The sequence below is a fragment of the Aethalodelphis obliquidens genome, unplaced genomic scaffold (genome assembly GCF_003676395.1).
Source record: "Aethalodelphis obliquidens isolate GAN/ISIS:26980383/991018 unplaced genomic scaffold, ASM367639v1 scaffold30, whole genome shotgun sequence".
Taxonomy (NCBI): Eukaryota; Metazoa; Chordata; class Mammalia; order Artiodactyla; family Delphinidae; genus Aethalodelphis; species Aethalodelphis obliquidens.
The window spans coordinates 9,543,120-9,604,067 of record NW_020837974.1 but is presented as its reverse complement, the minus strand read 5'-3'; the positions used below and the strand labels follow the sequence as shown (position 1 = coordinate 9,604,067).

General features: G+C 50.0%; 3 protein-coding genes across 9 annotated transcripts in view; 1 reads left to right on the top strand and 2 right to left on the bottom strand.

Moving 5' to 3' along the window:
- The first annotated feature begins 7,098 nt into the window (after positions 1–7,098).
- Positions 7,099–29,343, top strand: RFC2 (replication factor C subunit 2). The gene is made up of 11 exons (XM_027126165.1): positions 7,099–7,229; positions 9,878–9,947; positions 12,126–12,167; positions 12,467–12,573; positions 16,106–16,207; positions 17,501–17,601; positions 24,778–24,935; positions 25,184–25,249; positions 25,974–26,054; positions 27,245–27,358; positions 28,920–29,343. Exons 1-11 carry the CDS (start codon positions 7,123–7,125, stop codon positions 29,028–29,030), a joined length of 1,059 nt encoding a protein of 352 aa, XP_026981966.1. The 5' UTR covers positions 7,099–7,122; the 3' UTR covers positions 29,031–29,343.
- Positions 29,344–30,637: 1,294 nt separating this feature from the next.
- Positions 30,638–46,918, bottom strand: LAT2 (linker for activation of T cells family member 2). 6 transcript variants are annotated; one of them, XM_027126170.1, is made up of 14 exons: positions 45,858–46,918; positions 44,783–44,974; positions 41,357–41,485; positions 40,856–40,895; positions 37,257–37,300; positions 37,013–37,073; positions 36,748–36,785; positions 36,422–36,457; positions 36,311–36,341; positions 35,694–35,749; positions 34,556–34,618; positions 34,200–34,271; positions 33,623–33,743; positions 30,638–31,428 (listed from the first exon to the last, which is right to left on the bottom strand). In XM_027126170.1, the coding sequence occupies exons 3-13, from the start codon at positions 41,454–41,456 to the stop codon at positions 33,640–33,642; spliced, it is 645 nt and encodes a 214-aa protein (XP_026981971.1). In that variant the 5' UTR covers positions 41,457–41,485; positions 44,783–44,974; positions 45,858–46,918; the 3' UTR covers positions 30,638–31,428; positions 33,623–33,639. The 6 variants fall into 6 exon arrangements, with proteins under 6 accessions (XP_026981971.1, XP_026981970.1, XP_026981972.1 ...); XM_027126169.1 differs by lacking the exon at positions 44,783–44,974 and having other exon boundaries at positions 45,858–46,915; XM_027126171.1 differs by lacking the exons at positions 44,783–44,974; positions 45,858–46,918 and adding an exon at positions 43,048–43,148.
- Positions 46,919–52,495: 5,577 nt separating this feature from the next.
- EIF4H (eukaryotic translation initiation factor 4H) overlaps positions 52,496–60,948 on the bottom strand; it is a 24,486-nt gene continuing 16,033 nt past the window's right edge. The window contains exons 3-7 of one of the 2 annotated variants that reach the window (XM_027126163.1): positions 59,516–59,580; positions 59,336–59,432; positions 58,960–59,019; positions 54,519–54,656; positions 52,496–54,428 (exon numbers count right to left, since the gene is read on the bottom strand). In XM_027126163.1, the coding sequence (XP_026981964.1) occupies positions 54,289–54,428; positions 54,519–54,656; positions 58,960–59,019; positions 59,336–59,432; positions 59,516–59,580 (500 nt within the window). In that variant the 3' untranslated portion in view covers positions 52,496–54,288. The remainder of the gene's footprint in view (positions 54,429–54,518; positions 54,657–58,959; positions 59,020–59,335; positions 59,433–59,515; positions 59,581–60,948) is intronic. The other variant, XM_027126164.1, reaches the window with a different exon arrangement.

Sequence of the window (60,948 nt, the reverse complement as noted above, 5' to 3'; positions counted from 1 at the left end):
CTTAGTTGCTCTGTGGCATGTGGGACCTTCCCGGACCAGGGCTCGAACCTGTGTCCCCTGCAATGGCAGGCCGATTCTTAACCTCTGCACTACCAGGGAAATCCCCCTTAAGATTTTCCTGACTTGTGAAAATTACGCATTTGAAAAACCTTGTCCTTCCTTAAGTTTTCAAGTTCACTTTACAAATCTTATTTTTCTTTTTATCACTCTAGCTAATTTTTTGGGGTTTTTTGGCCTCACCGTGTGGCTTGCAGGATCTTAGTTTCTTGACGTGGGATCAAACCTGGGCCCCTGGCAGTGGAAATGCAGAGTTCTAACCACTGGACCGCCAGGGAATTCCCTATTCTAGCTCTTATTTATTTATTTATGGCTGCATTGGGTCTTTGTTTCTGTGCACGGGCTTTCTCTGGTTGTGGCGAGCGGGGGCTACTCTTCGTTGTGGTGCGCGGGCTTCTAATTGCGGTGGCTTCTCTTGTGGTGGAGCATAGGCTCTAGGCACACGGGCTTCAGTAGTTGCAGCACGCAGGCTCAGCAGTTGTGGCTCACAGGCTTAGTTGCTTCGTGGCATGTGGGATCTTCCCGGACCGGGGCACGAACCCGTGTCCCCTGCATCGGCAGGCGGACTCTCAACCACTGTGCCACCAGGGAAGCCCTCCCTCTAGCTCTTTTTGACAGTGACTTTTAAAGGTCTTTATAGATACAATACATTTTATCTGTCAAACATTTGGAACTACATTTATAAATTCAACATATTTGATTCCCTTCTTAAGTATCTCAGTTATCTGACAAACCTTCCAAGTATTTAAATATATCTCATAAATCTAACAATTTAAACGTCTGTACTTCCGAAACTCCCTGGGATTATTCATTCATTGGAAACAAAGTGCCAACATCTGCCAAGCACCACTGGAGGCACTGGCAACAGCAGTGACTGAGATGAAGAGAAATCCTTGCCATCATTAAACATTCTAATGGGGGGAGGGGGGTTGCACACACAATACATACATAATACCTATTTATCAGCTAGAGTTAGGTTATAGAGAAAAAAGAAAAGCAGGGTAGGGAGGAAAGGAATTGGTGGGAGGAGGGGAGCAGGGAAGCCTTGGTGAGTAGATGACACAGAGCAGAGATCAGAAGGAACCAAGGAAGCAAGTGGACATTGGAGGCAACAGCAAGTGCAAAGGTCCTGAGGTGGATGTGCTTGGCCCTTTTCATCAAGAACTAGGAGGCCCATGTGTCTGGAATCGAGTGTATGAGGGAAGAGTGGTAGAAAGGGAAGTCAGAGAAATGGCTGCATGGAGGTAAGACATATGGGGCCCTACGGGGCTTGGGTTTTTACTCTAAATATGCTGTGAGGTTTTATTTGGAGACCTTCTCCAGAAAGTCATTCTAATGACTCTTGTTAAATTAAAGATGCCCTTACCCGGGGCACAGTAGTTCCATTTCTAGGTATCCACCCTAGAGAAACTGTCTCAGAATGGAATACTCTGTGGCAGAAAACAAATTAATTCATTCAGCAAGTTTTCCTGAGCACCTACTTTGTTCCAGGCAATGAAAGAAAAGAGACAACAATTCCACTCTCGGGGAGTTTACATCCTAGAAAAGGAAACAGACCTATCTAGATAAAGCTCAGAAACATAACGCTACGTGAGAAAAACAAGTTGCAAAGTTATACACAGCATGACTCGATTTATGGAAAATTTTAAACCCCCCCAAACAATAGTACATCATGTTAACAGAGAATCTATGCCTTAACCAAGTTCAAAAGCATATAAACATCCAGGCCCTGGGCTCAGACCACCTAGTCTATAGTCTAGATCCAGACTCTACCCCTTCCTCATGGAGAGACCTTGGGAACCACAGCTTGACCTCTCCGTGCCTCAGTTTCCTCTTCTGTAAAGTGAAGGTGGAAAAGGGAAGAGGAGAGAACAGGATGGAGTGCTTTGGCTGCATCCATAAAATTTTCTTTCTTTCTTTTTTTATTTATTTTTGGCTGTGTTGGATCTTCGTTTCTGTGTGAGGGCTTTCTCTAGTTGTGGCAAGCGGGGGCTAGTCTTCATCGCAGTGCGTGGGCCTCTCACTATCGCGGCCTCTCTTGTTGTGGAGCACAGGCCCCAGAGGCGCAGGCTCAGTAGTTGTGGCTCACGGGCCTAGGTGCTCTGTGGCATGTGGGATCTTCCCAGACCAGGGCTCGAACCCGTGTCCCCTGCATTAGCAGGCAGATTCTCAACCACTGAGCCACCAGGGAAGCTCTCTTTCTTTTTTTTTAAAAGAAGGCAAAAAAAAATTTTTTTATACAAGGTCATTTTATTTTATTTTATTTATTTATTTTTAATAAATTTATTTGTTTGTTTTTATTTGGGGTGGTGTTGGGTCTTCGTTGCTGTGTGTGGCTTTCTGTAGTTGCAGCGAGCAGGGGCTGCTCTTCATTGCGGTGCGCCGGCTTCTCATTGCAGTGGCTTCTCTTGTTGCGGAGCATGGGCTCTAGGCTTGCAGGCTTCAGTAGTTGTGGCACACGGCTCAGTAGTTGTGGCACACGGGCTTAGTAGCTCCGCAGCATGTGGGATCTTCCCGGACCAGGGATCGAACCCGTGTCCCCTGCATTGGCAGGCAGATTCTTAACCACTGTGCCACCAGGGAAGCCCAAGGCAAAATATTAACATCTGTCTTGGTGGCGAGTACCTGAATGTGGATATTATTTTCAGTCTATTTGAAATGTTTTACAGTTTAAAATTTAGAAATTGGGACTTCCCTGGCGGCCCAGTGGCTAAGACTCCACGCTTCCACTGCAGGGGGTGCGGGTTCGATCCCTGGTCAGGGAACTAAGATCCTGCAAGCCGCTCAGTGCGGCCAAAAATAAAAAAGTATCATCATTAGAAATTAAAAGATCACAAACAATTCTGCACGCATTTCCTCCACATGCACGCTTGCCTCCCTCCAGACCACCTGAGGCACAGTAACCAGAGTGATCGAAACATAAACTGGGTCGTGTGGCTTTTACCCAGCCTCCTCCAGGGGCTCCCTACTCTTGCCCTGCATGCTCTGGTCCCTGTAGGCCTCAACTCTCTCCAACCCCAACACCCGCTCATCCCAGATCCATCTGTCCGTCACTCATCCCTTCAGGACAAATGGAGCACTTACGTTGGGCTAGCACTACAGGCAACGGGGAGAAATGATGACCAGGACAGACAGAGTTCCTGTTCTTAACAAGCTGTCATTCTAGGAGGGGAAACAAACAATAAACAAGGCAATAAACCCAGATAATCATGGGTAAGTACAATAAAGAAATAAACAGAGTGAGAGGGAAGACAGTCATGGGAGAGAAGGAGGGGGTTAGGAGGTGCTTGCCAGGCAAAGCCAACAGAGATTCAGGATTCAGATCTCAGGTTAAATGCCTCCTCCCCAGCAAAGCCCTTCCCGACCTCCCAGGTGAGGTGGTACCCTAGGGCTGATATCCTAACAACCAGTCAGTGCTTTTTCTAACACATCATAATCACAGCTAAGTAAACGTATGATTGGCTGCCTGGTGTCCCTTTCTCTCCCTACAAGCTCCTTAGGGACTGAAGCTTGCCCTGTTCATACATCCAGTGCCCATAACAGCGGCTGTAGGCTCTCAATCAATATTGTTAGACAGAAACCAAGAGTCAGGCTAAATGGTTTCCAGCTTCCAAATCCCGCAAACCTAATCAGAGCAATTCCCGAGAACAAATCCTTATACTGTAGATATGTTTAGGATGTATGCTTTTTCACTACAAAATGAGCGTTAGTTTTAATATTGAAAATGCTAATGAGAATGTTAGAAAAACTCTACCGGTGATGGAAGACTGCGGTGTCTGAGGGCAAACAATTATTTCAGTGATAGTATCACTATTAGCTAAAATTCATAAGGAAATCCACTAGAAAACAACAAATGAATTTTTAAAACTTCAGTGTAAACAGAGCAAACAGCATCAGGTAGGTTCAACATTCTGGGCCAATGGAGGCTACAAGTGGGTGGAAAGCTGGAATATCTGGCAGTCCTGGTCCTGAGATGCCACCAGATTTCCAAACCCACATCCTGCAACGTCACATGAGAAGTGAGCTGTACTTTAATGGTCAAAGTCAAGGTGTCATCTTGACCAAGACTTGTTGCCTGTCCCATTTGATAAATTTGATTGAAAGCTTCTGGCTTTAGGTAAACGATTTTGTTTTCAATTTGATTACCTTTTGACATCTTTCCTCTTTTCTCTAATTGCCCTCTTGTGATAAGAGTCTGGGAGCTTAGCCTATATGTGAATTCAATTTCCTGGCATTTCACAGATTTGTCAGGAGAGAAGTGGAAGATTTGCTTGGACTCCTCCTGCCCTTTTACAAGAGCCTGTGGTTTCCCCAACACTCCTTGGTCCCCCCATGTGGCTGCTGTGTGGCCCTAGGGGAGTGGCTGGAGCTTTTAAGATCTAAGCTCTGGGGCTTCCCGGGTGGCGCAGTGGTTGGAAGTCCGCCTGCTGGTGCAGGGGACGCGGGTTCGTGCCCCGGTCTGGGAGGATCTTGCATGCCGCGGAGCGGCTGGGCCCGTGAGCCATGGCCACTGAGGCTGCGCGTCCGGAGCCTGTGCTCCGCAACGGGAGAGGCCACAGCAATGAGGGGCCCGTGTGCCGCAAAAAAAAAAAAAAAAAAAAGATTTAAGCTCTGTCTGGGCCCAAGTCCAACAAATCACAGAAGGCTCAGACTAGAAAAAAGAAAAAAATGTCCTGATGGTGCAGTTCTGCCTCAAAGGTCATCTCCTTCTGATTCTCCTGGTATTCCAATCACATCAATGAACGCGGGGTCCTGGGAGCACCAACTAAGCCCCTCTAGAGTGGGGTTTTTGGAGAACCAAGAAAGAGGAAAGAATTATACACCACTTTCTGCATTTACTGAAAATGTTTAGTTTCTAAACTGTGTATGTGGTGGGACATGTGTGTGTGAGTGACAGCTGACTCTCAGGAAAATATGAATATTACCACATGGGAACAATCCCAAGGGAAAACCACAAAGAGACATTTCAAAAAACGTTTATATTTCAAGAAAACTTGTATTTTCTCCTCCAGAGAAATAAAGGACCTGTGAATAGTGACTCTAAAAATACACAGGATGGCTCTGTTAGTTTAAAGGGGAACGGATGAGATATAGCCAACTTCAAGTATTTTTTTCCCAAATCATATAAAAGGGGAGAAGAAAAACACTGAGTTAGTTTTGAACCTGGAGACTTAAATAATTACCATCATTAAAACAAACTGCTTCAGAATCTGAGTCATTTGAGGTTCCTGCCCAACTGGCAATAGCTTGAAAAGAATGCGGAAGCACATGTTTTCTTCCCAGCTCATAGAACACAATTGTAAATTGTGCCCACTGTCTTGAGCTTGCTAGCCTGGCTGCATAACTGGAAGAAGCAACTGGCAGACATCAATTCCATGCCGCTTATATACAAGGGAAGAAAATAGGAATCGAGGGGCAGGTCCCATGTCCTCAAGGAGCTAAATAAACACTCAGGTTGGAAAGATGAAGCACAGAGTTTACGCATGAAAAATGAATAGAACAGCAATACTGTCTTCCCCAATAAATTTCCATAGTGGGCTGGGTTTCTTGAGGGAAAGAAAATTGAAAAATAAGGATAAAAAGAGAAAACAAACAATTACTTGCAGTATATATTCTGGAGCACATATTTATTTGAAAGACCAATCAACTGCCTAGAAGAGAAGTCTTCTCCCTGTAATATATACATATTTTAACTGATGATGAAAGGAAAACATTCATGGGGCTTTCGTCAGTTCTCCGATGAAGGCAACCCAGTGCCTCACAGCTGACCCAAGCTGGTCTGGAAACATGGATCCCTACTGTTCATTAAAGATACTCATATTGAACACTTACAGAGCACCAGGCCTTGTGCTAAGCAACAGGGTAGAGATGAAGAGGTCCCAATCCTTGCCTTCAATTCAGACTTTTTTTTTTTTGGCAGCTTGCAAGATCTTAGTTCCCTGACCAGGGATTGAACCTGGGTCCTCGGCAGTGAAATCACAGAATCCTAACCATTAAAGTCAGATTTCTTCCCGAAATTATGATGCAATACGGTATGTGCAATAAAACAGAATTTTATATGAACTGTTTTGGCAACATGGTGGGTTGGCTCCACCACTTACAACCCAAATGACACTGGACAAATTAGTCATTCTCAAGCCTTCAAGCCTTCATCTGTAAAACGAGGGTAATGTGAGTATCCACCTCGGGTCTAGTGCATAGTAGAGGATAGTAAATATAGTCACCATTCGTTATTTTTATTAGTTGTTATTATTATGTTAGCTAGGCAATGGGAGGAAAGATTAGTTCAACAGGTAGATAACCAGCCCAAAAGAATACTCAAAGCACTTGTGAATATGCAGTATCTATTTTTCTGGAATGAAACTGATTCATATTTTACAGAGGGGCAGTTCCTCCTCTGCAAAATGAGAGTAATTCCCATTTTGTAGCATTATGAGAATTTCCTGATAATAAACATCAAATTCCAGGGTGCAGGAGCCCACCCAATGGGAGCTAGTGTTCCGCATGGGGACATTCTGAGCAATCAAGAAAAGTGGGCAAGGGCAGGTCCCAGACGTCGGCTCCGGCCTTCCGCCGTCCAGGACCGCTGGACATCAGTCCCTGTCTGTGTCCGCCGTCAGGTCCTGCGTTTGGGCGGAATGTCCACAGGCTCCGGCTTCTCCCTGCACCGGGCAGGATGCTCCTACCCTGCCAGGCCTGTCTGGCGTGCGGCCCCACCTCCGTGCATCGGTTCCCCACGGGCCGCACAGAGAGGGCCTCCCCGACAAATCTCACAAAGACGAAAACCAACGAACGTCCCTTATTGGAGCGACCAGCCTTCTCGGAAGGCGATGCGGTCCGGTCTCGCCTTCCACTCACTACCCAGACCGTACACCAGGTCTCCCATAGCAACTGCCGTCAATAGCAACTAGCTCCCCCGCCAGGCCAGTGCCCTCTGCGCAGGCGCAGAAAGGGGCGGGCAGAAGGCTTCCGCTCGCGCCCAGAGTCCCTCGCAAGCAAGGGGCGGTGCCTGCGTGATGGCGTCATGGGGTGAGGTCTCTGGAGGCGGGAAGAGGCGGCGGGAGAATGGAGGCGCTGGAGAGTGGCGGTGGCAGTGGCGAGTGCGGGGCCCAGGACCCTGACCCGGCCCCCAGCAAGGCCCCCGGCAGTGCCGGCCAGTACGAGCTGCCGTGGTGAGGATACAGGCCATCAACGATGGGTTCTCTGGACATGTGGGTGGGCGAGTGGCGGGCCGTGTGTCCCGGGGTAACCAGGGGCGGGAGCTCATTTGGGGGTCACCTGAGCGGAGCAGGAGGCCCCGGGGTGGTGTCCAGTAGATTATTATTTGAAGAAGGCAAGGGATGTGGGTCGCTAATCCACCTGGGGTGGAGAGTGACCAGTCTGAACTCTGGAAGCGGGGTCTTGGTCAGAACAATGCTAGTTGTGATAATAGCCGCCCGCTGCGACCACGCACTGTGCACCAGGCGCTGTGCCAGCCGCGACTCTGATGGTCGCTCGGCGGGAAGTGTCGGACGCAGATCCGGAATCGGGATGGTGTGAAGGCCCCCGCCTGTTTTCCGTGGCTTGCTCACTTTAAATAGCAACATCCTGGGCAGCTGGGAGGAAAGGTGACTTGGGAAGTCACCTGCCAACAGGCGCAGGTGTAGGGCAGGCTCTCCACTCGGTTTCCACTCCCTGTGCGCACCTCTCGGAACTCTCCACTGGGCGTGGGAATGGTTTCCTCCCTGTCCGCTGCGTATTCCCATCCCTCCAGCCCACCCCTCTTCTTGGCGAGACCAGATACCTAAATGATGGGCAGTATAGCTTACTGGAATATCTACGCTGCGCTATCCAGTCCCCCCCCCCCCACTAGCCACATGAGTCTGATGCTAGTCCGAATTGAGATGGGCTTGTAAGTGTACAATACACGCCGTGTTTCAAGGACTTAGTTTTAAAAAAACTCAGTAATTTTTATATTGATTACATGTTGAAAATGATAATATTTTGAATATATTAGGTTCTCTAAATCATATTAGTAAAATAACTTCACCCATTTTCTTTTTACCTTTTTAAATGTGACTATGAGAAAGCTTAAGATTACATATGTGGTTTGCATTATAATTTTCACACACGACCCTATTTTAGATGCTTAAGATACTTCAGTGTGCAAAACAAATGCTGTTGTCACAGAGCTTACATTTGATAGAGACAAAGTAAAAAATGAACAAGTAGACATATAATATATTTGATGGTGACAGCTTCTGTGGAGTAAATCGCTGTGGTGGTCAGGGAAGGCCTCTGATGAGATGATATTTGAGTAAAGACCTGAATTCAGGGAAGAAGCCATGTGGCCATGGAGGCAGAGAGAGCTTTCAGTCAGGGAGCAGCTATGAAGGTCCTGAAGGAGGAGTATGTTTGCCTTGTTCAAAGTCTAGCTGAGAGGGACTTCCCTGGTGGCTCAGTGGTTAAGAACCTGCCTGCCAATACGGGGGACACGGGTTCGAGCCGTGGTCCAGGAAGAACCCACATGCCGCGGAGCAACTAATCCCGTGCGCCACAACTACTGAGCCTGCGCTCTAGGGCTTGCGAGCCACAACTACTGAGGCCGTGTGCCACAACTACTGAAGTCTTGGCGCCTAGAGCCCGTGCTCTGCAACAAGAGAAGCCACCGCAAATGAGAAGCTCATGGACCACAACGAAGAGTAGCCCCCGCTCACCGCGACTAGAGAAAGCCCGTGCAACGAAGACCCAATGCAGCCAAAAATAAATAAATAAAATAAATTTATTAAAACAGAACAAAATCTAGCTGAGATTTCAGCTCCAAACATTCCCAGGTGGTGATTCCTCCCTCCTCTGGGCTTCCACAGCCCGTGGTTTTCATAAGCAGTTTAGCATTGTAGTGGGATTTGCCAAGCTGTATCTCCCCTCTAGTGGGAAAGCCCTTGAGAGCAAGAACTATGTTTTGCTCGTGTCTGCACCTTCTACCTTCTTCCTGTTGAGTGTGCTAACTCCTTACACACCGCTTGGCACCTGGAGGGGGCTGAGCATGAAGAATAAATGAGGAGGAACAAGCATGCTCCATCTGCGGACCTTGGAAGAGAGCTGTCTCTGTTTTCTGCAGTATGTGGCAAAAAAGCTTTGCATGCAGCTCCTTCTGGTGCAAAACCAGTACCTGGAGGGAATACAAGCCAAGAGTAAATCAGGGACTATAATAAAGGCAGAGGAAGTCCTGATGGTTAAATCATTGCAAATCTACTTCCACTTCTATTCTCAGAGCCAGAGAAAGTCACTTTCTCTCATAGCATAGTTTGCTTAGTAGAAGAAGTATTGGTCTGAAAAGGCCACTAGGCTGTCCAGTCCACACAGCCTAGTAGGATCACAGGATAGGCCTGCGGTTTCTGTCTAGTCAGCCGTGCTGGGCACCTGGCACAAGTCTGCAGACACTGGCAGTTAAAGGATGAGAAGGGGCCCAGTTGCATCCATGTCTGTCAGAGCAAATGGTGTCAGTGCTGCGTGCGCTGGACCTCTGTTGTGATGGGCAGACTGTGTGGCCACACAGTGTCACATTTCTCCAGATGGCCTGCTCTGGCCCTTCTCCAGCACCAGCAGGTGTTTCTCTGCTGTGGCGGGTTTGAAGTCTTTGGTGCACAATTCTCATGCACTTGACTTTTCAAATGGCACTCGGGCATCTCTTTAAATTTAAAACCTGCAACCATTTGATGTATTTTTATTGAATGTATATCATCTTCTGACAAAGCTCCCAGAATTGCCCTTTAGTGCTTTCTTTTGGGTAGCGTGAAAATAGCCGTGTCAACATCTTTATGCATTTTCTTAAAAACAGGGTTGAAAAATATAGACCAGTAAAGCTGAATGAAATTGTCGGGAATGAAGACACAGTGAGCAGGCTGGAGGTGAGTTTTTAAAAGAGGATCTTACATCTCATTATTGTGACTTTGATAAGCTCAAGGCATTTGGAGGAAGACAGCCAAGGTAGCGAGCTGGGGGCTGGCCACAAATCCAGAAGAATTAAGGGAATGGGAGACATTCAGTTTGGAGAGGAATCTAGAAGACAGGGTGGGTAACTTCAGATGTTTGAAGGACTGGCTCATTGGAGAGGGCTTATCAGACTTGTTTTGTATTCTTCAAGAGCAGAGGTGGCAAACTTTGTCTGCAAAAGTCGATGAATAGATATTTTAGGCTTTGCAAACCATATAAAGTCTTTGTCACATATTCTCTGTATTTTTTTTTGGCCGTGCCGCGTGTGCAGCTCATGGGATCTTAGTTCCCCGACCAGGGATTGAACCCGCGCCCCCTGAACCCGCGCCCCCTGCAGTGGAAGCGCAGTCTTAACCACTGGACCCCCAGGGGAAGTCCCTTTGTTTATTTTTTAAACAACCCTTTAAAAATGTGAAAACCATTCTTAGCTAGGGAGCTTATAAAAACGGGTCTCAGGGTGGACTACCCTCACTCCCCCCACCTTCCTCTCCATCATAATTGCTAAGCCCTGCCTAAAGCAACTAAGTGACAAGGCAACCGACTTCAGGATGACACAAACCAGGAGCAAGCAGAAACAGTCAGCAGTAGAGGAAGCTTTGAATTCCCAGCCCTAGAGGTCTTTAGGCAGAATCTAGAAGCCCAGCTATCTGAGACATGACAGAGGTGGTCTCTGTAGTGACTGGGGCTTAGACTTCAGTAGCTACCAGGGTATTTATTTATTTTACAGACTTATTCATGTGGCAAATATTTGAATATCTTCTCTGGGCTAGTTATGGTGTGGTTTTAGGAACTGTTGATATAATGGTGAACAGACTAGACCTGAGCCCAGCTCTGCGTGGGATTTACAGTCGAACTGGGGCAGCATTAAAGTCATCAGGCCATGTGATAAGCACTCTGCCAGGGGACGTACAGGGGCTGTGGGGGCATGTGGGTTAGTTCAGGGAAGAGTTAACCTGTTTACAGAGTCCTAATTCCCAAATGGAAGAAGTGACACCAAAGCTAAGTGAGTGGGAGTCAGCCAGACTTGGGGGGTCGGGGGTGGAGGGAGGGGAGGCAGCAGGAACAGCATGTGCAAAGGCCCGGAGGTGAGAGAGAGCATGGTTTATTCTATGGCGGGGGTGGGGGGTGGGGGGTGGGGAATGCCATCTGAGTGGAATACAGACTAGTGCTTTCCCGACATGGATGGCATACGAATCGCCTGGGGGTGCTGTCAAAATGCAGGTTCTGATCTGGTAGTTCTGGAGTGGGGTCAGAGAGTCTGCATTTCTGACAAGCTCCCAGGAGATGCCGATGCTGCTGGTCTGTGGAGCCTACCAAGTAACGAGGCTGTAGAGCACATGTACTGGGGGGTGGGAGGGGTGAGCTGGTGAGGTGGGCAGGGCCTCGTGAGCCAGGTTTAAGGGTTTGAGTCATCCAAGAGTTCCAGTCAGGTAAGAGTGTTTTCAGAGATGTGTATTTTAGAAAATTGGTTATGTTACCATATGGGAAATGGATTGGAGTGGGGCAAGATTAGATGCAAGGAGACCAGCCAATGGCCTGTTGAAAGCAATGCAGGCAAGAGGTAATGGGCTAAGAAGAATCTAAAAAAGAGTGGCTATATGTACATGTATAACTGATTCACTCTGCTGTACACCTGAAACTAACACAACATTGTAAATCAACTAGACTCCAATAAAAATGTAAAAAAATAATAATTTTTTAAAAAGAGGTCCTGGGCTAAGAAAGTGGCAGTGGGCTGAAGAGAAGGAAGTGGTCTCCAGATAAAGGAGAAAGGGGGGCCCAGCCTTTGTCACTGAGGGGCTGCATGGGGTGAGGGAGAAGGCCAATCAGGGATGACGGTGACCTCCAGGTTCCTGGTGTGGGCGGGAGGGTTGATGCCGTTGACAGTCCACGGAAGGGGAAACATGGGGGGACCTCAGGTTTATAGGGGAAAGTGTTGAACTCAGGTTAGAGTGTGTTGACCTGAGTGTTCCACGGGGCATCCCCATGGAACAGTTTGTAGCCATGTTTGCTACACGGGCCTGTGTGGCTGGGGAGACCTGGCTCCTCAAGTTTGCAGATGAACCAGTTTTAACGAGCATTTCTTCCTTCAGGTCTTCTCAAGAGAAGGGAATGTGCCCAATATCATCATTGCTGTGAGTGCTGGGTCCTGGCCCTGTCGGACATCTTGGAGGCTCGTTTTCGCCCCCTCTTAAGCGCTTCCTCACGTACAGAGCTTCCTCCTCAGAGAAGCGCATGACCACCAGAGCCCATACCATTCCCACCTCCCACTGGCCAGGCCTGCGGGCTGGTTGCTGTACTGATCTGGTGTGTGCTATGGGTTGGGAGGGCTCTAGGCGGGGGCTGGGCGCAAAGAGTGGCGAGCAGTAAATCGGGAGTTCTCATCACGTTCATTCTGTTGGCTTGAAGCACTTACTGGAGATCTCATTCCTAGGGCCCCCCAGGAACCGGCAAAACTACCAGCATCCTGTGTTTGGCACGAGCCCTGCTGGGCCCGGCCTTCAAGGATGCCGTTTTGGAGCTCAATGCCTCAAATGACAGGTACACCTGGGAGTTAGGCCTGAAGGGTGGCAAGTGTTTTACATTTTGAGCTGTTATAGAAACAACATTTTTCAGGTCTCTGTAGCACTTATAGAGCTTGTTTTGCTGGCTTTGTGTTTTCCTTTAATCTTTCCAATGAAAGAGAATGGGGATTGCTGGCTTGTTGATGTGGCATCATAAGCACATGACTTGTTGGTTTAGTTTTTTTTTTTTAATGGAGAGTTTAAAAATTACTTTTAATTGTGCTGAAATACACATCGCATAAAATTTACCATCTTGGGACTTCCCTGGCGGCGCAGTGGCTAAGGATCCGCCTGCCAATGCAGGGGACACGGGTTCAAGCCCTGGTCCAGGAAGATCCCACATGCCGCAGAGCAACTAAGCCCGTGCGCCACAACTACTGAGTCCGCACTCTAGAGCCCGCGAGCCACAACTACTGAGCCCGCATGCCTAGAGCCCGTGCTCTGCAACAAGAGAAGCCACCGCAATGAGAAGCCTGCCTGCCGCAACGAAGAGTAGCCCCCGTTCGTTGCAACTAGAGAAAGCCCGTGCGCGGTGATGAAGACCCAACACAGCCAAAAATAAATAAATAAAATAAATTTATTAAAAAAAAAAATTTACCATCTTAACCATCTTTAAGTGTACAGTTCAGTGGCGTTGAGTACATTCACATTATTGTGCAACAGATCTCCAGAACTGTTTTCTTCTTCCCAAACGGAAACTCTGCACCCATTAAACAACAACTCCCCATTCCCCTCCCCTAGCCCTTGGCACCCACCATGTGACTTTGTGTCTCTATGAATTGACTATTCTAGGAACCGCACACAAGTAGAATCATACAGCATTTGTGCTTTTGTGACTGGCTTATTTCACGCATATTTCAGGTTCCTCCATGTTGTAGCACGTGTCAGAATGTCCCTCCTTTTTCAGGCTGAGTGGTATATACCACTATGTTTTGTTTATCCATTCAGCTGACAATGGACACTTGCGTTGCTTTTATCTTTTGAATATTATGAACTGTGAATAATACTGCTATGAGCAGGAGTGCACAAATATCTCTTTGAGACCCCGCTTTCAATTCTTTCAGATATAGACTCAGAAATGGAATCACTGGATTATTTGGTAATTCTATGTTTCAATTTTTGAGGGACCGCCGTACTGTTTTCCATAGTGGCTGCACCATTTTACATTCCCATCGACAGCACACAAGGGCTCCCTTTTCTTCACATCCTCACCAACACTTGTTATTTTCTGTTGTTGTTAGTAACCATCCTAATGGAGGTGGGCTGCTAGTTTACTTTTTTTTTTTAATTTATTTTTGGCTGCGTTGGATCTTCATTGCTACACGCTAGCTTTCTCTAGTCACATCGAGCGGAGGCTACTCTTCGTTGAGGTGCACAGGCTTCTCACTGCGGTGGTTTCTCTTGTTGCAGAGCATGGGCTCTAGAGCACGGGCTCAGTAGTTGTGGCACACGGGCTTAGTTGCTCCACGGCACGTGGGATCTTCCCGGACCAGGGATCGAACCTGTGTCCCCTGCCTTGGCAGGCGGATTCTTAACCACTGCGCCACGAGGGAAGTCCCTACTACTTTTATTTTTTTTTAACATTAAATTTACCATCTTAACCTTTTTGCTTTTATAAATTTATTTATTTATTTATTTATTTTCGGCTGCACAGCGTGGCTTGTGGGATCTTAGTTCCCCGACCAGGGATTGAACCCCCGCCCATGGCAGTGAGAGAGCCGAGTCCTAACCACTGGACTGCCAGGGAACTCCCCCAGTTTACTTTTTAGACATGGGATAGTAGAGGATTAAAAAATGAGGACCTGTTGAATAAAATGTCTGCAAAGTCTGCCTTTGGTTATTCCCTGAGGACGTGGTTCTCTACTCTGCAACGTTTTCCTGGTTTTGATGATGTATACAGACCTGAAATGGGCTCTGTTGTTTGAATGCAACTAACAGCTCATCGGATGCCATGAACACGCCTGCAGTTGAGCCGTTTTGTAAACGCCGATTCCAGATGGCAGATACCAGCAGAAAATTTTGGTGGCTCTTAACTTTGTTGAAGAGAGAATGGCCCATAATTGCAAATATTTTCAATTTTAGATTTATTAGAGCGATCCATACAATGGCTTTTTTTGGTTCCTTTATCATCTATTTCCTTCCAGGAACCTTATTATACACACCTACCTTCAGCTTTTGATCACTTACAAACTGTACCCTGTAAATGTGGGTGTTCGAATATCGAAGATGAACGAATACTGTCACATGTTCTTTTTTTTTTTTTGATACAGTTATTTATTTATTGGCTGTGTTGGGTCTTTGTTGCTGCTCTCAGGCTTTCTCTAGTTGCGGCGAGCAGGGGCTACTCTTCATTGTGGCACTCGGGCTTCTCATTGCAGTGGCTTCTCTTATGGAGCACGGGCTCTAGGCTCATGGGCTTCAGTAGTTGTGGCACGCAGGCTCAGTAGTTGTGGCTTGAGGGCTTAGTTGCTCCACGACATGTGGGATCTTCCCAGACCAGAGCTCGAACCCGTGTCCCCTGCATTGGCAGGCAGATTCTTAACCATTGTGCCACCAGGGAAGTCCTGTCACATGTTCTTTTAGCAAAACAGGATGGTCCAAGTTCTTGTCACAAGACATTGGAGAGCTAAGTCCTTCCTGTTGAGTGACTAACTGGGTGAAAATATGTTTAGTTTTTGTCCTTAGAAATATGTTCACGCCTTGATTCTTAAGTTTGAGAAAATTCATGGAGGATTTTGGCATCTGAAGACTCATAGTCTAAAATTTTGTTTATGTGATCTATTTCACCATCAGCATCATCAGAGTCTAGAATCCTGCTGTCTCTCTACTTCATTTTCTGACTTGTCTTATAATGATGAAACATCTTCCGCTGTCATTTCTTTTCTCTGTGACATTATGGGTAGAAAATGAAAAATTTTGAATTTTTGGCTGTTGTCAATGAAAGCTTTCAGATGGTGTATCTGAACTACTTTTGTATCTTCCAGAAAGATAATGTAGTACCTCACAAAACAATAAAAAACCGAAGGATGAGGCAGTAGTAACAGTTTTTCCGAATATTGCATCGATCTTCTAAGCATTTCTATCACTTTCATTTTATTATTTTAGTCTTTTTTAGCATAGTTGGGAATAATTGATGAGTAATGATGAAATAAGTACTAGGATGATGAAGTAGCAAACATTTTAAGATACAGGAAGCATAAGATTACTGAGACCCCCAAAATGTATCTTAGATTATAAAGAATCCAGTGGACCCGTATGATAGTTGCAAGATAAAATGAGTTTCATTCTGTTTTTAAAAAGTAACTAAATTTTTTCCTTTGTTCTTCTGAAGACCTCCAAGAAGGAATAAAAGTAATGAATGACAATCCTTATAAATAGTTAGAGTGCCCAAAAAGAAACTTAAAAACTAAAGTTGGGTCCATGATGGTGTCCTGAGGGTTAACAGTCCCCGTGAAGGTGAGTGAATTGGTCTCAGAAGGTGACAGTAATATTGTGGCTCATTGTTTCAGGGGCATTGACGTTGTGAGGAACAAAATCAAAATGTTTGCCCAACAGAAAGTCACCCTTCCCAAAGGGCGACACAAGATCATCATCCTGGATGAAGCAGACAGGTAGAGTGCTTTGCCGGGAATTTGTTACCTTGATCTCTAAGTCTTTTATCGGCTGGATTAAATCAGGAGGAAAAGCTCTCACCTTGGCACTTCTGTGACAGATTTGCTTATCACATCTTCAAAAGAGATTTAATAGAGGCCTGAGCCCTGAACCTGATCTTAATTAAGTAATTTACAAACATTTGTCTAAGACAGTTAAGGTGTTTGTTCCAGCGTCACTTACATGCATAATTTAAATGATTTTTTTAAATTGTGGTGAAATATATCTAACAGAAAATTTACCATTTCAGCCATTTTCAAGTGTACCGTTCAGCGGCACTTAGTACATTCACAACATTGTGCGATCATTATCAGTATAAATGAAAAAATGTTAGGTGCCATTTAGAAAAATAACAGTAATTCATGTTCTTTGAAGAAACTTTTAAAGATATGGGTAATTTCTTGCTTTATTTTATCTCCTGTTTTTCTACACTGTGCATTTTTACATAGTTGAGATGATAATAATTATAATTTTTGTATCCTGGTTTTGCGTTTTAACGTGAAAAGCAGAGTTCCATGTTATTGTAATCTTGTTGTGAACATAGGTTGTTTTTTTTTTTTTGCGGTATGCGGGCGTCTTACCGCTGTGCCCTCTCCTGTTGCCGAGCACAGGCTCCGGACGCGCAGGCTCAGCGGCCATGGCTCACGGGCCCAGCCGCTCCGCGGCATGTGGGATCTTCCCGGACCGGGGCACGAACCCACATCCCCTGCATCGGCAGGCGGACTCTCAACCACTGTGCCACCAGGGAAGCCCTGAACATAGGTTTTAATTGCTGTATTCTGTTCCATTTTGTTCCTTAGTGGGGATACACCTTAACCATTTTACTGTAACATTATTTACAGCAGTAATAGCCGCTAACATTTATCCAGCACGTATCTGTAAGCATTTGCATTATGCTAGGTGCTCTGCTACACACTTCACATGTTATTGTTTTATTTAATTGTCATAACAACCCTCTGAGGTGGGCAGTAGCATTATCTCCTTATAGGCGATGACATTGAGGCTCAGATAATTTGCCTAAAGGTCCCACAGGAGTGGATGAAGGAGCTTTGAGGTGAGCCCAGGCAGCCTGCCTGCAGGGCCTCTGCTCTGTCCGTGTGCAGCCTGTCTGCGTGAGACCCACACGGGGTCCCAGAGAGAGACTGAGCATGCCCAATCAGGAGTGTAGGCTTCCCAGGGTCCGTAGGAGGGGATTTGTGTCCCGTGGACCTTGGGTCCCAGCTGCAAACCGCCCCTTGTGTTTTTCTTCTCAGCATGACTGATGGAGCCCAGCAAGCCTTGAGGAGAACGATGGAAATCTACTCCAAAACGACCCGCTTCGCTCTTGCTTGTAACGCTTCGGATAAAATCATAGGTGAGGGTCAGCTCTGCATGGCTCGGGGTCCACGTGCTGTTCCCGTTGGCTCTTTAGCAGCAGAAGAGAAGGGGCTTTTTGATCGCCTGCCGTGGGCTGAGCACTGTATAATCTGCTTTCTCATTTAATCTTATATAATTCTATGAGGAGGTATTGTTAGCTCCACCTTAGAGATGAAAAAAACATGGAGCTCAGAGAGGTTGAATAGTTTGCCCAAATTCTCACAGCAAGCCGAAGGGCCGGGATTGGAAGCCCAGGTCTGTCTGACTCTTGCATCACAGGCGCGTGTGATGTTTTGGTATCCTGTGCGCAGTGTCACGGTCATGGCCCCTGTGCAGATGTGCTCTTGCGCTTTCTGTGTGTCCGGAGCGCTTGGCATACAGTGTGTCTGCACGCTGGGTTTTGTCGTTACCAGGAGTTGCCTCCCCTGTGAAACCTCACACGCTCATCTTCCTGACCTGGCGTTGCTCCTTCCAGCCCCCTCCCTCCCTCCCCCCTTCCCTCCCAGCAGTCTGTCTTCTTCCTCACTGCTTTGAGCCCTCCCACCTCAGTGTCTCAACTTCCTGCTGGTTTCACACCCTTCCCTTTCTGATACAGACTGTGAGCACAGCCCAGCTTTTTTTCACTCTCTCTTTGACTATTTCTCACAGCTCTCTTGTCCCTCTGTCCTTGCCTCACATCCGCCCCGCTAACCCCCAGCCTGTGTAAGCTCAGCCGTCCGGCTCCTCCACCCAGACAAGCGTGGTACCAACCATGATGCCCCCCAAAGTCATTGTCTCCAGCCCCAGTGGGCTCGTGGCCCTTGACCTTCCCCAGGTCATGAATCTATTCCACAAACATCTACTCTGTTCCTAGTAAGTGTCGGGCACTGGGCTAGTGCAGAGCAGACAGAGTTTAACAGGAAACGTTCTCTACCTTCAAGACACCCATGGTGCAGTGGAGGAAACTGTGCTAAAAGGTCTTGATTTATGGCCGCGTGTGTTGCTTGTCTCCTTACCAGTGGTAGGACAGGTCTGGGAGGGCGGGAGCTGTGTTATACTTAAAGAACTGCCCCCACCCCCCAGTGCATTTTTTTTTAATTTAAATTTTTATTATAAATTTTACTGTAAAAGTGAAATGAACAATATCCTAGAAGTCAAAATTCTATCTACAGGTAATGGCAAGAGTAGGGAAACTACAGAGTCCAGATTTTACCAAATAATGTTCAACTTTCCAGATCAGCAGCTTAACTGGAAACAACATGAACTTTGTAAGCAAACAGATTTCAAATCAAATCCCTGCTCCCCTAACAACTGAGTGGTATCAAACAAGGTAGCTGTGCTATCTTTTTTTTTTTAAAACATCTTTATTGGAGTATATAATTGCTTTACAATGTTGTGTTAGTTTCCGCTGTATAACAAAGTGAATCAGCTATATGTATACATATATCCCCATATCTCCCCCCTCTTGCATCTCCCTCCCACCCTCCCTATCTCACCCCTCTAGGTGGTCACAAATCACGGAGTTGATCTCCCTGTGCTATGCAGCTGCTTCCCACTAGCTAGCTATTTTACATTTGGTAGTGTATACATGTCAGTGCTACTCTCTCACTTTGTCCCAGCTTACCCTTCCCCCTCCCTGTGTCCTCAAGTCCATTCTCTACGTCTGCTCTGCGTCTTTATTCCTGTCCTGCCCCTAGGTTCATCAGAACCATTTTTTTTTTTTTTTTTTTTTTTTTTAGATTCCATATGTATGTGTTAGCATACGGTATTTGTTTTTCTCTTTCTGACTTACTTCACTCTGTATGACAGACCCTAGGTCCATCCATCTCACTGCAAATAACTCAATTTCGTTCCTTTTTATGGCTGAGTAATATTCCATTGTATATATGTGCCACATCTTTATCCATTCATCTGTCAGTGGACACTTAGGTTGCTTCCGTGTCCTGGCTATTGTAAATAGAGCTGCAGTGAACATTGTGGTACATGACTCTTTTTGAATCATGGTTTTCTCAGGGTATATGTCCAGTAGTGGGATATCTGGGTCATATGATAGTTCTATTTTTAGTTTTTTTAGGAACCTCCATACTGTTCTCTGTAGTGGCTGTATCAATTTACATTCCCACCAACAGTGCAAGAGGGTTCCCTTTTCTCCACACCCTCTCCAGCGTTTATTGTTTGTAGATTTTTTGATGATAGCCATTCTGACCGGTCTGAGGTGATACCTCATTGTAGTTTTGATTTGCATTTCTCCAATGATTAGTGATGTAGAGCACCCTTTCATGTGTTTGTTGGCAGTCTGTATATCTTCTTTGGAGAAATGTCTATTTAGGTCTTCTGCCCATTTTTGGATTGGGTTGTTTGTCTTTTTGATATTGAGCTGCATGAGCTGCTTATAAATTTTGGAGATTAATCTTTTGTCAGTTGCTTCGTTTGCAAATATTTTCTCCCATTCTGAGGGTTGTCTTTTCGTCTTGTTTATGGTTTCGTTTGCTGTGCAAAAGCTTTTAAGTTTCATTAGGTCCCATTTGTTTATTTTTGTTTTTATTTCCATTTCTCTAGGAGGTGGGTCAAAAAGGATCTTGCTGTGATTTATGCCATAGAGTGTTCTGCCTATGTCTTCCTCTAAGAGTTTTATAGTGTCCGGCCTTACATTTAGGTCTTTAATCCATTTTGAGTTTATTTCTGTGTATGGTGTTAGGGAGTGTTCTAATTTCATTCTTTTACATGTAGCTGTCCAGTTTCCCAGTGCCACTTACTGAAGAGGCTGTCTTTTCTCCATTGTATATTCTTGCCTCCTTTATCAAAGATAAGGTGACCATATGTGCATGGGTTTATCTCTGGGCTTTCTATCCTGTTCCATTGATCTATATTTCTGTTTTTGTGCCAGTACCATACTGTCTTGATTACTGTAGCTTTGTAGAATAGTCTGGAGTCCGGGAGCCTGATTCCTCCAGCTCCATTTTTCTTTCTCAAGATTGCTTTGGTTATTTGGGGTCTTTTGTGTTTCCATACAAATAGTGAAATTTTTTGTTCTAGTTCTGTGAAAAATGCCATTGGTAGTTTGATAGGGATTGCATTGAATCTGTAGATTGCTTTGGGTAGTATAGTCGTTTTCACAATGTTGATTCTTCCAATCCAAGAACATGGTATATCTTTCCATCTGTTTGTATTATCATTAATTTCTTTCATCAGTGTCTTATAGTTTTCTGCATACAGGTCTTTTGTCTCCTTAGGTAGGTTCATTCCTAGGTATTTTATTCTTTTTGTTGCAGTGGTAAATGGGAGTGTTTCCTTAATTTCTTTTTCTGATTTTTCATCATTAGTGTAGAGGAATGCAAGAGATTTCTGTTCATTAATTTTGTATCCTGCTACTCTACCAAATTCATTGATTAGCTCTAGTAGTTTTCTGGTAGCATCTTTAGGATTCTCTATGCATAGTATTGTCATCTGCAAACAGTGACAGTTTTACTTCTTCTTTTCCAATTTGGATTCCTTTTATTTCTTTTTCTTCTCTGACTGTTTGTAGCTAAAACTTCCAAAACTATGTAGAATGATAGTGGTGAGAGTGGGCAACCTTGTCTTGTTCCTGATCTTAGAGGAAATGGTTTCAGTTTTTCACCATTGAGAATGATGTTGGCTGTGGGTTTGTCATATATGGCCTTTATTATGTTGAGGTAGGTTCCCTCTATGCCTACTTTCTGGAGAGTTTTGATCATAAATCGGTGTTGAGTTTTGTCAGAAGCTTTTTCTTCATCTATTGAGATTATCATTTTTTTTTTTTTGCGGTACGCGGGCCTCTCCCTGTTGTGGCCTCTCCCGCTGCGGAGCACAGGCTCCAGATGCACAGGCTCAGTGGCCATGGCTCACGGGCCTAGCCGCTACATGGCATGTGGGATCTTCCCAGACCGGGGCACGAACCCATGTCCCCTGCATCGGCAGGCGGACTCTCAACCACTGCACCACCAGGGAAGCCCCTATCATATGGTTTTTCTCTTTCAGTTTGTTGATATGGTGTATCACATTGATTGATTTGCATATATTGAAGAATCCTTGCATTCCTGGGATAAACCCCACTTGATCATGGTGTATGGTCCTTTTAATGTGCTGTTGGATTCTGTTTGCTTGTTTTTTTTTTTTTTTTAATATTGACATATGTCGTGAATTTTTAAATTTATTTATTTATGGCTGTGTTGGGTCCTCGTTTCTGTGCGAGGGCTCTCTCGAGTTGTGGCAAGCGGGGGCCACTCTTCATCGCGGTGCGCGGGCCTCTCACTATCCCGGCCTCTCTTGTTGTGGAGCACAGGCTCCAGAGGTGCAGGCTCAGTAATTGTGGCTCACGGGCCCAGTTGCTCCGCAGCATGTGGGATCTTCTCAGACCAGGGCTCGAACCTGTGTCCCCTGCACTGGCAGGCAGATTCTCAACCTCTGTGCCACCAGGGAAGCCCTGTTTGCTTGTATTCTGTTGAGGATTTTTGCATCTATGTTCATCAGTGATATTGGCCCGTAGTTTTCTTTCTTTGTGACATCTTTGTCTGGTTTTGGTATCAGGGTGATGGTGGCCTCGTAGAATGAGTTTGGGAGTGTTCCTCCCTCTGCTGTATTTTGGAAGAGTTTGAGAAGGATGGGTGTTAGCTCTTCTCTAAATGTTTGATAGACTTCACCTGTGAAGCCATCCCCCCCAGTGCATTTTGCGTAGGGCTATGCGTGGATGGGTCTGTTTTGTGATTTGAAACTGCAGTTATTGGTGGAGAAAGGTCTGGCCCTCCCTTTTCATGAAATTAATTTTTCTGGTATATATCGGTAGCATTCTGATTATTTTTTAATTTCTAAAGGGATATAAGAACCATGTAAACCAAATCTCTAAAGAAATGAATTGCTTAGCTTTAGAGGAGATGGTTCATGATCAAATCACTGCAGAGCTGATTTTTGAAACTGTCAGTAACAACCTCACCTTAGCTCCTGGAGTTACACCAGTTAAGGGAGAGCTCTGCTTTCTTGGAGGAAGGCTAGGGCTGCTTTATTCTGACGTGTATCTGAATTCGCAGCTTTTGGTACTTCTCCAAAGAGAAAAATCTATGAAAGGAAACTTCTAGTGTAGTTTGCATATTAATTGCTTTTAGATAAGAATTCCTTTGTGTTTTTTTTGTGTTGTTTTGTTTTATTTTATTTATTTTTTGGCCGCACCGCGTGGCACGTGGGATCCTAGTTCCCCGACCAGGGATCGATCCCAGGCCCCCCGCATTGGCAGTGCGGAGTCCTAACCACGGGACCACCAGGGAAGTCCCAAGAACTCCCGTCTCGAATTGGTCTTTCTCTTGTCTGTGCTGTTAAGCCAAATATGTAAAGAAGGTTTTGTCGTGAATCTTCCTGATTTCAGACAAATTGAAATGAACCCTTAGGAAAGCCGTTCTTTGAAACGTCTCATCCATTGGGCAGATGTTGAACACAGTGTTTTATGTGCATAGCATCTCCTCCACCCAAGGCACAGTGGAGGCTACAGACCTGTATGAGGCTCTGTCCCTGCCCATCAGGGGCTCACACAAGGCAGGGGGTGTGTCCCAAAGCCAGCAAGCCCTGAGCCGTCTCAGGCCCTCCCTTTTCTGCTCACCACCACAGCCAGCCCCTCACCAGAATCAGATCCAAGGTCATCCCACCTCCCCAGTGTCTTGAGCCCCTACCCCTCCTTCCCTCACTCTAGGTCTGGCCTCAGTTTCTCCCCTTCACTGGTGCAGTGTCCCTGCAGCTTCTCTGCACCTGAGTCACCAGCTGGCTGCCGGGGTCTTCTCAGCACAGGTCTGACCCTGCCACTCCCCCACTGAGCCCTTCAGTGGTCCCTCGTTGCCCACACAGCCATGCCCGCCCCCATCCTAGCACACAGGAGCCCATTACCCGCAGCCACATCTCCTTCTACCCTGTGTGACGCAGCTGCACAGTGCCTCGCGGTTCCCCAGAGCCCCTGTGCCCTTTCATCACTCTTGCCTCTGAATGTGCTGTTCCTTTTGCCTTTCCGGCCTGGAGAGCTCGTCCCTAAAGGCCCAGCTCAGAACTCACCTCCACGGAGCTGATGGCTCTCTGGCTGGGCTCCTGGAGCCGTTCCTACAAACCTCTTCCATGGCCCTGTCCCAGGGTGTGGGAACGTCCCTGTTGGTGCTCACTCCTCTCCCCCGGCAAACCTAAGCTCTGAGGGGCCGGGGCTGGTCGTGGTGTTCGTCCACTGCATCCCTGGGGGAGGTAACTGGTTTCTTTAATGCAAATAAACGAACAGGAACATGTTCCTTGAAAGTGTATGTGAGAGCCAAGGAGGGGCAGTCACTCCAGTCTGGGGTGATCTGGGCCGGCTCCACGAGGAGGAGGGTGGGAGAAGAGCTTTTTCAATGATGGCTGTGATTTAAGTGGGGAGAAGCTGGGAAAGGACGTCCTTGGTGGGAAGAGCTGCCAGGAGAGCACAGGTCGATTTTTCCATGGGGGGCACGCGGGCTTAGGAGAGGAGAGACGGGTGAGGTTTGCGGAAGATTTTATGTAGGAGGGTCAGAGGTGGTCTGTACCGTGACCTTGGTGGGCAGTTGAAGGGTTTGCGTGGGTAGGCAGAGGTGACGACAGATCAACACATTTTGAGGAAAGCCAGTGGGGCAGCAGAGCAGGATGGATCAGAGACCCACTCGGGGCGTGGAGATCATGGAGATGCTGTTGTCATGGTCTGAACTGAAGGTCAGGGATAGCACCCAGAATCCGGCATTCGTCCATCTGGTGGTTCTCATGTGCCTCAGAATCTCCTGTGGAAGCTTAAAGAAGCCACGCAGGTGCCCTGTTCTCACCCCAGACTGGCTGGGTCGTGACCTGCCCAGAAGGGCCCAGACGTACCTCATACCCGGTGGTTCAGGAGGCCACCTGGGCGCGCACTGACTCTCCTGTGGGCTGTGGCACGTGGCTGTCTCTATCCTGGAGGATCTTTTCCCCTTCTGGAAGCCCTGGCCAACCAAGGTCAGCCTGGGCAGTCCTAGCTGAGGCCACTATTGGTTGGTATTTTGAAATTGAGCCTGTTTGCCGGGTCCCTCTTGGGCACTGCTGGGCAGGGGCTGTGGCGTCAGCATGGCCGGGCCACGTGGCTCTTGCGGCTGCTTCCGAGTAACTGAAGGACCGACGGGGTCACGCCGTGCTTTGCTGGGGAGCCTGACTCTCTTCCTGTCCTGTGCAGAGCCCATTCAGTCCCGGTGCGCAGTCCTCCGCTACACCAAGCTGACCGACGCCCAGATTCTTGCCAGGCTGCTTTGCGTCATCGAGCAGGAGAAGGTGCCGCACACGGACGACGGCCTGGAAGCCATCCTCTTCACCGCCCAGGGCGACATGAGGCAGGTGCGTGCGCCACCGCTTGGGCGCCGGCCTCCTGGGCTTGCTGCACCCCCCGTTTGGGGGGAGAGGGGGGCGACTGCTGCCTGGGATGAGTGTAGCCAGACTGGGGAACGTTGACCAGATACACTGGTGGGGCCCCGGGCCAGTGGGGAGCAGGCCTGCAAGTAGGGGGGTAAGTTCGGATCCCAAGAGGGGAGATGGGGCGGGCAGAGACCGAAGATCACCCTGGCCTTGTTTCTGCTCCTCGGCAGGCGTTGAACAACTTGCAGTCCACTTTCGCGGGATTCGGTTTCATCAACAGTGAGAATGTGTTCAAGGTAAAAGCTGGCATGGGCATCACAGTCGACAAAGCGTCGTGCACCTGCCGGGGCCAGCAGAGGAGGGCGGGCGGGCGGCGTTGGGAGGAGGGGCACAGACTCGCCCCCGCGGAGAGCGGGAGGGGCTCGGCTGTGGCGTGGTGTGGGTGGTGGACGTGCCCCGCTGCTGCGGCAGGCCCAGGGCTTCCACGTGTGTCCTGTTTGGTCCTCACACATCCCTGCCCGCAGATGTTCTCATCATTTTGGGGCTGAGGAAACAGGCCCGAGATCACGCTGAGGCTGGGGGCCCTGTCCAGGGCAAGCCTGTTCCTATTCCAGGTGGGAGATTGGCCCCCAAAGACCTCCCATTTCTTAAGTGGGTTCAGAGAGTCCACTGGGCAGGTCATCTTCCCAGTGATGTAAGACAGGTGACTCGTGGCTTTGAAGCTGCCCCTTGCGTGTACATTCCTCATTGGCTCTTGTGAATTCATCTTGTGTGAGAAATCTGTAATGACGATGTCAGAGGCTTTCCCTCACCGCACTAGGTCGACACCGAACTCTATTTGGTGACGACTCTGGTGGTGAGAGAGGCATTCCCAAACCTTGTTCTGTTTGCTGGAGAATTCAATGTAAACAGCAAGTGAAGACGGTGGGTACCTAGGTTGCCCAGACGTGGGTCTGCCAGGGCTCCTCCTCGGATGGCCCCCCTCAGCCCCAGACCGGCCTCTCTTTTCTGTTTGCTCAGGTCTGTGACGAGCCCCACCCCTTGCTGGTGAAGGAGATGATCCAGCACTGTGTGAGCGCCAGTATCGATGAGGCCTACAAGGTGGGTCTCCTCCCCCTTTCCTGATGCGGGGGGAACCTCTCGCTTCTTGAGCCGGGCAGAGAGGGCGCTCCCTGTGCTGGGGACTTTGCTCCATCTCATTCTTAACTGATGCTGGGAGTTGGGTACCCTCTACAGGTGAGAAAACTGGCTCAGAGGCTAAACTCGTTGCTCTAAATCACACTGCTTGAAAGTAATAGACCTGGAATTCAAAGTCATGCCTTTCTACTCGAATTATATTCTCTGCAAGAATTTGTCCTCCTAGGACATGGAAAGAACAGCCCAATTCCTTGCTTTATAGAGAAAAGCCATCTTTCTCTTTGTGGAGGGGAGCTGTCCCCCTCTATCTTCCTGAAGAGCCTGGGAATGGGCATCCTGGGACCCAGAGCCTGGTCCTATGAGCAGATTCCAGTGGGCGTCATTGGGGTGTAGGTGACCCTTAAGTCCACATGGGGGGCACTGATGTGATCTGAGGCCATTGCTCTGATTGCAGCCGGTTTCCCTCCCCATGCTGCCACCAAACTAAGCTACAAGCTGAGTGGGTTTAGGGCAGAGCTCGACCCCTCGTGAAACTGGCATGCAAGGCAGGGAGACCCAGGCACGTGGCCTGAAGGACGCCGTCAGATTTATGGACACGGGGCTAACCCCACCCCCTGTGTTTGCCCCAGGGAGCCAAGGACTCCAGGCCCTGCAGTTGGGGTGGGGTGAGCGTTGGAACTGGGGCCTGGGGTTGAGAAGGCAGGAGGCTGAGACCACTGCGGTCATCTCTGCCCTGGTCAGGATTTGTTCAGGCCTAATCGTCCCGGGGGTGTTCATTAATAAGAGTGGCAGCTCCGAGAGCGTAGCAGACACTCTGGGGTGCTTACTGGGACGATTAAAAAGTCTTTTTAAGAGCCTTGGATAAAGACGTTACAGGGTATGGTGGTAGACCGTCTTGCGGTATGGTTTAAAACATTTGCGATACTATCTCTCTGCCTGCTGGGAAGATTGATCACCCCACATGACCTAAAGGGTGCGGCCCACCAGCAGGGCCGCTGCGTTGGGCCGATTCTTAGAAGCACTCGTGCTGTCTCAGATGGCCTGTCTGCTCCCAGCTGTGTGACGGGCCTGAGACTGGTGTGGGTTTGACCTCACTTCCCCCAGTATCCTTGTTCACACAGTTACGCGGCCTCCGTGTGTTTTCTTTTGTCTAGATCCTCGCTCACCTGTGGCATCTTGGCTATTCCCCAGAAGACATCATTGGCAACATTTTTCGAGTGTGTAAAACCTTCCAAATGGCAGAATACTTGAAACTGGAGTTTATTAAGGTTAGTGAGAGTAGAGCAATGCTTCTCTCGTCAAGAACGTGGGCCACGCTGAGGTTTTGTTTTACTCACAGACCAGGTGCCTGGAAGATGCTCAGTCAGTGGCCGGTCATCCTGGGGGCTGGGGGTTTGTTTAAGTCAGTCCTGCCAGGCAGTGACCTAGTGTTCCCTGGAATGACTCTCTTTATGAGAGAGGTATTTATTTGTTAAGTGAGATTAACTGAGGTGTAATTTAAATAGAGTAAAATTCAGCCTCTTGGGTGCCTTCTGTTGACAAAAGCATTCAGTCTTGTAAACACCACTACAGTCAAGATATAAACAGCTCTGTCATCTCCCCAAATGTATGGGCTGCTTTGTAGTCAGCTTGTCCCCCTAGCACCTGGAAACCACCGATCTCTTTTCTCTTTGGGGGACAGAATTTTCCAGAAGGCCATACAAGTGGAATCAAGCAGAACGTAACCTTTTACGTCTGGCTTCTCTCACTTCACTTAATGCATTTTGGATTTGTTCACGTTGTTGCCTATGTCGGTGGGTCCTTCCTTTTCATTGCTGAGTCGTGTTCCCTTGTGTGGACGTCCCACTGTTGTTCACCAGTTGAAGGACACTTGAGTTTCCAGATTTTGGTGACAGTGAATAGAACCACTATAAACATTTGTGTACGTGAACTGGTGTGAACATGAACCCCAGTTTCCATTTCTCTTGGGTAACTTCCCAGGAGTGAGATTCCTTGGTTGAATGGTAATCGAAGGGTTAACTTTATAGGAAACTTCCAAACTTTTCCAGAGTGGCTATAGAACTTTGCCTTTGTATCAGCAATATGTGAGCATTCCAGACAATCCCCCTTCTGGTCAGCACTTGGAATGCTCAGTTGGTCTTTTTTAAGCCATTCTAATAGGTGTATAGTAGTATCTCATTATGGCTGTAATTTGCATCTCCCAATAACTGATGATGTCAAGTACTTTTTCATGTGGCTCATTTGACATCCATGATCTTCTTTGAGGAAATGTCTAAGTCGACCCTTTTTTTTTTTGTGGTACGCAGGCCTTTCACTGTTGTGGCCTCTCCCGTTGTGGAGCACAGGCTCCGGACGCGCAGGCTCAGCGGCCATGGCTCACGGGCCCAGCCGCTCCATGGCATGTGGGATCTTCCAGGACCAGGGCACGAACCCGTGTCCCCTGCATCGGCAGGCAGACTCTCAGCCACTGCGCCACCAGGGAAGCCCTACCCATTTTTAAATTGGGTTGTTTGTGTTCTTATTACTGCGTTTTGAGAGTTCTTTATATATTCTGGTTACAAGTCCTCTGTCAGACATGTGTGTTACAAATGTTTTTTCCCAGTCTGGCTTTTTTTTTTCTTTTTCATTTTCATAGCAGTACCTGTCAAAGAAATATCAGCAACCTTTTAGGAAATAAATTGAACTCCTCAGAGTTCATTTTCCAGCTGGAGTTTGAGTTCACTGCATCACTTTTGAGCAAACCATTCGTTTAGATGTTCAGATTTTAAAAACTAAACTTCTTCCCTCACTTATTAACCAGATTTAAATTTGATTTTTTTTTTTTTTCAGGAAATTGGATACACTCATATGAAAATAGCGGAAGGTGTGAACTCCCTTCTGCAGATGGCAGGGCTCCTGGCCAGGCTGTGTCAGAAGACAATGGCCCCGGTGGCCAGTTAGAGCAGAGAACTCAGTCGCTGGGTTATGAGTCCTCGTCACTGAGAGGCAGGAGTCATAGCCTTCTGATGTGGAAAAAGTGCTGCCTTGGATGGCCCTGGAGTGCGTCTTCCTTGCCGTCACCTTCCAGTACGTCTCCCCTGCTCCTGGAGCGTTTACCGTCAGCCTCAGACTCGTGGTGGGGTGACAGCATGGAAAGGCCCCAGAGACCCTCCAGGGCCCAGTGCCTGATCTGTGCACGTGTTGGCATTTTAGTAATAAAACCGTACAGCTTTGTCAGCAGAAAGGTTGCAGTGCAAGGCCACAAGGAAAGCTGGCTTCCCGTCTCTGTGTATACACCCCCAGTGTCCTACAGGTAGAAAGGTGATTTCGATAATAGACTGGACAGGCTAATCTCAATCTTTCTAGAAGCCTAGAGGACAGTCCCACAGGGTGAGGCAGGGTTTGTTGTCATTTATCAGCTTCTCAGAACAGCCCAGGGCCCTGAGCCCTTCAGAAAGGACTTGGCGAGAATCACAGAGGAGGATGGTGCAGACAGGCATAGGGGACCCTCCCACCAGGTCGCCTTTTCTGTGCAAACGGGTGTACTCATTTGCTTTAGAATTTCCCAGTGAATTTTGCATTAATTTGTGGAATTGCTTTTTCCTTTTTGGCAAGGTGTTATTTTTTTCCATGTTTAAAAATTATGAAAAATATCAATTGTGCGTAAAACAGAGAATGATACAGTGAACTTCCACATACTCATCATCCATCTTAGCAGTTTTACCAACACGTGGCCAGTCTTGTTTCCTCTGTACCCGACACCAGCACCAGCATCCTACCCCACTCCCAGATTGTTCTGAAGCAAATCCCAGGCAGGGTTAGACACGTGTCCAGACCACGTGGTTGAACGGATACAGGAAAGGCTCCAGGGTCACTGGTTCTTTGCGGTTAGGGTTTTGATTAAGAGGGGGAAAAAAAATTAAGGTCCTCAGAAACTGCAGGGTGAGGTTTTACAAAAATACTTCGGCATACCTTCTCAATTTTTTGTTTTGTTTTGTTTTTTTGGCGCACGGCTTGCGGGATCTTAGTTCCCCAACCAGGGCTCTCACCCAGGCCCCTGCAGTGAACGCACCGAGTCCTAACCACTGGGCCGCCAGGGGAATTCCCTACCTTCTCACTCTTATTTTTTGTCCGGAGCCTTGGGATCCTTGTGAGGCGAAGGGATGCTCGTGCCCGTTGTGCAAAGTGAGACCCCAGCTTCCCACGCTCAGTGACGGCGGGGCAGGACCCCCTCCCGCTGGAGCCTCACTGCAGCCCCACCACACCTGTGCTCAGGCCTAAGCTGTCCTCTCCACGTCGTGAGGCCAGGACTGCGGGGCGTGAAGAGACAAGTGGCCAACAGCTGTGTTCTAGATGTTTTTTCTTCTAATTTCCTAACTTGCGGCATTAACTTCGTCTCACAGAATCGGTGCAGCCTCTGGAAAGAGGGTTGGACTCAGGGACCCAGTTCTTGTCCCCAGCCTTCTCTCTCTCTAGGCCTCAGGGTCCCTTTCTGTGAAACAAGAAGCCTGACTTTCATTGCCTTAGAAGGTTCTACGTGAAGCAGGGAAAGCAGACGGGAGAATCGCTGCCCTTGAACTGGAACGGTTTATTGAGATGTTTCGGTTGGAGGAGGCATTTTGTTTCCCTGACTCTGGCTTCTCTGACTCAGGAGGTCCCTTGGACCCCGTCCTTCCCATGAGACGGTCCTGTTTCTGCCCAATCAGCTGAGGCTCCAGGCCACTCCACTCCGCCTGCCCCTTCCCCAGAACCATGACGTGCTCTGTCCACAGCAGACACTCCTGCTGAAGGGTCATGAAGGTGGCCGTGGCCTTATCTCTGATTCGGTCAACGGAGGGCCAAAGAAAGGAGCGCCAAGGCGCCCCGTAACTCTGCTGAAGTTAAGTACGTGTAATGCTTACAGGAGACAAGATGGACACAACCTCTACTCTGAAACGCAGAATATTAAATACAACTCCACCTATATAAATTAACTGTACAAGCTTATCCACCACGCACGAGAATCCCAGCAACCAACATTAGTAAGCAATTTGGGATCAAAATCCAAAGCAAAAAAGGACACGAACACCCATGTAGTATGATGTTTTAAATGCGGTTAAGGGGATGCGACTGCCCTGATTCCTGGGCATCTGACCACAGCGGGAGCTGCCCTCGGCCCCAGGCTCCTGCCTTGCCCGTGGGAGCCGGTCAGAGGGCGGCTCCATGCGTAACTGTCCTTTCCCGGGCTGGGTACCCCGTGGCCGGCTGGCTGGTCCTCAGGGTGCATTGGTGCCCCTCCCAGGAGTAGCCGTAGGGGGTCTAGAAGTTGAGCAGCTCTGGAGAAGGGACCCTGGGGAGGCAGTATATGGTTCCCTGGCTCCTTCAATGAAAAGGAAAAGTATTTGTTAAAGAGGGAAAGGTTTGCCTGGCCTGACGCTTTGTCCCCTCAGCCCCGGAGCAGCCGGCACGGGTCGGGGAGGATGCACATTGGTCAGAGTCCAGTGAGCAGAGAACCCGCCGTCAAGCAGCCTTAAGCATGTTTCTTATTCCAGGAGCGTCTGCTTTTTGTTTGAAATCCTGACTGCTCGGTTCTGGCCGAGGCCCGAGTTATTCTGACATGCCTTGGCTGCAGGAACACCCTCTGCACAGCAGCTGGCGGCTTTCCCCCGCACGTGTCCTGGGACCAGTACCATTAAGCTGCGTCCTCTCCCCTCGAACCCAGAAGGGACCTGACGGGGGTACTGGGCCCTAACTCCACTCCGCCTTTCCCCTTGCCTGGCAGCCCTTCCACCTGCTAGAATGTAGGGATTGGGCCTCTGCAGTCCTGTCGGGCTGCTGTGGGCCCCAGCCCGTGGAGTTCAGTCCCTTCTGTGTGCGGGGTCCCGGGTGTAAATTCCAGCCAGCCGTAGCCGACCCAGACTCGAACCTCCCGTATCGTTTGTCAGCGTACAACATACTCTTAGTTTCTTTCGTCTGAAGAACCTGCACAGCCTCTCCACTCCTGCCTGTCCCTGAATCCAGGCGCAGATCTCTAACTGCCCATTTCATACATCCTCCTGCACGGCATCTCCAATTTAACAGGCCCAGAAATAAACCGGCCTTGCCCACAAAACCCGCCCCGCCTGTAGCCTCCCTGATCTCAGTTGCTGGCAGCGATGCCCTCTCATTACTCAGGCAAACCCCTGCAGGCCTCCTCAAGTGCTCGCTCTACCGGGCAGCCGACACGCCGCGCATCAGTGAGCCCCATCGCTCCACAAACAGTCGCTGGATTCCTGCCTGAGCGCACCGGTCTCCCTGCCTCCACCGCGTCCCCTGTATTCACGTCTCTACGCGGAGGCCAGTGATCCTTTAGAAACAAGTCACTCTTCTGTTCCAGACCTTCGCCTGCCCCATCTCAGGAAAACCCAGGTGCTGGCCCTGCACACCTCCCGCCGCCGCCCTCCACCTCTGCCGATGCTCCCCCATCACTCTGCCCACACACATTATCAGACGCAGATTCCTGCCGGGGGTCTTTGCCAGTCCCTCTGCCTGGGTGTCCTTCCTGTCCCCAGAGGGGCGAGGAGCGGAGCTCAGAAAGGCTGCGCTGTCTCCCGGCTTGAATCACGGCACCGCCTCTCCCCACCCCACGTTGCTCCCTGCCCCTTCCCACACCTGCAGTCCTAACGCGCTGCATTTCTTTCGTCTTCTCTTCCAGCTGGTTATGTTCTCTCTCTCCCACCAGAACGGAAGTTCTAAGCGGACAGGGATTGTGTGTCTTCTATACATCACTGTGTCCCCAGCCCCTAAGGCAGGACTTGCCCCTGGCAGGGGCCCTCTAGCTACTGGGTGAATGAATGAACCCCGGGCTCTGCCCGCTGGGCTTAAACTGCTACCACCGATCCTGCTGCTCGTTCTCAAACGGCCCAGACCGGCCGCCCACTGAGAGGACTGCCCGTGTCCCCCACATCGGGACCTGCTCCCCGTGAGGCAGGGCCTGGGCTCCGACATCTGAGCGCCTGGGGGACCGTTCCCTCCTCCACTCACTCTAAGTGGGACCTCGGGCAGGTGGCTTGTCCACTCTGAGCCTTGGGGGCGCCAAGAGACGGTGTGTGTGAGCGCCTGGCACCATTTCCTCCCTATCCCGCCCCATCCCTGAGTCCAACTGGTCCTGCTTTCCGTGCTATGCCTTGTGCGTGTTGTCAAGACACAGGTCCCAGTAGCTGCAGGTTGCAAGTGAGGAAACGGGTCAAGGGAGGTGAAGTCTCTCGCCCAAGGTTGCAGAGGCCCACCCAGAGCCCACCTTCTCACCCCATGACTCACAGCCTGCCCTGCCTGACACCCCCTGGGCCTGAGACTTTGTGTCCACCGTGGGTCTGTCACCTCCCCACACCAGCCACAGGAGCAGGGGGTGGGCAGGGACTGCTCGGGAGGCCCAGCACCCAGGGCGGCGTCCCAGCGCCCCGAGGAACCACCCCGTTTCAGCATCCGTGGGTGCTGCCCCATGGTCCCTGCTGTGTCTCCTCCAGCCCCAGCTCTCTGCTTCTCGCTGGGAGCGCAGCCCCTTAGGCCCGCGCAGCCCCCACCCTGGACCGTACCTTCCTCCAGGGCTTCTCTAGGCTTTGATGGCTGCCACGTCCCCATTCACGTAATCGGGCTCCCCGTCGTCCTCGTCTGGGCTTCCTACCGGGTAGGGAGGTGCTTCCCTCGGGACCGGCTCTGCGACCCACGGGCAGATGGTCAGAGGGTTCACACGCACAGGCCCAGCCCTGTTCCCGCCACCACACCGCCCGCAGGAAAGGCTCCACTGGATGGTGTGTCTGTCCCGTCCTCTCTGGGATTTGCCAGAGGTGCGTCCTGCGGGGAGCAGGGCGAGTGCGATGCCGTGCGTGCGGCTGGATGGGCAGCCGGCCAGGAGGACCCAACCTCAGGAGGCCATGGTGTTGCTGAGGGGGGTCCTGGCACGGTTCGAGCCTCTGCAGCCGCTGATGTGCCAGAAGCTTCGCTGTGGAATCAGCTGGACTGGCCGTAGGGGAGCCCACCCGGCCTTGCCCTCCCAGCCAGATCCCCTAAGCTCCCCTCTCTCCCCCTCCCCTCGACTGTCTGTCCCAGGCCTGGCCCCTCTGAGCCTGCTGAAGGTGACCATTTGGAAGCACCGGGGCTCCGGCCGCATACCCACGACTCTCCTGGACTCCCGCCACTGCCGGATGGATGCTGAGTTCTGATAACCCTCAGACTCCTCGTCCCCTGCAGGGAGAACACCGGGGGAGGGGCTGGCAGAGGGGCAGCCACCATGGCCAGCCCTTAGGCCAGAGAGGTGCCACGTCCACCCCTCCAGAGGGGCAGCCTGTGTCCTCGTGCTGGGCAGGCCCCTCGAGGGAGGGAGGGAGAGTCCAGGACTGATGGGGACTCCTCCCGCACACAGGGTCTGATATTGGTGAACCGTGCAGCGGGGACTTCAGAGCTCAGCGGGGCAGGCGGGCCTGGCCTAGCAGGGCCTCCCTGCCCTGCTCCGGGGAGGGCAGCCTCACCTGATTCGGTTTTCTTTGGCTCACAGATGAGCACGTTCTCATAGGAATTGGTGTCATCTTCATCTGCCAGGGAGAGAGGAGAGGGCGCCGGATGCTGGTGGGCCCTGCCCGACAGGCCTGGCCCTTCCTCTCTCCCTCTGTCTCATCAAGCCCCCAGCCCTCTGGGTCCCCCGGGGCCTCGAACATTCTCCTGGACAAGCTTCTTAATGGGTGCTGGCCTGGCTCCAGCAGCCTCCACCCTGGGCTCCTTCTCTGTCTTCCCCTGAATGCCCTGGGGAGGGGAGATTAGGGGGTGTGGGGGGGTGCAATCAGGCCCACGAGGGACAGTCGGAGAAGGGAGGCCCATCTCTATGGGGCAAAGAGGGGCAGGGAGAGCCGCTGGGGGCCCAGGGGACAGGAACCTGCCTAACCCTTCAGGCAGTGGGGTGGGCTGAGGGTCCTTTGTCCGGGGGCCTAGGCTGGTTGTGGCATATCAGAGCCTGGTACCCCGGTATTCCCCCCCACCCCCCAACGGGGAAGCTGAGCTCTAAACGCCACCCCACCCTGCGTCCATCTGTGTCGAAGAGGCTCTGAGAAGTGAGGGCCTCTCCCCAATTTAGAAACGCAGCGGGGAGAAAAGGACCCCCCCACCTCTCACCCCAGCCCGGCCCAGGCAGGAGCCCAGCCCTGTGCACCTCTCAGCAGGCACTGCCCACCCTCAGTTCTCAGTTTCTGCAGAGCAAAGGTGTTAGGAGCACCTTTGCTCTTCACAAAGGGTGCCAGTATCCTCGGAGCCTGGAGGGCTCAGCGTTTGTCAACAAGGCTGACCGGTCCAGGGCCTTCCTTCAAGGTCCCCTGTGTGCCCAGCCTTGAGAGGGGCCTGGATGACAAGGGGACCAGCCTGCCCCCTGCGCCTGCCCTCAGCTCCCCTTCTGGCCCCCCTACCCTCTCTTCCCGCCCATCCCTTCCCTCCTTCCCTCCACAGGGCCAGCCTCCCCCAGGTCCCCCCCCGCCCAGCCTCCTCCAGCCACCTAAACCTAGGCCTGGCCTCCTGCTTTACATCCTCCCGCCACCTCTGGCCCCGCCCCGGGGGTGTGACTTCTGAAGCTGCGCTCCCAGGCCACCGCCTCCCTCTCCCCTTCAGCGACCTTTGCCTCACCTTCCGGGGGCTTCTGGAACCGCCCACTATCGAAATAGTCCGTGGCGAAGGGGTGTCTGGCAAGAAAACATAGACACAGCACCAACTGCTGGGCAGGCCCATGGTCGGGCCGGGAGCTTCCTGAGCAGGCAGCGAGGCCAGGGCTGCTCCGGCCGTCACTGCCCCAGAGCCTGCGGGGGGCCCTGCCAGGGTCTCCCCCGATCCTCCCACCCTGCTTCCCTGCACCCCTGAGCTGCCCTGGCTCCAGCCACCTCACCGTGTGGCCTTATGCAAGTTACCTCCTGCCCTGGGCCTCAGTTTGCCCAACTGTGAGATGAGGAGACGTCCTGGGGCCCTTCCTATCTGAGGGTCGGTGGAACTCGTCTCTGACCGGGTGGTGCAGGATGAGGTCCCCCAACGGCCTCCCCCACCCCCAAACAGAGCAGGGCTCCTTCCTGTCCCTGTCCTCAGCCCCCCCAAAGCTACGGTCACCTGAGGGAAACAGAGCTACAGAGAGCCTGCCTGGGCCAGCGGGTTCCAGGGCAGGAGGCCTTTCTCACGTAAGGAGGCTGCGGGCAGGGCGGGAAGGGCGGGCGGCGGGGCGAGGGGGTGGCCAGGGCCCGGAGAAGCCCGCTCACATGTAGGATGCATCTGATGTGCGTCTACTTCCTGCAGGAGGAGGCGAGAATCAGGCCTGAGCGCGGGCTGTATGCCCCACTGCGGCCCCCTCCTCCATGGAGCCCACCTACCTTTGCTGAAGTTCTGGTACCTGGAGGATGAAGACTCTGGAAGAAAGGCCAGGCCTGTTGGGTTGGCTCAATGCTGGTTCCCCAGCCCCCGCCCCCTCCCAGCTGTGACCACCGGAGGAAGAAGCCTAGGTGTTTCCAATCTTCACGCCCTCACACCTGCTCTCCGTCCCCTCCCCCTGCTGGGCCAGCCCCGTCGGGCCTCCCAGCCCAGCTCACAGCGTCTCTCCTCTGGAAAGGCTTCCTGCTCAGTACCTGTCCCACCAGGTATTCACCTGTCTCCGTCCCACCTCGCCCCTGCCCCCAACCCTGTGTCCCAGGGCACTCACCCTCGAGGCTGGGGGAGAACTGCAGCAGCTTGTCCTTCCTGCACGGGAGTGGGGCAGAGGCTAAGGAGGGGCTGGGAGAAGGCCCCGGGTTTTCTGGGGGTCTGGAGGCCACAGTCCCACAGCCCCCCGGTAGGGCCCTCAGAATCAGAACTGGGGCTCTGAGGTCCGAGGAAGGAGCAAGGTCTTGGCCTGGGCTCAGCCAGGTGGGGACCCTGGGGCCCACCTCATTGCCTCCCGTGGGGCTGGGATAGGGGCTCCTTCCTACCTTGCTGATGCCACGTTGGAGGCCGTGTCCACCAGGGGCCCTGGCCAGGCCTCCCTGACCACTGCAAAGGTTGACGGGGTGTTGGCTGGGCCCCCAGGCCAGCTGCCCAGCACAGCCCCCTCACCCCATCACCCCACTAGATCAGGCCTGGCCACAGCCTCAGAACAATGGGGACGAAAGGGACTTTGATGTGGACACTCCCAATCCCGAGCCCAGCCCTGGACCCTTCTGTCTGGGGACTCACGGGTATAGGTCCGGGCCACTGCAAAGTTCTGCTGATTCTCTTGCCTGGAAACACATGGAGTTGTGCTGAGCCAGGGCCTGGCCTCCCACAGCCCCAGGGACAGAGGGGCAGGACAGACAGACAGGGAGGGACAGACCAGGGCGAGAGTGAGGAGGGGCTGCCAGCCCCCCAGGACTCAGATCCAGGGCTTCCTGATGCACCCCTTCTCTAGAGTGCTTCCCTGCCTGCCCACCGCGTGCCCACACTTCTCACGTGGCCCTGCGCTGGAGCCAGCTGCCAGCCAGACATATGCCCCCACAGAGCCTCCCCAGGACCCCTGGAGATGCCCAGGAGAGTCTGTGGGTAGGACTGGGGCAGCTGCTCAGGGACCTGGCAGTGACGTCAGCCAGGAGCAACAAAGAGGCTGCTCCCACCACCTGCCATCCCAGGAGTGTTTAACGTTCCTAAGAGAGCACGGTCCTCTTAAGTTGTTCACACACGCCATTTACTCCCCAGTACCTGATGAGGCAACTTCAAGGCTTAGCAGACACAGCCAGGTATCTAACCATCACCTTCTTCCTTTGAAACAGAACCTGATTTTCATTTAGACAGCCACACACCCATCCAAAGGACTGTATTTCCCAATAAATGGGACTACCTCAAACTAGAAACCTTCTGCTCAGCAAAGGAAATCATCGACAAAACAAAAAGACAACGTACCGATTGGGAGAAGGTATTTGCAAATGATGTATCCAACACGGGGTTAATACCCCTTATAATATAATATATAATTAACTCAACAACAAAAAAACAACCTGATTAAAAAATGGGCAGAGGAACTGAATAGACACTTTTCCAAAGAAGACATACAGATGGCCAACAGACACGTGAAAAGCTGCTCACCATCACTAATTATGAGGGAAATAAATGCAAATCAGAACCGTGATGAAGTAACACCTCACACCTGTTAGAACGACTATTATCAAAAAGACAAGAAATAACAAGGGTTGGTGAGGATGTGGAGGAAAGGAAACCCTTGGGCACTGTTGAGGGGAATGTAATTGGTGCAGCCACTATAAACACAGTATAAAGATTCCTCAAAAAACTAAGAATAGAGCTACCATATGAGCCAGCAATCCCACTCCTGGGTATTTATCTAAAGAATACAAAATAACTAATTTGAAAAGATATATGCACCCGTATGTTCATTGCAGCACTATTTACAATAGTCAAGACATGGAAACAACCTAGGTGCCCATCAACAGATGAATGGATAAAGAGGATGTGGTATATACACACACTGGAATACGATTCAGCCATAAAAAAGATGAAACCTTGCCATTTGTGACAACATGGATGGACCTTGAGGGAATTATGCTAAGTAAAATAAGTCAAACAGAGAAAGAAAAATTCTGTATGATTTCATTCATATGTGGAATATAAAAAAGAAACAAACAAAAAAGCCCAAAATAAATGAACAAACCAAACACAAACAAACACATACATACAGAGAACAGAATAGTGGTTACCTGTGGTTACCAGGGGTGGGGAGAGCAAAATGGGTGAAGGGATAGATGGAAACTAAATTTTTGTTGGTGATCTCAATGTAGGGTATACAGAAGTAGAAATATAATGTCGTACACATGAAACTTATATAATGTTATAAACCAGTGTTACCTCAATTTTTAATAAAAGGCTATATTTCCCAGCCTCCCTTGCATTTATGTGTGACCATATAATTCTGGTTAATGACATGCAAAGCCAAGGTTGTTGGGCTTTCAGGAAAACTCCTTTAAGGAGGCACTGCTAACTGGGATGCCCCATTTCTGTCCTTCTCCTTCATTCTTACTACTTACTGCCTGGAAGGCAGAGATGAGGGCTGGAGCTCTAGCTGCCACTTTGGACCATGAAATGCCCTTGGGAATGAAAGCCACTGCTAAGGATGGTAGATCAGATTAGCTAATCATTAAACCATTTTGGGTTCCTCCCCTGGACCAGAATGGTGACCTGCCCCAGGCTTCCAGCCTGGGGGGCTGGGGGTCAGAGTGATCTGATTTAGGAATGATGCCCTAAAACCACAGAAGAGTCAGGCATGGCTTCCCAGAGGAAATGAAGCAGGAGCTGGGCCTGGCACACACAGGCTGATAGGACTGAACCCAAGTGAGGTGGGGAGAGCCCAAGTCTCCCCTCCCAGCTCCTCCCACTTAGGCCTAGTTTTCCCACCTCCCACGTGAGGAGGTTTAACTTGTGCCTCTGACTATCTTCGGTTCTAAGATTAATCAGGGGCCTGGAGTGGGCAGGGACTAAGGGAGGAGGGGAGAGGGAAGATACTGAGGAACTTGCCCTGGGGCAGGGGTGTGGGTGGGCACTAGGGGAGCCCAGCCCAGCCCTGGTGGAGGTTATGGGCTGGCGAGCCAGGGGACCAAGTGGCCCCAAAGCCTTGGAAAGTCCAGCCCCGGCCCCAGGAGTGGGCATGGATGGGAAAATTCTATTTTCAAATCTCATTGTGGTTTTTCAGTTGCAAAAGGAAATGAGAGAGGGTGTGTGTGTGAGTTTGTATGTGAGTGCCTGCCCAGGCGTGCAAGCGAGTGCCGTGCGTGTGAGAAGTGCACGCATGAGCGAGTGCTGGGGGAGCCTGTGGGTGCGAGTGGGCATGCAGGCCTGTGCACGTGTGTGCACGCAGGTCTCAGAGCCCTCCACCAGGCACTGTAAGGACACCACTGGCTGCTGCCCTCCTGCCTCGAGTTGTTCTTGGGTTGCCCCCCGATCTGCAGTGCCCAGCACTGCTGACCCTCCCACGGCTCACAGAACGGCCAGCCTGTCCCCAAGGTGCCTGGAACTCCCTCCTGCCCAGGTCCTGCAACTCTGCCTGGGATCAGTGGCCCCGTTTCATCTCACCCCCACTGCCCTGCTTCCAGCTCTCCCGTGGCTCCCTTTGGCCCTTAGGACAAAGGCCAAGGTCTCTCTCCACAGTCAAGACTCTTCTTCCTCCGCATTCAGCTGATCTCTCTCAAGACATGCTCACAGCGACCACCTCTTCCCCAAGACAATGTCCACCCCGGCCCGACATCGGCAAATGCCCACACCATTCCCTCTCTCTCTGGATGTCCCCTTTCGCCTTCTTTCTCTCTTAAAATCCCTCCCGCCTCCTCCAGGAGGCCTTCCCTGGTCCCCCAAGTTTCACACCCATATCCTCCCCTGAGGTCCTTTAGTGTTTTCCAGGGGAGACTCGGACACAGCGCCCGGTCTCTGTTCCCCTCACTGCCCCGGGAGGGTGGGATTGCTCTGTCGACCTCCAGCACCAGCACAGCGCGCTCCCCAGGGCTGGGGTCACTGCGGGGATTTCTGGAGATGCTCCTGGGCTAGCTGGAGTGTGGCATCCCCTCCTCCCCTCCTGTGGCATCCCCAGCCCTCCCCAACCAGGCTGGGGCCGGGTCTGGACAGCCCCTGGGCACCCCCTCGCCCTCCCCTAACTGCTTAGAACCCACTAGAGCCCGGCACGGAGGAGGTGTGAGTGAAGGGTTAGGGGTGGGGCGTGGCGGTGCCCGAGGGGATGCCCACATGGACACCCATGCCCAGGGCACACAGCGTCACTGTGCTGGGGACACTGAGACACTCACAGGCTCCTCTGCTCATAGATTTTCTCGGACCTCTTTGCACCTGCAAGAACAGGACCAGATTAGCAAGCGTCCTGGGGCCGGGTGGGAAATGAGATCCGAGGCCCAACCATCGTGTCTCCCCTGTGCCCTGTGCAGGCCTCAGACCGGACGTGCGGGCTAAGCCACCATCACTGGGGGCCACCTGACACTGGCAGGGGTTGCTCACCATTTATTTAGGAACGCGGAGCGTGGAGAAGGCAGACGCAGGCAGCCCAGCCCCCCTCCCCACGCTTGTCCAGCGCAGTCCATCGGCCCCAGACACATGCCCTTGACCCAGCAGAACCGAAGCCCCCAGCGAGCCAGACCCATTGTCTTCAGAGGAGAAACCTAGGCCGCTGGGGTTCACTTCTGCCTCCTGAGGCTTATCTGACTGCCCCTTCCGACTGCAGCCAGGTCTGGGCCTGAGTGGCTCGCTGGGTACACCACACGCCCCTCCCTCGTACCCGTGACCCCAGCCTTTACCTGCGCGGGGGGAGCAGCGCACACACAGGCCGGCTGCCGCCCCCAGCAGCAGCAGCAGTAGGGCCGCCCCCGACCACAGCAGCTCCGTGTCCGCGCTCATGTCCACTCTTGGCCACTCTTCCTGCAGGGCTGCAACGTGGGGGCACTGTGAGCTGGGGTGGAGGCTGCAGGGCCGCCCCCTCCAGGAACCCCAGGTTTCTGGCCCCCACTGTCCCCTGCCAACCCCACAGCTGAGCCCAGCATCACCTCCCCTGCCTGCTCTGGGACCAGGCAGGGACAGAACCAGCCCTGTTCCCCCATCTGACCCCCAACCTGCACCCCGGGCTCCCAGGGCCATCATCAACTCTTGGTTAAGTGCTGGAAGGTTCTGGAGACCCGCCAGACAGCACCACATGTATGTGCACACTCCCACACACGTCTTCGCTTACCCCCCAACTGCCCGTTGAGGGAGAGGCTCGAGCCATTTCACAAACAGAAAAACAAAAGCCAGAGATCCCACAGCTGCTAAGGGGAAAAACAGGATTTGAACTCCAGCCTCCAGACCCTAACGCTGGCTCCGCCCACTGCATCCTGTTGCCTCCTGCCTGCCCAGCTTTATTCCCCAACCTCAGAGTCCATGGCCCCTTCTGCCTGGGAGCCCCTGGCAGCCCCCATCCACCCTTGGGTGGTTCTCCGCTCCCACCCATGGCCTCTGGGGAAGCTGGGGGTGGGATTTCCATTCCTAAAACACCCATCTGCCCAGATTCCTCCTGCCCTGGGTGACGGAAGGAGGGAGGTCAGGAAGGCTTCCTGGAGGAGGTGGGCCTGAGACCAGGAGGGGAAGAAGGGCGCCTGGGCAGATGGACCTTGGTGGCTGGTGGTGGGATGTGCTGGGAGGTGGGGCTAAAAGGCTGCTTCTTGGTCAGTGGCCGGTCCCAGCCTCGGGGCCCCGCTGTGACTGCCAGGCCTCAGCAAAGCCACAGGCACCCACACAGGAGGGCCTGGTGAGTACAGCCCTCTTGAGGGGCCCTCCAAGGAGAATCATTACAACTATAAAGAGACTCAGCTCCCCCCTTGCAAATGCCAGTGACAGAGCTGAGGGCAGCCAGGGGTCCTGAGAGGGCAGTGCCCCGTGGTGGGCACGTGGAGCCCACGCTACTGAGTGTCCCCTCGGTGAACACCTGTTCCTCCTGCCGCGGCCCACCTGGGAGGAGGCTTCTCCCTGCTTCCCAGCTGGGGAAAGCAAGGCTTGGGGAGACCTGAGCTCTGTGCTGCCCGCCTCCTGCTCCGGGCTCCCCAGAGGCCTGCATGGCACCCAGCCGTCCCCCTCGCCGCTCTGAGCTTCCTGATTCCCTGTGGCAAAGATGACAAGGAATCTCCATGCAGGGCTGAGCCCCAGTCAGGGGCCCGTCATGAAGAAGTCACCTCTCCTTCCCCCAAACTCCAAGTGAGTCAGTGGAAACATGACCATTCCCAAACCTCATGACCCGGCGGCCTCCACACGAGGAGAGAGGATGACCTGATCACCCCAGGAGGTTGTCCGAGGGGATCTACGAGCCTGGGCACTGCCCTCCCAGGCTGCATACCCTCCTCCCTCCCCCCCACCTCGTTCTGCCCCGGGGCTGCCTCCCTCCCGGGCCTCCAGCCAAGGCCCAAGTCCATCTCAGGCTGGTGAGGTTGGGAGCATCTGGCCTTGAAGCAGGGAAGCTTGCCTGTGCCTCGGGGTCTCTTGGCGTCAGTTTTCTCATCTATAAGACTGGGATCAACCCAGGCCGTTCCTCAAAGAGTCGTTGGGAGGACAAGCACGTCCAGCCTGGATCACGGTTGGGGTTTCCGGAAGAGAAACTTGCTGAGGGTGTTATTTCCAGCTGGCTGGTCTGGACAGTTCCCTTGGGCTCCCACCCTTGACGTCTTTGTCCTTTGGTCAAGACAGAGACTCTTTCTGCCCCAGAGGAGGTTCAGGCACAGACACATGGGAGGGTTGCACCCATGGGACAATGGTCCAGCACTGGCCACCGCCGGGGTCTGCTTAAGACCCCAGGTTCAAGTCCACACTCTCAGCTTGGCATTCAAGGCCCTGGGACCTGGGCTGCTGACCTCTGCTGCCCTCCCTCCCAGAGGACCCCGACCATCAGAAAGCCCTCTTGCTTCCTGGCCCTGCAGACGCTCGGGATGCCCCCAGCCCTGGTCCATCTCCACCGACCTGGCACTGGGTGAGGGAAGGGAGGGGAGCATGAGAACACAAATTCTGCCCCAGCTGTTGAATCCCAGTGTCACCAGCCTTCGGTCACCCCTCTGTTAAACGAGGGAAAGAATGACACTCAACACTCAGGTTGCCATCTGAGGCCCAGCATTGAGAGGATGCCTGTAAGGTGCTAGTGCCGGCCGGTGGGGCATGGTTGCCTGTGACCACTGTGACTTGCCATCATCACGGTCCCTGTGGGATGGGAAGAGACAGCCGCATCCTGTCGGGGCCAGAGCTGGCTGGACGGCCCGCACTGAGCAGTGTGGGTCAACCCTACCTGAAGCCCTCCCTGCCGGGTCCCCCAGACATGCAGGCCTGAGCCCCCCCTCTACTGCACCATGCAGGGCATCGTGGTGGGACCCTGGGAGGGGCTGGGATCTGAAGGAGAGCAGCGCTGTTGCCCCAGCCCTTCGGTTGTCACAGACGCGGGTAGCATCACCTTGGAGATGCCAGCTCCTTTCTTCCAAGGGAGGAGAGGGAGGCCCAGAGAGGTGAGTATTCTGCCCAAGGTCACACAGCTGACCAGTCACAGAACCAAGATCTACACCCAGGGCAGGCTGACTCCAAGGCCTACACTCCTTTACGTAAATCCTTTCTTATATTATATATATATATATATATATATATTTGCTTATATTACATTTTTAAGAATCATGCAATATTTTTTAAAAGAGAGGCTCATTTGAGGAAAACTCTGTGGCTGCCCCCCAGACTGAATCAATCTGTCCTCTCTCCTTGCTTTCCCAACCAGGCCTGAGAACAAGTGGGGCAGGGGAGGGCGGAGGGAGAGGGGCTGGGCCCCTGGCGCAGGCAGGCCTGGCAGCCCCAGGAGGGCCCCAAGGGGCCAGACAGGGCTGAGTCGGGTGGGGAGGGGAGGGGAGGCCGCCACAGCCCGTGGCCTGCAGGCCAAAATAGCAGAAAGGGAAGTGGGCAGTTTTCATATGAACAAGTTTTGCAACAAGCTGACGGCGGAAAAGCTCTCAGGGCTGGGCTGAGCAACCCTCTGCACCCAGCCGCTCACCCTGAAAGGCCCTTGGCAACCCTGCTGCCCAGCCTCCCAGCCCTCCTCATGTAGTACATGGGGAAACTGAGGCCCACCAGGGCCGAAGGTCAGGCTGCGGGGGTAGGGGTGGACCCAGAGGTCCCCGTCCGACCCCTGGAAAGGCTTATCCGCTGGGCTCTGCTCCGTTTTCCCAAATAACCTTGGCCTTCAGATGAGGCTGACCGAGAGGTCTCTAATGGAGGCTCTTATGCTCAGGCGGCCGGGGTAGGGACCGGGGCAGCCCTTGTTCCGGGCACGGGAGCGGGATGGTGAAGGCCAGGGCCACCCGTAGGCAGAGCAGGGCGCCAAGAGCACCCCAGGTCATTTGTAGAGACGTGGATGCATCTGGAGACTGTCACACAGAGCGAAGTAAGTCAGAAAGAGAAAAACAAATATCGTATATTAACGCATATATGCAGAACCTAGAAAAATGGTACAGGTGAACCGGTCTGCAGGGTAGAAATAGAGACACAGATGTAGAGAACAAACATATGGACACCAAGGGGGGAAAGCGGTGGTGGTGGTGGTGGGATGAATTGGGAGATTGGGATTGACATGTATACACTGATGTGGATAAAATGGATAACTAATAAGAACCTGCTGTATAAAAAAAATAAATAAAATAGAATTTAAAAAAACAAACAAAGAGCACCCCAGGGCCTACAGTTTCTCAGCCCCCCAGCAGAGAGCTGGTGGCCAGCCTGGGGGCTGGGCGGGGTGGCCGGGACAGCTTCTTCCTCCAGGCCAGGGGTAGGACCTGGCTCTGCTTATCTGTAGCATCTCTCCCATCCTCCCACAGCCCTGGGGCAGGGTTGTTACAGCCCCATTCTACAGATGAAGAAACCAAGGCTCACGGGTCTGGGCCTGCGGAGCTGCTGTCCTCGACCCTCACTGGACTCTGGAAGTGATGGAACCCGCCCTGGGGGGCTTCCCAGGGCTGTGCAGGCTGGGCCGGGGAAGGCGGGGCGGGAGAGGGGCCAGAGCCCCAGAATCAGCTGCCCCTCTAGTGCCACAGGGTCTGGGGCGAGGGCTTGCTAGCTGGGGGCGCCAGGACAGGGCTGGGGCCAAGGGAGGGGGTGCCGGGCATCCCGGCTTCTTTCCAGCCCACCCGCCGGGCAGCCAAGTGCTCCTGCTGGGCCAGCAGGGCCACTCCCAACCCCGTGGGGTGTCGGGGGGACAGCCTCAGGACCCCTGCCTTGGGGGCCAGGCTCCAGGCACCCCTGGAAAAGGCTTACCTGAGAGCGGGGGGCTCCTCACTGCGGCCACCTCATCCTGAGCCCACACACCTGCCTGATCCGATGTCAGTGCCACAGACACTGGCAGGCAGGATGCAAGGCGGCGAGCTTCCTGTCAGCCACTGAATCATCCCTCATACATCCGCTGCTCCACCGGACAGGCTCTGCTCTTAACAGACAGAGGCAGAGAGACAGACAAACAGACAGAGACAGAGAGACAGAGAGACACACACAAACAGGCACAGAGAGAAAAGAAAGACATGGACACACAAACACACACAAAATTCACACTAAATACACACACACAAACACATGTCTCACAAAGAGGAAGTGACACACACTGCGGGACAGGGACAAAGGGAACGAAATGGGGGAGCGCACACAGACACGCACGGGCAGCGAGAGAGTAGGAAGACACGGAGAGACACACTGAAAACACACACACACACACACACACACAAATACACGTCCACAATGAAAACACACACACACACAGATATACGTGCAGGGAGAGAATGAGAAACACAGATACACACACACACACACACACACACACACACACAAACATCGGATGTGGGTGGATGGGCACAGACAGACATATATCAGGGCAGACATCACAAACGAATGGGCAGAGACAAAGACAGATGGACAAAGGAGTGGACAGTCCCTGGCAGCAGAGGAAGGGACCAAGCTGAAGGACAGAAGGAAGGACAACCATGACTCCTCTGCCAGGCCTGGGAGCCTCCGCACACCCATTTTCCAGATGAGGCTCACAGAGGCGTGGAGCCAGCCAGGGCGGCTAGAGCTCAGCCCCCACTCCCTCCACCTGCTGCCCTGGTGCCTGGGCCCTTCCCTCAGAGGTGAGGATGGCGCTAGAGAGACGGGTGCGCCGCACGCACGCAGCAAAAATGTTCCCCAGTGCCTCCCGTTACTGGCCATTAAATAACTTGCCCAAGGCCACTGAACTCTTAGTGGTGCCCCACCAGCTAGAGACCAGGAAGTCCACAGGGGTCACCCCAACCCCCATCTGTCTGGCATCCCAGAGCCTGGGCTCCCCAGCTCTGGGCCCCTCTCTGCTGGGACAAGGTTTTTCTTTCAGCCCCAGTCCAGGGTCCACAGGCTTCCCAGACCCGGCCAGGCGACAGTGGAAGTGCCGCCAGGAAGCCCAGCGGCAACCAAAAGAGAAATGCGAGGGCTGGGCGCCCGCTGCTGACCCCCCGCGGGGCAGAAGGGTGGTGCAGGGACTGGAGCTTATGGGAGAGCCCGTGGGCCCTGAGCATCAACAGCAATCTTCATCCCCGCAAGTGGTGGCGCCAGGACTAAAGCCAACATCACGTGACTCCCAAGCCTGAGAATCACTGCTGCCTCCCTCATCCCACGTGGGGCAGTGCTACGTTTAAGTCCCACGGCAACTCTTGGAGGGAGACCTTACTTTTCTTATACAGGTGAGCTGACTGAGGCTCAGAGGCTAAGCTGGATTTGAACCCATACTCCAAAGCCTCCAAAGCCTGTCGTCTTTTCACCTCCCTTGAGCGCAGGTGCTCTCTGGGACCGCCTGCCTGGCTTCTCCTCACCCACTGGGACAAGCCTGTGTTGGTCTCCATCCACCTGGACTATGTACCTGCCCAGGGTTTCCTGCCCGCAGAGACGGACAGAAGCTCCAACATGTCCAGTGGGAATGGCGCTCTGTTCTACATGCTGGCTTCTGTCGCGGCCTTAGCGATGGCAGATGCTGGAGAAGTGACCTCCAACCACCGGCAAAGTCTCAGGGCCCGTCTACAGTGGCACCTAGGAGCCCTCTTGCACCCTCTCTGAGCCCATTTTCCATCTATAAAAACAGGGGCCTGTTGGGCTTCCCTGGTGGTGCAGTGGTTGAGAATCTGCCTGCTAATGCAGGGGACACGGGTTCGAGCCCTGGTCTGGGAGGATCCCACATGCTGCGGAGCAACTACACCCGCGAGCCACAACTACTGAGCCTGCGCATCTGGAGCCCGTGCTCCGCAACAAGAGAGGCCGCGATAGTGAGAGACCCACGCACCGCGATAAAGAGTGGCCCCCGCTTGCCGCAACTAGAGAAAGCCCTCGCACAGAAACGAAGACCCTACACAGCACAAAATAAATAAATTAAATAAATAAAGTTACTCAAAAAACAAAAAACAGGGCCCTGTCAATCTAAAGACCCTTTTTGGCCTTGAGTGGAAGGAGGATCCTGCCCCCTTTTGGGCAAATTCCTCCAAGTTCTATTTCATTTATAGACCAGTTTTCAAAAAAAAACAAAAAACCAAAAACCCAAATTAGATATTTCATGTCCGGTTGTGTAAACGCTAGTGCACTTGGGTTTTGTTTTGTGCTCGCAGCATGTGGAATCCTAGTTCCCTGACCAGGGATCAAACCTGCAACCCCTGCCTTGGAAGTGTGGAGTCTTAACCACTGGCCCACAAGGGAAGTCCCGGGGTTTTTTTTATTGCTTTTTTGTTTTCAATTCAATGGTTGCTGGTATATTACATTTTAAAAAGTTGTGACAAAACATATATAACACAAAAGTTACCACTTTAGCCACTTTCGTGTGCAATTCAGCAGCATTCATTATTCACGTTGTACAACCGTCACCAGTCTATTTTCAAAGTTTTCATCACTCCAAACAGGGCTAATTGGCTTTTCAGCTCACAGCTGAGTGTCAGTTACGTACACGTTACAGAAGCGAGATATCTAGGTAGTCATGCAGCAGTTCTAAGAACTCAACAACTCCAAGGCTCAGAATATTCGGGCATCATACATGCCTTAAAGGCTAGCGTGAAGGGAGGGATTTTCTTCAGAAAAATGCACCTTGAGAAGCGTACACAACATTCTAGAAGCCCCTGGAGCCTGTCTATAAAGCTGTCTGCCACCCTCAGCTCTCAAGGTACAGACAAGCATCATTCCTGTCCCTCATCTCCAGCCATTTATGATTTACCTTTGGTCATGACCTCACTACCCAACGGAACCTAGAATATCCTCCCAATTCTTCTGCCTCCCCCGACCTACGTGACTTTTTTGTCATCTATGTGTATTTCTAAAGTGTCTTTTATGTATAAAATTATCATGCTGCGTGGCTGTTACTTCTCTTGGGTACATATCTGGGAGGGGAACTGCTGGGCTAGAGTGTGGGAACATTCAATTTTCAGGTTAATGCTAATTTCAAATGAATTCCCACAGCGGCTGTACTCACAGTCTCATTTGTAACATGTTGAGAGACCCCCACACTTGCCAGCAACCGGTCTGTCAGGCTTCTTGCCGTGTGGAGGGGTGTAGAAAAGTGTTTTCTTTGTAGTCTTGATTTACAGCTCCTTGACTGCTAATGAGGCTGACCATTGTGGGGCCATATTTCCTCTCCTGTGAAATGCCTGTTCACGTGTTGCTTAGTTTCCTACTGTTTTTCTCTTACAGATCTGCAGGAAATCATCATATACCCTTCATGTATTTTTAGAATGTAATACCTCCGTTTTATCTATATTTTGATACATTACTTTAAAAAAAATCTAGTGAGCATATTCTTACTTTCAAGAGTATAACGCATGTGAGAGACTTCTACCAATTCCGAGGAGTCTTGGTGCTATTTACAGAACCTCTGGGCTACCTGGAAAGCTTCTCTGATCTCCCTCCCTCCCAATCCCGTTTGGAAAGATAAGCTTCTAGGCCAGTAATTTTATTACCATTTACCTTGTCTCCCACAGTGAACGGAAGAACAGGTACAGGAAACAGATTTTTTCTAAGTGCCTGAACTGAAAACCAAAAAGCCTGCCGCTGCAAAGGAGTGCGCTTCTGTTTGTATATTTAATATTCTACAGTTAGAGTGTGGTTACAGATGGAGGAAGAGATTAGTAGGAGGCTATAATTAAGTACAGAGCTTTCATTATTTCGGCTCATTTTCATGACAAAAAACTGCAAAAGGAAAACTCTCAGATACTAGATGTGTTTATAAGCCTGTGAACCTCTCCCAAGCGAGAAAGTAACTCAAACATCTCAATGTTGTTAAAGACTGGCCAAGAAAATGCAAAAGACAGAGCAAAGCTCCTCACCAACAAGGGCAGATGTGGCCAGGCCCAGGCCAGCTGTTCCTGGAAAGAAGCACAAGGGGCCCAGCCTGCCGTCCACACAGCCTCCCTTCAGGGGGACCTTTTAGGATGGTTCACTACCCTACATGCCAGACAAACTGTTTGGGGAGGGTGGGGAGAGCCAGGAGACAGCCATCTGTGACATGCGCCACAGACTTCCGGTACAGATGATCCTTCAGAAAGTTCAGGACGTGACCCATCTCCCTTCCCAATTTCCCTACAGAAACAGTGGGGAGAAATCCCACTGTGCAGACATCAAGCAGCAGCTGAACTGCAAACAGGCCACTGACCCCATCCTCCACGGGACCAAGTAGCCCCACAGACAGCACTGGGCCCTCTCAGGTCCTACTGAGGTGGTCATTCTAAAGAGTGAACCTTGTCGCGGTACTAGTGACCCCGCATGACCTCAACAGCCATTTGGAATTTGAGAAGAACACTGAGAGGAAGCAAAAGCGTATCTGAAGCATAACTCGTGAAGAGAGATTATAATAAGGTTGTTTAAAAAATCAGGCACAGGAATCTCTAGAGGCTGCCTTGCACCATCTCAAGACATAGCAAAGCAATGCTGTTTCTAACGCATCTCGAGCCAGAGTGGCTTTAACAAACTCAAGTCAATCAGTTTTTCTTCTTCCAGACTTGATCTCTACCAAGTAACTTCCTTCACTGAGAAAAGCAGGCTACCCCTAAGCAATGACGAATGGAAAGGGGATGCTAGGTAACAATGGCAACACCTTCCTTCCTCACCCGCACGTACGCCCCTCCTGACTACTGCCCCCTTTCTGCCTCGAGCTCACCAAGACCTCCCTGAAGAAACAAGACATTTGAGTCATGAGGGGAAACCCAGGCTTCTGGAAGCCTGCTGTGGAAACTTGTCCTCTTCCGGGACCTGGAGAAACAATCTGGCTTTGGACAAAATGGACTCTGAGGAAAGAACATTCTTAGAAACCTGAACCCCTTATTAAAAGGGCCTCACTTGGCACTCCACTAAAATGTTTCTCTGAAACCAGTTCAAGAATAGCAGAGAGAAACCAGATGTCAACTATCTGTCTAAACCTATCTCTGGAACACTCACATAGGTGGTACACACTTTTATGAAAATGACCCTATTTATTTAGGTGCTTATTTGGAGAAAGACGTACCTTCCCGTCTCAATTCAGTTACTTATGGATGAGACACAGGTACTAAAACACTGTGATGTCTTAATATTACGAAAGTATTACAGGCCAAGGGAAGAGGTGCTTGTGAGAAGCAACCACTGCATAGTAACAGCAACATCTGGGGGAGGCAGAAAGACAGCTGCAGTCTCATTTCAATCATAAGAAACCTCTGAATTACTGGGAGACATAGATGATCCTTCCAAGGGTCTGAACATTCCACAGGCCCTTTAAGACGGAATCCAAAGAACCTTTGGAAAAAAGGCTCATAGAGTTGGATTTCAAGCCTCTGGCCACCAGTCCCAGGAAAACCCTCCAGGAGACCAAGTTCCAACGCCTTAACTTTGGGCAGAGGGTTTCCAGCCTCAGGAATGCTCCCACTCTTTTAAGGAAACACCCGTCGGCATCAAGTCCTCTCCTCCAAGCCCGCGGCCGAGAAGCAGCTGCAGTCATCAGTCCCTCACGCACTTGGCCGGAACAGCACCCATCCTCCCCGCCTTGTTTCTCCAGATTAAGCTGCAGTCAGGCTCTGACCACAAGGTAAGCAACTTCTGCACCCTCCCCACCAGCCTGGCCTCTCCCACACGTAGCTCAAAGCCCTGCCCCTTGCCCACTGGGTCATAAAATCACTCAACTACACAGCAGTGCCTCCTCAAACACACAATCTGCTTGCCATGAAGTAGCACCCATCATGCACACGAGGAGCACCTAGGATTTCTTCTCAAACAAGCAGTTATTTTTAAAAGTTCCTTTACCCAACCAAAAACTATGACCGCACCATGTAACATTTGTTAGAAAAATTAGTTTGGGGACTTCCCTGGTGGCACAGTGGCTAAGAATCCGCCTGCCAATGCAGGGGACGTAGGTTCAAGCCCTGGTCTGGGAAGATCCTACATACTGCGGAGCAGCTAAGCCCGTGTGCCACAACTACTGAGCCTGTGCTCTAGAGCCTGCGAGCCACAACTACCGAGTCCACATGCCACAACTGCTGAAGCCCGCGCGCCTAGAGCCCATGCTCCACAACAAGAGAAGCCACTGCAATGAAAAGCCCACACACTGCAACAAAGAGTAGCCCCCGCTCGCCCCAACTAGAGAAAGCCCGTGCGCAGCAATGAAGACCCAACGCAGCCAAAAATAAATTTAACCCCCCCCCCTCAAAAAAAGAGAAATTAGTCTTTTGGGGAAAAAAAAAAAACAGGAAGAAAGTTGGCATCCCATCTCTGATCATCACCAGCTTCTAAAATAATTTCACAAATCTTGTAACTTCCGAAAGCAAGACGCTTTGCTCACTCCACAGTACATTCCACTAAATTTGGACACTACTTTCCAAATTTAAAATTAACTTCACAAGCAGCTAAAAAACAACTCAAAAATAAAGACAAGCATTAAATATTACGTAAGGTTTTCTTTTATTTAAAAGATCATTCACAAAATACCATATCCATAGATTTACTTTCTGTCATATAGCTGAATGTGTTAAGTGTTTGGAATTCCATTCTTACATTTAAAAGTCAACTGGATTGCCCAGAAGTTTAGATGAATTTGTTTTGTTCTTAATCTTTTCCACACTGAAGATGTAAGTAGGTCATCTGAAAGCATCAGGTTTGATTACAACCACATAATGCATGTCTTTCTTAAGGTAAGTATTGGTGTTACACAAATGGTTCTTATTTCAGAAGCAAACATGACAGGTGGAAGGAAGGAAAGGAGGGAGAGTTCTGTAAATTGCTGAGACCTGGTGACAAAGACAAAGTAAGAGGGGCCGAGGATGGCAGCTAGTGAGGAGCTACTTTCTAAGCACACTGCGTGGGCCAGCCTGCCCCCGGCCCTCCAGTCATGCTGGTGAGGGTCTCTCTTTTCCGGGGCTCTAGCTGACCCTGAACTGCTCCCAACTGGATGAAGTGGGACTCGGGCACTCAAGAATTTGTTCACACAGAGGTGTTCAAGCTCAAAAGCTGCTGCCTAGCCTGGGTGAGTGCTGAACACTGTACGTGGCAGTGAACGTCCTAAAGCTGAGAACTAGTGACCTCAAGCCACCTACCAGTTACCTGACAGCTCTGCATAGTCAAATTCTCAATTCATCAAGTGAAAGAGAGTCATTCTAGGCCCATTCTTTCACTCTAAAATTAAGAGATGGTGGGAAGCGCAGTATCTCACTATTACTTGTATCAGGGAACAGATAAACACAGGGAGTGATGCAGAACACACGACAACAGGGGTTTGAGAGGAAGCAGCGTCCGCACTAGGAAGTGAGCCCAGCACCGCGCTACCACCTGCAGTGCCCAATGCACCTCTGCAGCCAGCAGAAAGGAAACCAGACAGCAGTTCGCTACATCCAGCCACAGAGGAGCCTCTAAAACGGCCAGTGAAAGAAGGGAACCAGTTTGGACACGGTATTGAAAGAGCAGTAATAAAGCATGTGAACACAGCAGTGTATTCAATTTATCTCCTATGTGCACCCTGCCAGCAGTTCACATTATCTTTTTAGGTTTTGCTGTTTGAAATGTAAGCCTATTCTCCCATCTGGGGAGGGAGTAATGGAGTCAGGACTATCTATAAATAGTTACAGGAAGGAATTTGCAAAGATCAACAGATATTTTATCCTTGTTTTGAAAGCAATGTGTCCCAAATTCTGTATGTTGATAACAGCTGAATAAAAACAAGATGCTATCCAATTTGTGACTTGTTTTTTTTTTCTTGGAAGCCACAGCAATACAGAACTCAACATGCAGGTTGCTGAGAAGAATCAAAGGAAACGCCCAGTGTGGCTAAAGGAAAAACAGAAAAGCAAAGGAGAGAAATGAAGCAGCATTTCAATATAAAGAACTCCCGCATGGCAGCTGCCTCTGTCCCTCTAGAGAAACTCATGTGCTGGAAAGAAACAAGGAGCGAGAAGGAAAAAGGACAGAAGGAAAATAGGAAAGGAGTGGCAGGAAGGAAAAAAAGAAAAAAAAAAAAGCACAAAACAGGCACTAGGTAGATTCAGCAAAGCCAAGAATGTACTAAAAACCACTTGTTAACTGCTGACATGCACTCACAAGCTCTGTGTTTCCATTGTAAGAAAGGAGGACAAAGGTCAGGCGCAGGAATGGTAACTGCAGGACTGCCGGTCTGGGGGGCAGCCAGGCTGTGCTCTCGCTCGAACCCCCCCCCCCCACATCCCATTCCCTCCCAACCGCAAGCTCATTCTTGCTCCTTGTGAACGACTTCCTCTCTGGGCCTGGCTCCCCCGAAGATAGCAGAGTTGGGGTTGGCTACTTGATTGAGGGGCGTTGCAACTGTTCGAGGTTTAAGCTGGAGCCGTGGTCTCTGTGCTCTTTCCTCTGGGGGAGGGAAACACAACATGGCTTACAAATGTGTCACGGAAAGACACCCTTCAGAGCTCCATTTACACGTTCACGTTATCGTCATACCTTCTGTTGGTTCTCTGAAATCCATATTGGGCCCTCGAAGGGGAGGGCCATCTCTGAAACGACTTCCCATTGGGGGGCCTGTTCGCCGGTCACCTGGGCGACTCCCTCCCCTGCCTCCTAAGAAGTCATCCCTGAAGCCTGAAGGAGGAAGATGACACTGAATTATCTTTTAAACTACTGTCTCAAAGCTGATAACATAGCTTGTGTGAATTAAGTTTAATTTTAAATTCTTTAGTTTGTCCAGCATCAAAAGTGCATACAAAATGAGTCCAAACATGAATCTGTTGGGTAATTTCAATGCTAACAGACTTCTAAAATAAAAAAAGAATCTTAGGAGAGAAAAATAAAACGAGCTGTAAATTCTTAGCTTGCAGGAAAAGTCCATAATATTCTAATATGGCTTAACACAAAAATGCTCAAAGCACGTTTTATTGTTTTCTAATACAATCTATACAGTTATTAAAACAGATAAACCTGAAATTTAGAAGTTATAATTTAGAACACAAAATCAAAAGGAAAAAGCTAGATATGAAGACAAAATAAAAATACAAAGTCACCTCTGGGTGACATCCCCCATTTTTCTGTTTCTGCTGCGATTCGGGTATGGATCATTCTAAAAGCAAAGCACCTGTGTGTAAACAAAGCTGTGATCAGGCCCACTCCCTTCCCAGAGAGGGCGCCAGAGAGCAGGAACCGCAGACCCAACCCACACCTCCTCTGGCTGCAAAGGGTTCCCACACCCCATTCATTTGTGCACCGCTAAAATAATTACCAACAGAAGTAAACTGCATCTCATTTAGAATTAAAAAATAAGTTGCAATTTGGACTTCCCTGGTGGCGCAGTAGTTAAGAATCCTCCTGCCAATGCAGGAGACACGGGTTCGAGCCCTGGTCTGGGAAGATCCCACATGCCGCGGAGCACCTAAGCCCATGCGCCACAACTACTGAGCCTGAGCTCAAGAGCCCACGAGCCACAACTACTGACGCCCACGCGCCTAGAGCCTGTGCTCCGCAACAAGAGAAGCCACCGCAACGAGAAGCCCACGCACCACAACGAAGAGAAGCCCCTGCTCACCACAACTAGAGAAAACCCATGCACAGCAACAAAGACCCAACGCAGCGAAAAATAAATAAATAAGTAAATTTATATTAAAAAAGTTACAATTCTCATCAGTGTGAAGAATATCTTCTCAATGGACTTTAAGAACCTTAAGCCTTATTTAGTTTTGCATTTAACTGAAAGTCATAGGGGGAGGTTAAGATAATTAACCTTTTAACAGTATAACCAACTTAACTTTCAGTAAAAATTTAAGCAATAAGACTATAATTAAACAAATGAGCTTGCCCCCTCTGTTTAAGCTCCTGAAGGTGACTATTTTTACTCACTCCAAGGACAGTGCGATTGCTCAAAGCTTTGCAGGAACTTATCCTTGAAGAAGGATCCTGAGCTTGAGAAATATTCTTCTACTAAATAGTTGATTCCCATTATTCATAGATTTCACGTTTGCAAATTTGTCTACTCACTAAAATTTATTTGTAACCCTGAAATCAATACTTGGGGCCTTTCGCTGTCATTCAGACATGCACAGAGCAGTGAAACGTCTGTCACCTGACACATACATTCCCAGCTGAGGGTTGAATGAGCCAACACTCTGCCTTGTCTCAGCTCAAACAGTAAACAAGTGTCCTTTTCACAATCTATTTAGTGCCAGGCTTTCTGCTCTTTTGTGCTTTTTGTTAGTGATTTTGCTGTTAAAATAAAACAGCACCCAAACATCATGCTGAAGTGCTGTCTAGTACTCCTAAGTGCAAGGCTGGGATGTGCCTTGTTAGAGAAGCCTCACGCAGGCATGAGTTACAGTGCTGCTGGCCATGAGTTCATTGTTAATCAATCAACTATATATATTAAACAAGGCGTCTTTAAACACAAACACATAAAGCAAGGTTATGTATTGAATGGCTGACAAAAATATGACCAGAGGCTCACAGGAGCCTGTGTATTTCCTCTATGAGCGATGGCTCCATATCCGCCAATTTGCTGTTTGCAGTGGTTTTAAAGAACCTAACTACTGTGAATATGGAGAATTAACTATCTGCAATGGTGGGGTTCTTTTGTTCTTTAAGGGTAGCAAGGAATTTTTAAATTGATCAAGTTATCTGAAACTCAGTTCAGAGACTAAATCGAACAATTTCAATTTTAACAAAACAAGTAATGAAAACAATTCTAAGAAGGTTCAGACCAACAGGAGCACTGCTTTGGGGGAAAACCCATTTTGGAAGCATATCATCAAGTATAAGTTTCTTTACAAAATCTTTTCTATCAACCAGAGAGGATACACCATTCATTAAACAAGCTTAATTAGTATTCAAACATTTAACCTGACATTTCCCCCAAACTAAACTGTGTGTACCTTTCCACACTGATTATGAAAGTAAAGTTACTTCCCTCTTAATGAGATTAATTTTTGCTACCAGTGTTTAGCATAAAACAAATTAGCTCACACCCACACTGACAAGGCACATAAACACAACTGCTACTTTGTCCAGGTCCATGAGACAAAGTATAGTGGGGAAAAACCCCAAAACCTAGTGTACATTAACATCAAGTGACCATCTCATTTCAAAACTCTTATGATATGAGCAATGGGAAGATTATGGGGGGGGGAACCAAGGTTTGACACTAACAATTATCTTTTCATCAAGTTTGATAACAGATTTCTAGGAGGCACACTATTCATGAAAATCTTCTGAGCTTTCTTTACGAAGTTTAGTTTAACACACCGCCTAGGGACTTCCCTGGTGGTCCAGTGGTTAAGACTCCGCACTTCCACTGCAGGGGGCGCGGGTTCGATCCCTAGTGGGAAACTAAGATCCTGCATGCTGCATGGCACGGCCAAAAAAAAAAAAGATAAAAAATAAATAAAAGCACACTGCCTATTTCTGGTTGACAGGGACTTTCTTATTTGTTTTCTTCTTTATATATTTTTTTGTACTGCTTAAAAAAAAATTTTTTTTTACAATGAGAGTATGTCATTTAAAAAAAGGCATTATTCTAAAGAGTAAAAATGGTCTACCTATACAAATAATGTATATAGGCCGTACCCCACCATGTGCGCACTGCTGGTTTTAGATTATTACCAGAACACTGTAGTTTACACTGGTTGGTGGCAAGGTAGCTTCTCTGGCTATGTTCACTATATGTCTTGCTTCAGAGTAAAAAAGCCCAAGCTAAGCCAGCAGTAGAAAGACATCAGTTCCTTTGGTAACCTCCAAAGCTGTGAGCTCACTGTACTATTTCTACAGAACTAGGAAAGGCAAAACTGGCAGATTGGAGACCACCACTCATCAAGTCACTAACTACTACACCTGAGGTGGCTTTGAGATGACATCTGTTGCATTTTTCAATCAGAGACTAGCTTATACATAAAATTACAGGTTTACTGGATTATACTGTACTTTTATGAATAAGCTCATTTCTGATTGGCTATAGGACTTTTAGGAATTAAATTATTCAACAGATATAAGCAGTAATCTGTCTAGCTAACACAGTACTGGAATGAACTTTTAAAAAATTTCGACTCACAAGACAAGTTCCTCCCATACTTACCAGTTACTTTCTACTGATTTTTGTTTTGATTGGGGGGGGTGATGGGGGGGCGGGCACTAATGATCTCATCTTATGTGGTGGCAAATGCAGAGACAACCTCAAGTTTGTAGGAAAGAAAACAGACTTGTTTTTCATTCTCTACCTTATGGTTACAATGGACATTTTTACCATATGATTTACCTTGATAATTAAAAAAAAAAACAAGTAAAGAGATGAAGAGATGTTTAGGAGATCAACCCTTCAAAGCCTGGCATGCAAACTGACCTCTTGAGTTGACACAAGGAGGCACCCACTGGTATGCTTTGATGAGTTAAGAAAAGCAATGATAAAGTGGATTATGTCCACTTAAGGGACAGGTGCTCCAGGCCCTTTAAGAGACAAAGAGGTCATCAGGACTACCTATTACCATCTAAGAGGGAGCCACCAGGAACCATTAGTATGAGGCTTTCTGTAAGCTTCTAGAACCTTCAGACTTCTAGAAATAATAGTACTTCTATTCATGCCATACACACAAGCATCATCAAGGGGCTCCCCTGGGCTAAACCCTGAGAAAGACTCAGCATGAGACACAGGCACATATAAGAACAGTAGACTAAGAAAAGGTAACAAAATAAGGCGGATCAGTCCAACTTGCCCACGATGTGGAAGCTTTCAAGTCCTACCCCAAACACTGAGGTTCTAACAGAGGCTTATTGCATGCCTGGGTACCTTTTCAGAAAGTTTCATTTGTGAAAGGAACTAAAGTAGTCCGGCCAGGCGGGCTACTCACAAGAAATGTACAATAGCAGCAAGGCCACTGAAAAGGGTAAGTGGTGATACTTTAAATACTGATACCGGAATTGCAGTCATCCCGGGAATCCCATCCACCTCTAGATTCTTGAGAGCCACCCATTCCTGAGGATACACAAAAAAGATAAAGTTGAGGTCGTATCATTACCTTGCTGCACAAACATGGAAAAATTCATTGGGAAGACGTACAACTCATGTGATGGGAAGTTCAATGAAATTATAAGAGTTTTTGCTGCCAACAGGAAGAAAAAAACCCAGGCTTGCAGAAGCATCATCCATTCTTTCTAAGATTTTACACATTTTTAAAAGCTCATAAACACCTATCAGACCTACAAGATAAGAGTTCTTCTGGTAACCTTCAAGAGCTGTAATCAGTGGGCATACAGCAAGTTTTATGCTCAGTTGTAGAAGAACCAATCACCTCTGTCATCTGGTCCACCTTTCCTGAATCCAAAGCCGCCTTTATCTTGTTTTCTGCCTTCTGCAATGTCCACACGAAGTGACCGGTCACCCAAGAGCTAATAAGTGGAAAACACTGTAAGTACTGGCAAGAAAAAAATCTCAACTACTACCACCACAGAGAAAACCTGAATATACTTACTGCACCATCGTATGTCAAGGCTTCCTTAAGGGAATCCACTTCATCAAATTCTACATAGCAGAATCCTGTAAGAGAAAACAAACCCCCGATTTCCTCAAGGAATTCCGGGTTCAAGATAAGGTGGGATCCCTGTCTGTACCATTTCCCTACATCATAACTACCACTTCTGTTGCATCGAGATGGTAGCAGACTTGCAGAACCTGAAAGAGCATATTTTACTTTCTAATAAATAGAACTTGACTGGTATTCCTCCCTCTTAATTATATTTTTTCCCCTCTTAATTATATTCTAACAGAAAGTGCTAATCAAATAGGTACTGAAATAGTAGCTGTGTTTTTATAAAGCTTTATGTTTTAACCATAATATTAAAACCTTCTTGGGTCACTGAAGAGCTGTTAGTTCTGACTTCTGAACGACTTTCATATAACCTAACAGGGGCTTTAAGACACAGACTTCAAATTCGATACCAAACATGCTTTGATGGAACAGGCTGAGGGCGCCATTACTTACTACTCAGGTAGCTGGTATAAAACTTGTTTTACAAAGCTAAAAAACATACCCTCGGCCACAAGCACATCCTCCTCAGGATGCTAATTAATTAAAGACAGATGGCCTTGGTGCAGCATGCTTTATTGACAACTTGAGTCTCTAACGCTAGATTCTGACACAGGCCTGTAAGCAGAGGACACTCCAGGCAGAAGAAACCACACCCTCTCTCTCACCTCCAACCTCTGAATAAGCTTTTCCTTCTAGCTGCAACACTCTTGTCCATGCCCTCTTGGTTAAATCTGGGTTAAGCACTCCCCCTGCCCCGTATGCTCACACTGCACCCTGTATCACCACCCTCCCGATCCCCATCCTGTATGACGATTACACTTCACCTTCAAAGCCCACTAGACTGCAAGTGCTTCTAAAGCCTGGGTCCAAACTTTTCCTGTTCGCCATTTGCTTACACAAAGAATGTACTGCTTGGCTGTAGAGTTCCCCGTCCTCCACCCCCAACCATACTCCACCTCCCCATCCATGCCTTTTCCCCTAAGTGGATTCAATGCTTAGAAGAACTGAGAAAACTACTTGCAAGTTCAAAGAGGCAACAAGAGCCTAGTCACTCCAGAGCTCCCACTCATCTCACACTCCAGAGCTGCTGAAACTAAAGATGCCCTTCTATGAGACAATCTCTGCTGCTGCTGACTCAGCCCAAAGGCTGGCTTCACCCACACATTTTTACCTTAAATTTGCATTCCTAACGCTTCCTAGCAGCAGGACTTACTGCTCCAAGCTTAACTGATACATTCTTTTTCACTGTTTGATCACTTACTATAACAAGGCTCCAGGTTCTTAAGTCAGAAGGCTTTCAGAACAACAAAACTATGGAACCGCTCTGCTGAGCAGCACCCCTGCTTCTTCTACAGCCCCACAGCCTCTGTGTGCCT

Bases quoted from the DNA above. Each gene is read 5' to 3' on its own strand.
- RFC2 (XM_027126165.1), top strand. From the start codon at position 7,123: ATGGAGGCGCTGGAGAGTGGCGGTGGCAGTGGCGAGTGCGGGGCCCAG. The intron at 17,602-24,777 runs GTGAGGGTCAGC...TGTCCTGTGCAG, and splicing joins CGCTTCGGATAAAATCATAG to AGCCCATTCAGTCCCGGTGC. The intron at 25,250-25,973 runs GTAAAAGCTGGC...CTGTTTGCTCAG, and splicing joins ACAGTGAGAATGTGTTCAAG to GTCTGTGACGAGCCCCACCC.
- LAT2 (XM_027126166.1), bottom strand. From the start codon at position 42,717: ATGGAGATTCCTTGTCATCTTTGCCACAGGGAATCAGGAAGCTCAGAG. The intron at 40,896-41,356 runs GTAAAGGCTGGG...CTGTTCTTGCAG, and splicing joins GCGCTGCTCCCCCCGCGCAG to GTGCAAAGAGGTCCGAGAAA. The intron at 34,619-35,693 runs GTGAGGCAAAGG...TCTCCCTGGCAG, and splicing joins GTTCCAGAAGCCCCCGGAAG to ATGAAGATGACACCAATTCC.